This window comes from Equus asinus, chromosome 2 (genome assembly GCF_041296235.1).
Source record: "Equus asinus isolate D_3611 breed Donkey chromosome 2, EquAss-T2T_v2, whole genome shotgun sequence".
In the NCBI taxonomy this organism is placed as follows: Eukaryota; Metazoa; Chordata; class Mammalia; order Perissodactyla; family Equidae; genus Equus; species Equus asinus.
Window position 1 is genome coordinate 31,708,071 of NC_091791.1, and position 69,908 is coordinate 31,777,978.

General features: G+C 50.6%; 3 protein-coding genes across 15 annotated transcripts in view; 1 reads left to right on the forward strand and 2 right to left on the reverse strand.

The window, feature by feature from the left end:
* The first annotated feature begins 22,704 nt into the window (after nt 1-22,704).
* SFRP5 (secreted frizzled related protein 5) lies at nt 22,705-28,320 on the forward strand. The gene is made up of 3 exons (XM_014862701.3): nt 22,705-23,377; nt 25,446-25,523; nt 27,232-28,320. The coding sequence occupies exons 1-3, from the start codon at nt 22,855-22,857 to the stop codon at nt 27,576-27,578; spliced, it is 948 nt and encodes a 315-aa protein (XP_014718187.2). The 5' UTR covers nt 22,705-22,854; the 3' UTR covers nt 27,579-28,320.
* A 6,278-nt stretch (nt 28,321-34,598) lies between these two features.
* On the reverse strand, nt 34,599-56,014 carry ZFYVE27 (zinc finger FYVE-type containing 27). 13 transcript variants are annotated; one of them, XM_070485737.1, is made up of 13 exons: nt 55,879-56,014; nt 54,328-54,525; nt 50,794-50,864; nt 49,042-49,228; nt 46,193-46,288; nt 44,972-45,084; nt 44,097-44,236; nt 43,425-43,496; nt 41,739-41,759; nt 41,430-41,574; nt 37,672-37,718; nt 37,254-37,335; nt 34,599-36,249 (listed from the first exon to the last, which is right to left on the reverse strand). In XM_070485737.1, exons 2-13 carry the CDS (start codon nt 54,522-54,524, stop codon nt 36,185-36,187), a joined length of 1,236 nt encoding a protein of 411 aa, XP_070341838.1. In that variant the 5' UTR covers nt 54,525; nt 55,879-56,014; the 3' UTR covers nt 34,599-36,184. The 13 variants fall into 13 exon arrangements, 11 of the variants coding, with proteins under 11 accessions (XP_070341838.1, XP_014718221.2, XP_070341833.1 ...); XM_014862735.3 differs by having other exon boundaries at nt 55,772-55,960; XM_070485732.1 differs by having other exon boundaries at nt 55,768-55,960.
* An 11,680-nt stretch (nt 56,015-67,694) lies between these two features.
* The window catches only part of MARVELD1 (MARVEL domain containing 1), a 3,915-nt gene continuing 1,701 nt past the window's right edge, over nt 67,695-69,908 (reverse strand). The window contains exons 1-2 of the mRNA XM_014862700.3: nt 69,392-69,908; nt 67,695-68,627 (exon numbers count right to left, since the gene is read on the reverse strand). The exon at nt 69,392-69,908 is cut by the window's right edge and continues 1,701 nt beyond it. The gene's annotated coding sequence lies outside the window, so the exon portion shown is untranslated. The remainder of the gene's footprint in view (nt 68,628-69,391) is intronic.

Consider the following 69,908-nt stretch of genomic DNA (forward strand, 5'->3'; position numbering starts at 1 on the left):
CTACAAATAGCCAAGCACCACCCAGCTCAGAGATTCCATTTCCCCACTTCCCCAGCAGCTCCACGTGAGCCGCGTGCAAAGGCCCATCCATAAGATTAAGCAGGTGCGTTGCGCAGGACTGCCAAGAAGTCTCCTTGAATGTGAGGGGTGCCCTTTTCCCGCCTGTCCTCCTCCTGCTGCCTAAAATGCAGATGGAGCCTAAGCAGCATTTTGGGTCAGGAGGCAATGCACTGAGGATGGGGAAGCAGCAGGATGAAAGGTGTTTGAGGCCCTGAAAAATGTGGAGTCACCACCCCAGATCTGGACTACCTGTCTTCAGAAGTCTGTTACATGAAAGAGAAATAAACTCTTTTTTTAAAAAACTATTGTTATTTGGGAGATTTTTCTAGTATTTGCAACTAAATTGATAAAGTCGTGTAACTGGTTCAAATTAATATTCATCAAATATTTTTTGAGCATCTAAACGTGTCAAGCAGCATGTCGGGCATTTTCACAGGCATAATCTTAGGAGATATTTTTAGGAGATCTGATTCCTAATCCCATGTTGCAGATAAACTATTTTTAAAAAACCAAAGGTCCAAAAGAAGAAGTAGCTCCCTTATCCGTGGCAAGGAATGAGTCAGTGGCAAAGCTAGGACTGAAACCAAATCTCCTGACTCCTTGACAATTGCTAGTCCTGCTTGCGGCAGGAGAAAAATTGGGGCCAAGAGAAAAACTATATGAGGATGGTTCTACTCATCCTGCATGACTAAGAGAGATATGTTCTTAGCCGATATGGAGTTCTTTGTGATGAAAATAAGCCCAGGAAGGCAGCAAAGCCTCCTTTAGTGAATAAGGCCAGGGTTGCTATTTCTCAAGTAGTAAGGTCACAGTACTCATTCTTCATGTGAACTCCTGGTCACGGTGGACGAGGCAATTCAGGCCAGTTCTCCACTGAGGACAATGAAAGGAAGGTGAGCCAAAACATTAGAAAAACATCTTCTTGAAAACACCAAAGATTAAAAACTACTGGGGAATTACTGGGCTATGATCTGGGTGAAGATAAGAATCCAGGGAGATAAGCCCAGCCTACAAAGCTGCTTTTGTCCAGAGGACGTTTGCTGACCTGGGAGAAATAGGTACCGGAGCAGGAGCTGTGCTTTGAGTATCCTCCAGGCTGGAGGAAAAGATGTGAACACCAGAGTCTGTCACAGGCAGGAACTCTGAAAACCCGTACCCTGCACAGAACTGGAAGGATACACCATGGATGGGGTGCAGAAGAGGTGGGGAATGAACCTGACACAAACCAGCCTTCACACAGATTTGCACCCTGATTTCTTACCAGGAATTATGGAGCCTTGAAATCGAATTGTGGTGGTCCCACAATAGTAACACCCTCAAGCACTTAGCTGAAGCAAATAAAAATACTTTCTGGATTTTGAATCCAAGGTTCCAAGCTATTCCAGCATTCATGAGAAGAACCGAGAAAACAACAGAAACAAACCACAAAGCACACAAAGTATTAGTATTATCAGACACAAACTAAAAACAACTATACTTACTGTGTTCAAAGAAATAAAAGGCCAAACTTGAAAAATCTGGCAGGAAACTAGAAACTATAAAAAGTGACATGGCACATTTAAAAAGAACGAAACAGAAATTCTAGCACTGAAAAAAAAATGAAACTGGGATCTCAAGGGAAGAGTTTAACAGCAGATTAGACACAACTGAAGAGACAATTAGTGAACTAGAATTTACGTCTGAAGAAACTATCTAGAATGCAGCCCAGAGAGATTAAAGATGGAAAATACAGAAGCAAGAGTAAGAGACATAGAAGCCAGAGTAAGAAGGCCTATCACACTTTTTTTTTTTTTAGGAAGATTAGCCCTGAGCTAACATCTGCTGCCAATCCTCCTCTTTTTTGCTGAGGAAGACTGGCCCTGAGCTAACATTCGTGCTCATCTTCCTCTACTTTATATGTGGGACGCCTACCACAGCATGGCGTGCCAAGCGGTGCCATGTCCGCACCCGGGATCCAGACTAGTGAACCCCGGGCCGCCGAAGCAGAACATGTGCACTTAACTGCTGTGCCACTGGGCTGGCCCCATACTTTTAACAGAAGTCCCAGAAGGAGAGAATAAAAAGTATGTGGCAAGGCATTCCTCATGTGCATCTATCCTGTCGGAGTTTATGGTAATGATGTGTTTTTGTCCTTAAGTAAGTAGAACACTGGTCAGAGCCTGGGGGAAAAAAGTCTAAACTCTCCCTTCTCTGTCAAAGCCCTCACCTAATTTTCAACCAGCAAAATCCTGAGCAGAGGAAGACCCCATTGACCTCTGGCTAAAGCCTGAGATGGCAGAGTTTTGCAAGACAAAGGAAAAGGCATGGGGTTGGGACTCTGTTAACTTGAGAAGTAGGGAAGAGGATCCACAAGAACCAGGGTGGGGACTCCAGATGGGGAGGGTGTAGAGGGAGACCTGGGGGAGGAGCCTGAGAAAACAGAATGAAGACCTGAGGGAGGTCCCCAGGAACCCCTCTGAAGGTTTAAACTACACTTAACTACCTCTATTCCCCTAAGCGTCTGGTTTCCAGTGGTCCAGTCATACTAATCGTCAGTTGGGGTTCCATCACCAGGGGTGGTCCTCTCAAGCCAAATCTAAAGCAGCTCTAGGCTGCCTCTCCCTCATGCGTGGCCCTCAGCTCGTCACCAGGAATGTGCACACATCCTTTGTCTTACCATCCATAGAGGTGGAGTCGGCTCCCACAGCAGATTGTTTTTCCCTCACTCTTTGCTCTGCCTTCTCAAGTTGAAAGCCACAGACTCACCTTTAGACTCCTTGGATTTATGTCAGACCTGGCCTCCTGGGCCCTCCAAACTTCAGGAGGTACATATCAGTTTCCCCAAGGGGTCTCCTTGAAGCCCTTCCTACCAGGTGTGAGGTGAGGAGAACCCCCTCCCTTTGGGGTTGGGATCTCAAGTGCCCAAGAGGTTGGACTCATAGCACAGCTTTCAGCAAAGAAATTCTCTCAAAAGTCCCCCAAACCTCCAGTTCCTAACCCTCTTTTGCCTGCAAGATGGGTGAGCCATCTCACCAGTTCTCAGCCACAGGGTCTGCCCTTCAACTCCCTCCGCCGGGGGTATCTTTGTCTTCATGCCTCAGCCAAAATTGGAAGAGGAAGAGTCCCGACTTAAGGCCTCATTGTGTGTGTCACTACAACTAGAGAGAAAATTCTGGAAGGTAATGCTCACAATGCTAACGACAGTAACCACCAGAAGCTGGGATTGTGGGTGAGTTTTGTTTTATTTTACTTTTCTGCATATTTCAGACATTCTAAAATGAATAGTTTTACAGACAGAAAAAACATCTAATTCATTTTTTTAAAAAAAGATGTGGTCCCTGGAGCAAACATTGCTGGTTACCCACCCAACCGCCATTTCCTCACTCAATCCTCACTAAACAACCTTCAAGAGTTTTCCATGTGTTGGGCAGCCTGCGCTTCAGAGGCAGCTGGACTCTCCTCTGCTCCAGACTGACACTTCTCAGTGACTTAGTCACTTGAGATAATTCCTTCCCCCTTGCCAGTGACTGGCTTCGGAAGGGACATGTGACACAAGAGGATAAACTGTGACACATCCATGCAATGGAATATTTTTAGCAAGAGAAAGGAATGAGCTACCAAGCCATGAAAAGACATGGAGGAAGCTTAAATGCATATTACTAAGGGAAAGAAGCCAGTGTGAAAAGGAATCATAATTCCAACTCCAAGACATTCTGGAAAAGCAAAATTATAGACACAATAAAAAGGTCAGTGGTTGCCAGGGGTTATGGAGAAGGGAAGGATGACTAGGTGGAACACAGAGGACGCCAGGGCAGGGAAACTATTCTGCATGATACCATGATGGATATGTCATCACACATTTGTCCAAACCCATAGGACTACAACACCAAGAGCAAACCCTAATGTAAACCACGGACTTTTGAGTAACAATGACGGGTCAGTGTAGGCTCATCGATTGTAACAAATGTCCCACTGTGGTGCAAGATGTGCATAGTGAGGAAGATTGCACCTGTGTGGCACAGGGGTACATGGGAACTCTCTGTACTTTCCGCTCACTTTTGCTGTGAACCTAAAACTGCTCTAAAAAATAAAATCTATTGAAAGCAAAAAATTACAAAAATACACGAGAAAAGAAACAGTTTCCTTCCTGCCTGTTAAGAAGGCCTTGTGAGAGGCGATGCAGCATCCAATGATACGCTGCAGGATGATGGAGAACACCGGGCTTGTTGGCAGAGGTGACCAAGGGGGCACGGCAGGAGTGGGCCACCCCAGTGCAGACAATTGGGGGTGCAAGATAGAGAATCTTAAAACGTTAGTGAAACAATCCAAAAGTCAGTCTCTACTTTATTATCACCAAGTGGCAGTTTAAAACTATATCAGTGATAAAACGCCCCTTCCCTAAAAAATCTCTTGTTGGTTTAAGTTCTAAACAAGCGCTATGGTTATTGTTGGGATTTAAGACATGTGAACTTCCAATTAGCACATTTTCATTATTTATTCCTTAATAAGCATCGTATTCTACATGACAATTAACGCAGAAAGCTCTGGTATATGGGCAGCCTTTGATATACGCAGACTTAGCTACACGTGGTATTTTTTTTTGAACTAATAGACTTTATTTTTTTAGAGCAGTTTTAGGTTTACAGAAAAATTGAGTGCAGGTAGTTTCCCCTGTTCTTAATAGCTTGCTGCATGTGGTACATTTGTTACAATTCATGAACCAACAGTGATACACCATTATTAACTAAAATCCATAGTTTACATTAGGGTTCACTCTGCATTGTACATTCTAAGGATTTTGACAAATGTATAATGACATGTAGCCACCACACCAGTATCACATATAATAGTTTTACTGCCCTAAAAATCCCCTGTGCTCCGCCTACTCATTCTGCCCCGAGCCCCTGGCCACCACTGATCTTTTACTGTCTCCATCATTCTGCCTTTTCCAGAATATCCCAGAGTTGGAATCATAAAGCACATAGCCTTTTCAGACTGGCTTCTTTCCCTCAGCAATATGCATTTAAGTTTCCTCCATGTCTTTTCACGGCTTGGCAGCTCGTTTCTTTTTCTCATTGAATAACATTCCATTGTCTGGATGTACCATTGTTTATCCATTCACTGCCGAAGGACATCTTACTTGCCACCTGTGTGTTTCTAAGTAAGTTCCTAACTGTTTAGAATCATTCAAGCTCGCTTCAGGTGCAGTTTGTGTCCCCAAACCCTATGATATGACACATTCCTGCACCTAAATAGTAAATTCCTGGGGCCGGCCCCGTGGCCAAGTTCACGCGCTCCACTTCGCTGGCCCAGGATTTTGCCGGTTCGAATCCTGGGCGCAGACATGGCACCGCTCATCAGGCCATGCTGAGGCGGCATCCCACATGCCACAACTGGAAGGACCCACAGCTAAAAATATACAACTATGTACCAGGGGGCTTTGGGGAGGAAAAGGAAAGATAAAATCTTTAAGAAAAAAATAGTTAATTCAAAGTAAAAAATGATAGCTCACTGAGTGTGAAAACGAGAAAACCAGAACTTGAGTTCTTTCAATTCTGTTATTCTGTGGGACCACTTGGAGGTTTGTTTTGTGTTTAAAATTGAAAACTGTGATTCGAGTGTGAACTGAGGAGTGGAATGCTTTTGTTTGGTAAGCATGAATTTTGTTTATACGTGAAATATTTTACTGAATTTGAACAATATCTTTAAAATTGAAATTTCTTTTGTTTGCTAATTTCAAAACTAAAGAACAAATTAAGAAAATAATTATTACTGATTATTACATGATCATTAGTCAAATAGTTTTGTCCTCTTCATAATTCTAAGATGGCCTCCAGGATTCCTGCCACCTGGTGTGCATGGCCTAAATAATCCCCTTGCCTTGAGTGTGGGTGAGACTAGTGAATACAAGGGAATATTCTAACCTGTTGACTTTGAGTTGATCAAAAGGGAGATTATCCTGGGTGGGCCTGATCTAATCAGATGAGGAGTTTTAAAGAAAGTGACACAGCAGAAAGGCCTCTCCTGCTGGCCTTGAAGATGCAGCCTCCATAAATCCCATAGCTACTAGGAAATTAATTCTGCTGAAAGTCATATGTGTTTGGAAGAGGACCCCAAGGTGACCCTATTGTTGGCTGACACCTTGGTTGCAGCTTTGTGAGACCCTGAGCAGAGGACCAGCCAACCCATCCTCGACTCCTGACCCACAGAAACTGAGATCATAGTATGTGTTGTTTCAAGCTGCTAAGTTTGTGGAACTTTGTTTCAGCAGCAATAGAAAGCTTACACAGTACCGCAGGCCTCCCGGCCAGCCAGAGACAGAACTGGCATGAACGCATCCCCCTCCTCACACTACGTAGGAATCCTCATCACTGGTGCAGGTGCCAAACAGAGAAGTCAGGTGTCTTAGCCAAGGTCACACAGTTGGTAAGTGACTGAGCCAGGTTGGAAGCCAGACCTGTCTGACTCTAGGGCCTCCAGGGGATTTGCTCCATGGATGACCCTGCCGGTGGCTGGTGGGCTAAATGCCCTCCCTGCTGTCATTGGCAGGTCCTCACGGTGACTTGTGGTGGTTTCTGGTGACGATAGGAGCCCATGGCTACAAAGGGCACTGTGGAGAAGGCAGTTTGCACCCACAGACTCACAGTCGGGCCCCACCTGGATCCCAGCTGATCCTCGGGGTGAGTGAGTGGAGACACAGCCCCCACTCATCGTCTGTCTTGGCCCTCTGTTTATTTCTTTCACGTCACATATCCAACGACTCCCTTTGTACATCTTGCTTTGTCCCGGCCTCCCCACTCGAACATCAATCCTGTGGAGTCCACATCTGACACGGGCTCCCACTGCCTACCAGGGAGCCAGACACACAGTAGGTACTCAAGAATATTTGCTGAACAGATTACGGAGTGAAAAATGACCACTTCTGCTCCTCCTCGGGATCCCACGGGAGGCAGGAGCTGAGATCTGAAATCTCAGGCCCAGGAAAATCCATCCTCTCTCTCCTTTCCCAGGGCCCTGTCTCCTGGGCTCTAGGGCTCCAGCAACTGCTCTCTTCAGGGAAGATGAAGCCTCCACCCTTGCCAGCTCTGCTCCAAATCACCCCACTCCACCACACCCAGGGGCTTCCAGGACAGGAGCACCCAGGCCAGGCAGCCTGGAGCCTCCCACGTTTTCAGACACCGCACCTGTTCCCTCTGCTGGCAGAAGTGGGCAAGTGCATGGAGATCCCTCCCCGCTGGAGGCCCTGGAAATGCAGGGACGGAAGGGGGAGGGTGCCCCGGAATCCTGGCCTGAGTCCTGCATCAGGGAATAGGCTCCCTGCCCTGAGGCTTGCCCACCATGGCCTCAGTCCTGTGCATAGGGCTGGCAAAGCAGCAACATGCCTGGGATGCTGTCTTTGCTGAGCAAGGCCTGGATGGGGGACCCCAGACCAGGAAGGGGGACATTGCTTCCACCAAGAGAGCACATTACTCAGAGGGAAGGCAGCCCTGTAGCAGCCCAGCCCTGAGAGCTACCTGGTCCTACCCCAGGATGATGACAGCTAGACCGCACACTCACCACATACACCCCTCATCTAGCCTCGCAGGAGTTGTCCAGGTGGATACTGTTACTTCTACGGTACAGATGAGGAAGCTGAGGCACGAAGGAAGTGGTGGAGTCAGAACTCAAACCCAGGTCAGAGTGACTCTAAAGGTCCCTGTTCTTCGGATGCCCGTACATGTGTGCCTCCTATATTATTTCCAATCCTAACTCCCAGGAGGCCTCGTTACCCTAGATGGTCACATGTGGCTTCAAAGCCAAGGCTGGCTTGGGTGTGGCTGGAGTTGGGCAGTGCCTGGGATGGGCAATGCCTGGCCCCAGGATCAGACAACACTACCAGTACCTCCTGGCTGGTGCCCTGGAGGAAATCACTTCACCCTCTAAACCACTGTATTCTCATCCATAAAAGAAACATAGTTCTTGATTTAGAAAGTGGTTGTGGGGATTGGAGATCACGTGTGCCAAGCTCCCAGTCCGGAGCTCCCAGGCATACAACAGCTGTGACTGTTGGTGCTCACAGTCGTGTTACTGTATGTGTCTGTCTCGGATATTCCTCCCTTCCCTTGAGTGTGGGCTGGCCTTAGTGACTTGCTTTGATGATTGGAACAAAGTGGAAGTGACGGTGTGCAACTTCACAGAGCCGGCAATGAAAGGTACCACATTTCCTCCATGCTCGCTTCTAGCTCACTCACTCTGGGGAAGCCAGCCACCATGTTGTGAGGACACTTAAGCTGCCCGCGAGGCCTCCAGCCAGCAGCCACACGAGTGAACTTGGGAACAAATCCTCCGCCCCAGTCAAGCCTTCAGATGACAGCAGCCCTGGCCGACACCTTGACTGCAACCTCATGAGAGGTCTTGAGTCAGAACTACCCATCTAAGCGGCTCCTGAATTCCTGACCCACAGAAACTGTGAAGACAATAAATGTTTGCCGTTTTAAGTTTGTTGTTTATTAGTTACCAAAATACATTTTATAATCAGCATCCTTAGACCAGCAATTGCTTTGGGGTCGAGCTACCCCGGTCTCCTCCATAGCTGCCATCACAGAGAATCTGCACTGAAGAGGTCCAGGCCGCAGAGAAAGAAGAATAACTAATACTGACTGGGCCCTTGCTGTCTGCCAGGCATTAAGCTAAGCACTTTACATGTATCTTCCTAACAAAAATCCCATGGGGGAAAGGCTATCTTCCTCATTGTACAGGTGGGGAAACTGAGATGCCAGAAGATTGAGTAACCCACCCAAGACTCCACAGGGCGGTAGCAGACCTGGGATTTCAATCAAACTCCATGATTACGGCTTAACCAGCGTGTGGTGTGGTCCCTAAAGGGCACAGTGGCTCAAGGGCCCATCCCCTCCTCCTGTCCCACCCCAGCGCCCCCCCCCAACCCTCCACTGGCTCTCCTGTGAGGGTGACTAACACAGATTCTGGGACAAATCTCACCCAGCCTGTTGCCCCTTAGCCAAGGCAGTGTGTCTGCCCTGTCCCTGCTGTCAGGCGAGCCCACCCCTCACCTGCCCCAGAGCCTGGTCTCTCACTGGGCATGTTTACAGTGAAAGGGCACTCCGGGTCATCTAGTCCAGTCCCCCCACTCATCCAGATGTAGAGATAGCCCCAGAGAGGGGCAGTGGCTTATCTAAGGACACAGAGGCAGCCAAGGGAGCACTGAGGCCGGAACCCCAGTCTCCAGGCTCCTCTCAATGCAGCCTGCACACTTGGGCTGCCTCTCCCAGCGGTGCCTGCCCCCCTGCCCACCGCAGGCTCCACCCACCCACCAAATACTTGGGACTGGAAGCTGAGGCCAAACTTCCCAGCACCCTCCACCACTCCTGGCTCCCTCAGGAGCCAGGAGGACGGGGCTTATCTCCACCTGTGAGGTGCTGTTGTCTCAGGCCACCCCCACCTCCCTGCCAAGCAGCCCTGATTAATGGGCTGGTGCTATCTTATCTCCCAGCTGCAGCGGTTAGGGAGTAATGGGTGGTGGCAGGGCCCGGGAGGACACCTTCTGCCCCCCAGGTCAACCTGAGAGCTCCGCAGGAGGGCGGGGAGCAGGAGGAGAGGGGACCAAAGGGGTCTGTTCTCTAGCAGCCATCTTGGTGTCCCACCTGAACTGGCTGAGTCACTGCAAAATGTGGAAAGCACCCAGGACAGCGCCTGGCACATAATCGGGGCTCAATAAATGGTGGCCATTGTTACATTCGATGGCTGTTAGCTCTCGGAGTCCTTGGGCCTTGCCTGCTGTGGGGTGGAGCTGCCCGACTGTGCTGGCCAAAGTCTCGACCGCTGGACAGCCCATGGGCTGACTAGGAAGTCATCTCCGTGCTCGAGTCTCAGATGCCCCATCTGTAAAATGGGCACAGGGTTGGGTTTGGAAAGGGGGTTGCAGATCTGACACTGTTTTGTTGAGTGAGCTGAGAGTGGGGTTAGGAATTTATTAACCCAGCTGTGAGGCATTACAAACCCTTGCAGCCTCAGCTTCAATTCCCTCATCTGTCAAAGGGGTGCGATTATCTCTGCCTTCCCCTCCACACAGCGTTGTCAGGATGAGACAGCTTCCGGACAGCCCCATCAGGACCGTACCATGTCAGGTGGGGTGTGGGCTTTGGGATCCCAGAGGGGGTCAGACGCCAAACTCTAAGCAGGGGCTCATGCTGATGTGTGTTGCTGCTCAGAGAACCAACCCCCAATCTCTGGAAGAGAAAGGCTGCCTGAGTCACGGCTCATAGGCCCTTTTGGGGCAGGGCTGGGGGAGGGGGCCCGGATGCCCTGCTGTGCCCAGGACAGTCCCTGTCACTCCACTGCCCAGCTGTGATTGCTCACAGCACCCCATTTCATTCTCCGTGTCCCCCTCTGCACAGCCAGTTATGTGGTCCCTAGGCTGAAGCAACAAGGTTCTATCCTCCCCCAGGGACAGAGAGACTCCATCTAACCCTGAGCGAGTGGCCAGCAAGTCTGAGGTCAGGCAGTGAAATGCCCCAGGGCCACCCAGGGGCCCAGACTCAGAACCCCATGGCCCAGAGGACTCCCACCAACCTCCTCCCTCACTTTCTCAAGAAACACATGGTCACTACATAGAGGGAAGGAAAGGTAGGAAGATGAGTGAGGGATGGGAAGGGAGAGAGCGAGGGAAGAAGGAGGGAAGGAGGGAGGGAGAGAGGGAGACGTACCCTTTGAGATGGATAGACAGAATAAGGGAAGAACGGACGAGTGAAATGAGAGAAGGAAAGGAAAACAGATGGTAGATAAAGGGGAAGACTGGATGAACGGGAGAAAGGAAGGATGGAAGGATGTTGAAAGCAATGGATGGACGGACGGACGAGGGGAGGAAAGAAAACAGATAGATGTCAGAGTCTCGCTGGCCCCCACCCCCGATCCCTTTGTCAGGGCACAGCGAACAGGGAGCCCAGCAGAGGACTTCATGTCCAGAAGGACATACAGATTGACTCTTCAGGGCCCCAGGAAGCCGGTCTTCCCTCCCCCACTCCAAAGACATTCCTAGGACCACTCCTTCCCCTTCACTCTCTGCCTCTTCCCACTGCCCCTTCCCAAAGGGCAAAGGGCAGCCCAGCCAAGGAAAGCTATCTGCTATCAGCCCTGTTCACCCCAGCCCTGTTTACTCTGGGTCTGCAATTAACAGAGTCTCCTTCCCAGATCAATTAATAGTGGGGGCCCAAAGAGGGCACCAGGAGCCCCGACAGGCCAGGTTACTCATTGATAAACGGTGGGGAATTGATGGCGGCTACGCCCTAATCCTGTTCCGAAGTGCCCCATCAGCCACTTCTTCCTGACTCTCGAAGAGGCACCCAGGTCCAGGCAGTTCTTAGCTCAGAGAGGCTGACACGGGATGGCGCTAGAAAGCACTGCCTGGAGATGTGTGGGTCTGTGTGGGTACAGCTGGGGTCCTGGACCTGCCTTCTGGGTAGTAGCTCCTGGGATCAGGGTAAATAGACTGTAGCCTAGTGGTAATCATGGGCCCTAGGAAGGGACCAGACCTGGGTTCATAGAGCCCTCTCTTCCCACTTACCAGCTGTGTGCCCTCGGGCAATGACTTAATCTCTCTGAGCCTCAGTGTTCCCCTCTGTAAAACAGGGATGGTGGTAGGACACATCTACATCGAAGGGTGCTGCGTGATGGAATGAGTCAACACACATAACACATAGCACATCTGTCATTGGCCACAGCTTTAGACTCCTTCGGGGAACCTGGGGCATCAAGGCCCCTTCCACTCTCCCATGGGGTCCCCTCAAGCACCACAGACACTTGGAGGTCCCATCTCCTCACTGCCCAGAAGGACTCCAGAGGTTCCTGGTGGTCCAGTACAGTAGCCACCAGCCACACGTGCCACATTTCAGGTACTCAGTGGCCACATGTGGCTAGGAGCCACCGAACTGGAGAACACAGATATAGAACATTTCCATCACTGCAGAGTTTTTTAAACAACCTTGACCTTCACGTAATCAAATAATAATAGTGATAAAACCTCTTCACATACATTATGTCATCTGACCCTCTCACCAGGGTGGCATTATTATTTTCCTTTAAGAAATGGGGAAATTGGGACCCAGAGAGGGGAAGTGCAGCCCCAGGGTTGCATAGGAAGTGGCAGGCAGGGACTTGCTCTGGGGTCTTTAGGCATCAGTCCGGGGCACAGGCCTAGGAAGTGACAAGCAAACCCTCTGTCTGGTTGTCCTGCTCATGTATCGGACTCTGGGTGTCCTCTCAGATCTCCTTTCTCCTCCAGGGGCCCTGGCTCCAGTTTACAGCAGGGAAGGGTGTGAAAGTGTGAGGTCTGGAAGTTGAAGGGTGCTCGGTTCCTGTTTGCAAAAACTGTGGGGAGGAGGACTTATTGCCAAGAGATTTGGAATTTTAACAAAAATTCCAGGAAGCCAGAGGCTGGGTAATGTGAGCGGAGGGGAAAGAATGCACCTTTTCCTGACTCCAAGTTGCCTGGTCACATAACTAGGTCAAGAGGGCACAGGCCTCTTTGTCTCTGGCGGACTCTGAGCTGTCTTCAGACCCTCCAGGGTGGGCTGGGGAGGGACACAGCTCAGGCTAAAAAGGCCTAAAAGTCCTCCTGACCTTGGCACAATCCGGACTTGTGGGGCAGTGGAAAGCACGGAATCTAGGGAGAGTCGGAGCTTTGTTCAACTCCAGCACTGTTGTTTACTGCCTGGGCGACCTTGAGTAAGTTGCTTTACCTCTCTGAGCTTCAGTTTCCTCATCTGTGAAACAGGGATTCACTGTGCATGCCTCGTTCGGATGCTGTAGGATGAAGCAAGATAACAGATGGGACTCCCAAACACCCTGTAAAGACGAATTATCCTTCCCAGGAGCCCAGCGGTTCTCAGCCACTGTCCTCATGAGGATCTTTCCCTAAGCACGAATGTCTAGGAAGTCTTCAGACTCAAGCCCTCATTAATAACAATAATGATAATAGCACCATGCCAGACTCACTGAAGGGTGATTATGAAATCCCAGACGGAGGGTAGGCTGGCTGTCCTGCCTGTACTCAGGATGTTTGTGGTGGGGTCAGATCCATCCTGAGATTCCCAGCTGTGTGACCTTGCACAAGTTCCTCAATCACCTCTGATTTCTCATCTGTAAACAGGGATGATAACAACATCAACCTCTCGGGTCACTGAGAGGTTTAAATGAGATAATAAAGCACATAGCACAGGGCCTGGACACCAACACCATTATTCATCAGAGCCCTGAGCTGGGCGCTGGGCAAGTTAAGAGGGACAGGAGCCCAACTCACTATATCTCCAGGCAGAGGGGGCATGTGGTGTGGAGCTTCCAGAAGCGAGAGAGTTCTCATTTCAGCCTCAAGGAGGCCCATGAGCCTTGGAGAGCAGCTGTGACCAGCAGCGGGGGCGGGGTGGGGAGAAGAGGAGCAGGCACAGCCCCCTCTGAGGCCAGCATTTCTCATGCTGGTCCCCAGACCACTGCATGGAACCACCTGGGAGAGATATGTGTAGACCCGCAGGGGGCCCAGCAATCGGAATGTGTATTTTAACCAGCTTCCAAGATGATTGCTTCACACACTGCAAATTTGGGAACCCCTCTCTCCTCCCAGCTATGGAGTGTGCCGTGATGGTCCAAGTCAGCGAGCCTAGTCCAGGTAGGTCCAGGGTGCCAACGACAATTCACAGCCACAGGAAATTAACCCCAAACCTTATCCGCCTATCATACTTCTAAGAAACAAAAACAAAAAACCATGGGGCGTATGCAGGGGCGAGGAGTAACAACTCGCACAGCACAGACACTGACCCATTTCAGCAGATGTCCAATGGGTCAGAATAGACACTGACCAATCAGAACAGCCAAAGAGGGCCCAGCCAGCCGCACGGAGGCCCTGGATGTCAGCCAGATGAGGCCCTGCGCCCTGGAGAGAGGTCACGCTGGAGAGGGGCCACTGCGGGGTATGGAAAGCTCGCCGGTAGGGCTCTGGGCCCCCTCCCAGTCCTAACCACACTTGCTCCCCTCTGATCTGTTTTATCTGCTGAGTTCCCACAAGCCCCGGCATTTGAAAACAGGATCGCCTTACTTTAAAAACACTAGTAGTGAAAAGCATTGATCTACGAGCGCTTCTCAACACGGGCTTTACCAGCCTTGAGGGCAGGATGACTCTTGGTCACGCAGGGCTGGGCTGGACAGTGCAGGAACTTAGCATCCCTGGCCCCTGCCCACTAAATGCCAGTAGCAGCCCAGTCGTCCTGATGACCAAACCGAGCGGAGAAGCATTCTAGCTCAACTCTCCTCACTTTATGTGTGAAGCAGTTCAGACCTGAGAAGCCAAGCAACTAACCCAGGGCCACAGCAGCTGAGTGAAGTGGAGAATAGGAGAGCCAAAAGGTGTGGGCAGGACGGAAGTGGGCACAGAGAGCCTCATGTGGGCACCCATACCCTGAACCGCCAGCTGGAAGGACTAGGACCAGGTAGGCCCTTCTGTGGCCTGATGGTCAGCAGGAGCACAGAAAAGCCACTCTGGGGCCAGGCAAAGAGGCGGTGACCACCAGCGAGCGCCCAGCAGTTCCCAGGCCGATGCCCCAGCTCCCTCCCAGCAGAGGACAATTGCTCCATTGGCCACAGTTGGGGAGAGGACATTCAGTGGCTGCCCTGCCGGCTCCTCCCCACCCGCACCCTCTCCTTAATGAGGGCTTTGTTTGCCCAGGGTTCACCCAACAGCTGGGCCCCCCCCCCAACCACTCCTGCCCTGGGCTTCCCCTCCACAGTCCTGCCCTCAGGACCTCCTGGGGGATTCCCGACTTCCTCCCGTGCCCTCGGAGCACAAAGGCCCCTGAGGCCTCTCTGACCTACCATTCCCCTTGCTGGGTCACTTCCCCCACCCAGCCTCTGGTTTTTAGATTAATCAAAGATGCATGGACTGCCAATTGACTTCTGTTCAGCATGAGAGATGGAGTTCCATCCTGAGAGGTCCTGAGAGCATGTAATTCCAGCCAAAAGCAAAGAAATCTGCTGTTTTATTTACGAGCAAATGAACCATTCCGTGTTGATTTGGGGAAACATGGAGAACAGTTTATGAATCTTTAGTAGGGCCTTCCCAGACCCTGGGTGGTCAGGAACCGCCAGAAGAGAGAATAGCTTCCAGCTGAAACATTTTATAAATCTGGGGTCCCCGGGGCCCACAGAGTCACAGCTGGTGAAGACAGGGGGGCTGTGCACTGGCTGCCTCCTGCGCTTGCACAGATGCTCTGAACACTTAAACCAGAGCAGTTTTAAGCATCTTCAGGTACTTCTCATTTAATCTTACCAACAAATCTGCCAAAGAAAATTTCTGGTTTGCAGGTGGGGAAACTGAGGTACAGGAAGTTATGTCTTAGCCGAGTTCCCACAGCCCATAAGAGGTAGAGGCAAAATCCTAATAACAGGTGCCTGTGACTCTGTGTCCAGTGCTCATCCTCCTTTCCACAAAGAGGCACCTGTCCACTCCCCCCTACCAGGAAGTCACTCCAGTTGTGATTAAGCTATTCGTGTGTCTGTTCGTGAGCTGGCTGTCCCTCTAGGCCTTAAGCTCCCTGAGGGCAGCAGCCCCGCCAACCAGGGTCAAACTTGCTGCCACCTGTTACTTGAGTGTCTGCTCTGGCCCTAGGGCCCTCCTCCCCTGCAAGGAATTTTGGGTCAGTGCTCAACAGGATGGAACTTCCCGAGGCCACTTCTCGCATGCAGGCAGGAATCCACAGCCACAGAGGGAAGTCCTGGGGTCAAGTCCTGGCTCTGCTTCTTGGCTGTGTGACTCCGGGCAAGTTACTGAACCTCTCTGGGTCTCAGAGTTCTCATATTAAATGGCGATAATAATGTGTCCCTCACAGGACTATTGGGATAATTAAATGAGATAACATATGGGAAAGCATAGAGCATAATGCCAGGCACCTAGGATGACAAGTGTTCAAGACAGGAGGGGGAAGGAGGGGAAGGAGGGAGGAAGGGAAGTCAACATGAGCTTAGGGGACTTGTCCATCAAACCCAGACCCTCAGCAACATGACATACCACTCAACTTACTCCATGCCAGCTCTCCCCACAGTCACCCTATAATCCTCCTGATCTTCCCTGGGCCTCCCAAGAATTCCAACAGAGCCCAGAAAAGGTTAACGGAAGCTGGCTCCAGCCTGAGCCATGTGGCTCCAAAGACTCCTTTCTTCTGCCACTTCCTTCCACCAAGCGTTCATCTGTCCATTCAGCCGTTCATTCATGCAACATCTATTGAACACCAACTATGTGACTGATGGTGTGCTAGGAGCAAGAGAAACCGAGAGGAACAAGATAAGGTCTTGCCTTTGCCGAACTCTCAGTCGACTGGGAAGCCAGACACTGAGAAAACCAACCTAGTGATACGCTGACCAGCGCGATGAGACCTGCAAAGGGCGGTTCGGGGTTCCACAAGAGTGCCCAGTGAGGAGGACTGGCCCTCCCAGAGCCTTGGCAGAACTCTATGCTAAGAGCAATCAGAGCAACTGAGGGTCTGGAGCTGAAGGGGGAGGTTGTCAGGGTAGCAATTTGAAAGGATCGCTTTGCTCCTGCAGAGTGGAAAACAAGGAGACTGGAGGGCAGCCCAGAGTGGTGAGGAAGGACAGGGGTGAGGAGGGAGAGCACAGGTGGATTTAGGAGAAATTTAGGCAGGAGGAGCCACAGAATTTGATGACAGTCTCTAAAGACCATTGTCATGCCAGTGTTCAAAAGTATTAACTAACAATTATAGAGATAGCTCTTCCTGTGTATACCATTCTAAACAATTTTTAAATGAACTCTAAACCTCTCCATAATCCTCTAAGGAATTATTGTTATTACCTTCATTTTACAGAAGAAGAAACTGAAGCACAGAGAGGTTAGATAACTTGTCCAAGGTCAAACAGCATTACTGACATTAGAATCCAGTCTAGCTCCAGAGTTCATGCTCTGAACCAAAACCTTTGGCTGCCTCTCTGATGTGCTTCTGGCCAGGGCTGCCCACTAGCCATAGCCTTGGGGGGCCAGATGTGCTGGGGCCCCAGAGAGAAGAGAAGAGCGTAACTCAGCCTTCTCTCCATCCCCAGCCCTATCCCGAGAGTACTCCCCATCCCCCCGTCTTTCACATTTCACATGGCATGCTGAGAGCTAGCCCAAGCCCCAGGCCCAAGATGAGCCTGACCTCTGCTTGTATTCCTGAACCACGTGAGATCCAGGAACCCCGGAAAGCCTGCCGGTGTCCAGGCTTACAAAAGGGAGGCCATTTAATTCAGTGACAGTGAGCCCAGCTCCAGCTCCTCTATAACCAGGACCCCACTGCCAGCAGAGCGCCCAGAGATCCTGAGCAGGCCTTCCTGAACTGCTGCCCGAGCACCGGCTGCGTAGTGGGGGCCTCTGGGGCAGTGTTGACTTTGCAATGGACAAAGCTAAAATGCTGGAAAGTAAAACAGTGCTGTAGGTGTGGTAGGAAGAGCACTGGACTGAGAGTCAGGAAGGCCAAGCTCTAGCTTCCTCTTATAGACAATGGTGGGGGATGGGGAGATGCTGCGGGACAATAGGAACGGGCCCCTGCTCACACTAAGGGTTCTCTTAATTACTCAGACCACTCATTGTGGGCTTTTGGCTGAGTGCTCTGCAGCAGCTGCTGTGAAGACGGCAGGAAAGCGAGGCAGGGGGCAGGGACACTGAGATCGTAAATGGCAGATAAATTCCAGGAGACTCTGAAATAAGGACAAGATTCTATCTCACCACTACAGGCATCCCAGCCCTCCTGGGAGGCAGGCAAGCCTGTGTTGGCAGGACCTCCTCACAGCTGGGGACAGAAGAGGTCCCACCTCAGGTCAAGGACAAAGTCAGTTTCACCTCCATTGTCATCCCAACTCCCTTCATTTTCATGATCTCATTTGATCCTGGAGATAGCCCCAAGGAGAAGGCAAGGCAGAGAGAGTCCTTCCCATTTCACAGATGAGGAAACTGAGACTCAGGGTAGGGGAGGGACTTGCCATTAAGTTGAAAACTCACAACTCAGATCCTCTGAATCCAAGCGTGGTGCACTCCCCACTGCTGCACACTGCCTCTCTCGGGGGCCTCATAAAGAGGCAGGAACAGGGCAGGTCTCCTGGCTCACGGCTCTGATACAGTGCTGATCATAGAGCTATGTCAGGCACTCTGCCAGGTGCTTCTCTCATCTCTTATCTCTAAGTCTTCACTATCACCAAGTAAATAGATGTTATTAACCCCATTTTACAGATGCAGAAACTAAGGTTCAAAGACCAGTAGACATATGTCCAAGGACACATAGCTGGGAAATGGTCAGAATTCACCACCAGTCAGTCTGGCTCAAAGCCCAGACTCTTGGGGCTGGCCCCAGGGCCAAGTGGTTAAAGTTCCACATGCTCTGCTTCGGTGGCCTGGGTTCACAGGTTTAGATCCCGGGCACCAACCTATCACACTCATCAGCTATGCTGTGGAGGCATCCCACATACAAAATAGAGGAAGACTGGAACAGATGTTAGCTCAGGGACAATCTTCCTCAAGCAAAAAAAGAGGAAGATTGGCAAAGGATGTTAGCTCAGGGACAATCTTCCTCAAGAAAAAAACAGGAAGATTGGCAAAGGATGTTAGCTCAGGGTGAATCTTCCTCTCACACACAGAAAAAAACATATTCTTCCCACTACACTACATTGCCTTTGTGTGTTCATGTTCTCCATGTGGCCCAGGACTGACACTCTTTCACGTGTATGCCTGGCCCATTGCAGGTCCTATTAAATGTTAGTTCATGGAATTATTATTCCCAAGACTAAAGCATTAAAAGGAACAAAGAAAGCTATTTCATACAGATAGAAATCATAGTCAAATTGGAACAAACAAGAATCATGAAACTTAATGCTCCTAACAACATAGCTTCAAACTATATAAAACAAAACTGATTCAAAAGGAAAAATTAGCAAATACAATCAAAGTAGATTTTATACACCTCTATCAGAAAGGAACAGAAAAAGTAAATCAGTAATTCTTAAACTTTTTGGTCTCAGGACCCCTTTACACTCTTAAAAATGATTGAAGTTTTAGATTAAATTAAAGAGCTTTTGTCTATGAGTTTATACCTATCAATATTTACCACGTTTAAAATTAAAACTGAGGAAAATTTCAATTTATTTATTAACTTATTTAAGATGACAATAATAAACCCATTATATGTTAACATAAACTTTTGTGAAAAATAATTATATTTTACAAAACCAAAAAGAAATTAGTGAGAAGAGTGGCACTGTTTTACATGTTTGCAAATCTCTCTCATGTCTGGCTTAACAGAACACAGTCAAACTCTCACATCTCCTTCTGCATTCAATCTGTTGTTACATGTTGTTTTGGCTGAAGTATATGAAGAAAATTTGGCCCCACACAGAAGTGTAGTTGGAAAAGAGACTATTGTAATAGCTTTTTCAGATACTGTGGATATTCTTCTTTGATACTACCAAAAATTGACATGTGACAGCTCCTTAAATGTTGGTTGTAATATAGAATCTGGATCCATATCAATAAACTTTTCTTACCTGTTACCTTAAAATCTATTGGTCTATCTTGTACATACTTTGAGGGGATCTCCATATTATGTGCAATTTTGACCTTGTAGACCTGGGGACTCTCAGGGGAACCCTGACTACACTTAGAGAACCATTAAAGTAGACAATAAAAAAATAGAAAAATATAGGATATGATACCATCATTAACAAGTTTGATCTAAGAGGTATCTACGTAGAACTTTGCTCACCACAAACCACGAATACACATTCTTTTGAACAAATGGTACCTTCCATCAGCTGGGGAAAATGTGCGCCTGGACAGATTGTAGAAGCTCCAAAATGGACAGATGCCCAGCATGCCAGGTGTTCCAGTCAGCTGCCTGGACCCTAGAAGAGCCTCATCAGGAAAGGGTACCACATCAGAGTGCAGCCTCCTCCCTTCTCGGCCGCAGAGCCAGCCTAACCAACTGGCCTGGCCTCCGAGGGCAAGTTTCCCTGAATGACCGCCCCAGAGGGCAGCTCCCATCTGGCCTCCATTCCCGTGAAGGGCTTCCATTCATCAGGGGTCCCGTGTCAAGGAGCCTCAGGGGTCCCCAAGACAGAGTTATCAGGTAAAGACTGCCCATCCTCTTCTTCCAGGAGGCTTCCAGCCTGGCCCCTCTGCCCTTCAGAGCCCCTGGAGCTGCCAGGTACAGACTCCCAGGCTCTCAGACTGTGTGCATTTCTTACACAACCAGCAGAAAGAACAATGCCTCGCTCTGTCCAGGCCAGGCACTGGGCTGCCAAGAACAGCACAGGCAACCAGCTGCCCAGGGAGCCAGCACCTTGCACAACCACCTGGGGAGCTCCATCTCCCCACCAGTGCCCAAGGCCACACCTCCCCTGGAGCCCAGAAGCCCTGCCAAGCTCGGAGGGGAGGGGAGAGGTAAGCCGGAGTGCAGGGAGCAGGACTGCTGCTCAGAGTCCCAAAGCAGAGCCAGGGCCAAGGTGTCTGAGGGAGCTTTCAGAACATACACCACATTTTTACCCTAAAGTCACTCATCCCTTGGAAATCTAAAATTCCTAGGTGCCTATTACCTGCTAGCACTATGCATGGGGCTTTGTTCCCATGCATCGTTTGGTTTGCCCCTCACAACACCTGCTGAGCAGGTTCCATTTTACAAAGAAGGAAATGGAGGGTCAGAATGGCTAAGGACTTGCCCAAGCTCACTCAGAGAGCATGCACTTGGATTTGAACCTGACTCTGTCCACAGAGTCCAGCCTCTTGGACCTGGACTACACTATGCTGCCTGGCCCTGCAGGGACCCGGTCTTCACCTTCTGAGAGGTCATCCTCAGAACCTCTTCATACTGGGGGTTGGGATAGGGAGAACGGGGGCTTGTTTTACCCAGATCCAACCAGGTCATCCTGAACCTCAAAAGACATCCCACCCCACCCACAGGCTCTGTCTGCTGAACTTTCTCCTGCTCCTCTGACTTGCCTTGTGTCTTTCTCTCACCAGATCAGATAAAGCAGGGCCTGTGTCTTTTGCATTTCTGTATCCCATCTGCGGTGTGTGCACCACACTTCAAGCCTTGCACATAGTAGGTGCTTCATATGTGTCTGTTGCATATAAGAGGAATGGTTCCTCACCTCTCTCCACTACCACTGCAAGGACAGGTCCGTGAGAAGACAGAACCCTTGGAAACATTCAGGAGGATGGGGATGGGGGTTATAAGGGCAAGAGTGGAGGAGGCAAGTGCCCCAGCACTCCTGCCCTCCAGCAGAGCCAGCCCCCAGAACACCACAAGCCCTCCTACCAGACACCTCCCAGGATACCCTCCCCACCAAAGGCTGGAAGGTCAGGCCAGGCTCTCAAGAAGGAGCCCCCACCCCAAGCCTCTGGTCCAAAGCTCCTCCAACAGGAAAGCCAAGGAAGGCAGGGCCCAGCCAGGAGAAAAAGACCCCAGACATGAGCTTCCTGCAAGTTGCCTCCTCTTTGATGCCTCCCTGGATAGCCTCCTCAATTCCTTCCTCCTCCTGGCTCCTAGAAGAGGTACCCTCTTCTCCATAGCATTTCTAACCCTGGGTTGGAATTTATCTTAGGGCAGAGCGATCAAGCCCTGGCCTTTGGAGCCCAATACCTGGATTTGAATCCTGGCTCCTTCACCTATTAGCTATGTGACCAAGGGACAATCACTTCACCTCTCTGAGCCTGCATAACCATGAAGCCTGCAGACTCAGAATCCAGACCTCCTGGTTGTATCTGGGCTCTGACTCTGGAACTAGACTACCTGGGTGCAAGTCCTGGCACCAACTCTTACTTAACCTCTCTCTGCCTGAGTACCTTTATCTGTGAAGTGGGGACAATAACGGTACCTACCCAACTTAGAGCATTCCTGTGAGAATTAAATGAGGTAATTCATGCAGTGGGCTTAGAACAGACTTGGCACACAGTAGGGATTAGCTATCGTTAGAAATAGTAGTTGATAAGGTCGTAAAGTTCTGTGCAGTAACTTTGGCACACAGTAAAAGCTCATTACATGGTAGTTATGATCATCTTCCCCTCCACTAAGCTGTGATGTTGCTGGAGGTGGGGTCTGGGTCATACCCATCTCTGGTTCCCCAGCAGCCAGCATGGTGCCTGGCACCAAGCAGGAGCTCAGTAAACGCCTGAGAACCGAGGGGTGAAGAACTGCCCGCCTGGACCAGGAGAGTGTGGGCAGCCAGGAGCCTCCTGCCGGGAGAAGGGAGAAGCGAGGTGTCAGGGAAGAGAAAACAGCGCGGAGGGGGAAAGGCGAGACGGAAAGATAAGCAAGTGAAGTGAGTGAGAAAAGGAACAGGAGAGGCTGTGGCGGAGAGAGATAAGGAGGAGGGATGGAGAAGGAGAGGGGCAAGAAAAATGCCTAGGGAGGTGAGGGAGCCCCGGGGAGAGGCGCGAGGCGAGACCCGGGCGGTGGCCGGGAAGCCAGGGAGTGGGAGAGGGGCTCGAGAGCCGGTGCTGGGCGGGACGCGCGGGAGCCGGGCGGGAGGGGCTGAGGGGGCTCCACCCTACCTCCCTGCCGTGGGGCGGGGGCCAGGAGGCCAGAGATTGGTTGGGGCGCGCGGCGAAACCAGGGCTGGAGCCCCGAGGTGGGAGGCGCCAGGATCACTCGGTGCGCCGCGGAGCGGAGGGAGCGAAAGCCGCCATCCAGTTGAGCGACTTCAGCCTCGGCGACTGTTGCAGGGGAGCGTCGGGGCGGCGGGCGGGCGCGGGCCGGGGCACCTGGGGGCGCCGCGCACCAAGCGTCGGGCGCCCGCTCAGCCATGCGGGCGGCGGCGGGGGTCGCGCGGGCGGCTGCGCTGGCGCTGCTGCTGGGAGCGCTGCACCCGGCGCCGGCGCGCGGCGAGGAGTACGACTACTACGGCTGGCAGGCCGAGCCGCTGCACGGGCGCTCCTACTCCAAGCCGCCACAGTGCCTCGACATCCCCGCCGACCTGCCGCTCTGCCACACCGTGGGCTACAAGCGCATGCGGCTGCCCAACCTGCTGGAGCACGAGAGCCTGGCCGAGGTGAAGCAGCAGGCGAGCAGCTGGCTGCCGCTGCTGGCCAAGCGCTGCCACTCGGACACGCAGGTCTTCCTCTGCTCGCTCTTCGCGCCCGTCTGCCTCGACCGGCCCATCTACCCGTGCCGCTCGCTGTGCGAGGCCGTGCGCGCTGGCTGCGCGCCGCTCATGGAGGCCTACGGCTTCCCCTGGCCGGAGATGCTGCACTGCCACAAGTTCCCCCTGGACAACGACCTCTGCATCGCTGTGCAGTTCGGGCACCTGCCCGCCACCGCGCCTCCAGGTAGCGCCGCCGCCGCCGCCGCCATCCCTGCGCGCTCCGAAGGCCCTGGGTGCCCGCGAGCTGGGCCCCGGACGGATGCCGCTCCCCCAACCCCTTAGCACAGCTCTGCGAGCCCCGCTGCGTGTCCCGGGAACTGTCCCCCTAAGTCTTCCCACCTCCCCACAGACTGCCGGATTAGTGCCTCCCTTCGGTCTGGACATCCCCACTGGTTCTCCCCAATTCCCACTCCGTTCCTGAAAACCCCCTGGCATCCCTTGCTGCGGCCCACCTTCCCAAGCCGCTGGAATCCCTGGGGTGACCCCAATGCTGTCCCCCCATCCTGGGGCGTCCCGATAAATGCCTCATCGCCTCGCTCTGCCAAAGAATGCCCAGGGTGGATAAACAATGCCTTTCACCTCCGCCGCAGCCCTGGACCCCAAGATACCAAGACAGGCAGCACTCCCACTCCGTGCTGGGACCTTGGGAGCCGGGAGTGCCCAGGGAAAAGATATGGAGAAAGACCAGGGCCAAGCGCATTCCTGGGCTATGGTCCCCTCTGCCCATTTTCTGCGCCTGGGAACCCTCAATTCTCCCACCCCCTTTCTGAATTCCTCAGGCTGGGAAACCTTTGGGTAAAGTTCAGTGCAGAAGGAGGAGCAGATGCCCGGGCACAAGGAGCCCCTAGGCGAGCGGCTTAACTTTGAGCCTCAGTTTCCCCATCTGTAATATAGGAAGCAATCCCAGGTTCCCCACACCTATGAGATCCTAAGTGCCACTCCCACCCTCCACCCAGTTCTGTTGCCCCTAATTCCTCCCTGGTCTCAGCCTCCCCTTCACTGAGTGCTCCCCTCACCCTTCCCCCACTGTCTGCCTAACTCCTGAGCAGAGTAGGCCCTGGCCGGGCCCCAGACAGGAGGATAAACGGTGGTCCGGAGCAGGAAAGCTTTGCTAAGGAGCCCCTGACGCAAGGCCTCCCCCAAGGGGCAGCACTGCTCCCCTTTTTCCCTATCTGACCCAGCCCCCAAAAGGCAACTGGACCCCACCATACCCCACCCACCCACTCCGGGCTAACCTCACCGGAGCTGTCCACAGTCCCAGGGCCTACACAACCATGTCCTCCTGAGAGTCACGGTTGGATGGGGGTCCTGTGACAGGGGAGTGTTGAGAGGAGGGAAACCCCTCTGTTCTCAGGCTGGAAATGGGACTGAGAAGCAGCAGGGGGAGAGCCAGCACAGTCCCCGCAGGGATCTCCGCCTGGCTCCTTTGCTGGTTTTCTCGGAGCCCAGACGTTACCAGCCTGGAAGGCAGGGAAATCCCAGGCTCGGACCCCGGCCCTGCCCTTGCACTCTCGCCCTTTGAGCCCCCCTTTGCCCATGATGGGGCGCCCACCTAGGAGAGCAGAGGCCAGGTGCTATGTGGTGGCCTAACAACCAGAGGCAGCCTGAAGTGTTTGTGGGGCCAACAGATAGAACATTTCATATAAAAATTGAGAGTTTCGGCTTCCCTTGAAAAATCGGAAATTCTGGCAATGCGAAGTTGCCCACTTTACAGAGGGTGCTCCTCGGTTTACCACAGTCCCTGCCCTGCCAGTGTCACTCGCTTACCCACCTGTTTGGACCCTGTGCTCCTAGAAAGACCCCGCAAACACACCCACCCCAGCACTAGGCTGGGAGTCACAAATCCTGAGCTCTAAGCTCAGTTCTCACCAGCTTTGCAGACTGGGGAACCACTCAGGGCCTCAGTTTCCTTTTCTTTAAAATAGGAATAATAATACCTGCTTCGTAGGCTGAGGATTGAGACAGAATTTAGAAGAAGACAGTGCACGTCACGGTTGCAGCTGCCAGGGCTGTGGGGCACTCATGCCCACCTGGGCAGTTCTCTCCCCACGCAAGCTTGGCTCTTCTGAACCTCGCAGCCACTCAGTGAGCAGGTGGTCTTACCATTACCATCATCCCGTTTCCTCATGAGGAAGTGGAGGCTCGGCACCGGGAGGGGGCTCTTCAGTGGGGGAGCCTACACCCTAAGTGGTTCTTGGGACTCGGATCCCCTCACCAGCCTCCCTGCACCCCACCCCTGCTTCCTTCCTCAGTGACCAAGATCTGCGCCCAGTGTGAGATGGAGCACAGCGCTGATGGCCTCATGGAGCAGATGTGCTCCAGCGACTTCGGTGAGTGTGAAGCCCACACAGCCACTGCCCCAATGTCACCCCCAGGCCCTCCTCCTCCACACACACACACACACGTGCCCACACCCATCACAGTGAGTCCTAACAGTTTTTGCATCGTGGACCCCTTTTAGAATCTGATAACCATGAACCCCTTCCCCAGAGAAATGCACCTCTTTTAGCAGATCGTCTCAGGGGCTTCAGCAGCCCTCAAGGCCATGATCCATGGGCCTCAGAAACCAGCCCTGGCCAGGGCTCCCATGGCCCTCCCTTGGTGCTGTGCACAGGGGGGCCTCCAGGGCTGGATTCTCTTTGGGGGAGGCAGACTTAGCCTGGAGATGGACAGGGGCAGCCGAGGGGAGAGGTGGGCTTCAGGATGAAGTACAACCCCCTCGTCCCTGGGCACCTCTGGCCAGGCGAGCTGTGGTCCCCTGTCCCACAGCCTCCTCCAGGAGCCTTCCCATTCCTGGGCAGCTGAGCCGAGTCTAGTCAGGACCTGGCTCCTTGTGGACCACACAGCCCAGCGTGCGATCTTTGCCATGTTGGCTCCTGTTTTGTGCCTTAGCCTCTTGGCCTAGAAAAAAGAGATAGCAATGAAATCCTTATGTCAGCAGGTCTTTGATGTCATTAGTCTGTTTGGAAAGAGAATACGACTACTGCAAGGTGTGTGTGTCCGAGAGAGAAAGAGAGAGGAGGTGGGGGGTGGGCAGGGAGAGAGAGAAAGAAAGAGATTGTACAACATTTTCCTTCCCTGGGTGGACAGCTGCTCTCTGACTTCTCCCTGGCTGCTCAGAGATGGGGGCCCAGAGGCCTGAAGAAGGAAGCAACTCACCTAAGTGACCGCCCCCAAGCTCAGGACTTCCAGTCCCCAACTGCATAAGGCTCTCTGTGGCCACCTCGGAGTGCCCTGGATGGTCACTCTCTGACTACTCTCCGGCCTTCAACCACCTTCCCCACTGCTCCCCCCACACTCACACTCCTACACACACCACAAACATACTCTAATACACAAAAACAGACAGCAGCACACATACACACTCCCACCCACACTACAGTCTCACACAGATTATGTGGCGTGTTTGCAAGAGCTGGCTGTGTGCAGCACTTCCCAACCCTGCGCCCAGTGATGTGGTGGGTCATGGGGGGTATTTACTCTATGAAAACCAGCACATGCTACAGAGCAGGACCCCTCCCCAGAGCCGGCTGTCACACATTTACCAGCTCCAACCATACACACACAAACAACCAGAAATCCATTTGGAAGCATCCCCAGAGACCATGAAGTCCAGCTGCCCTCCATCACAAGGACCCCCCTCCACCTGGTCGGCTCCACCACCAGTATTTCCCTCCCCAGGAAGCCCAACACCCCACTCCACTCCCCATCGAGCTGTCCACCCTGCACTTGGTGTCAGGGAAAGGCACGGGTTCTGGAGTCAGCCAGACCTCGGTTCAATCCAGGCTCTAGAATTCGGGCAGGTCACAACCTCTCAAACCTCATTTTCCTGGTACCTCGAGGATGAAAGGTGATAATGTCTGTGAAAGTCCAGCACATGATAGGAGCTTCCTATATATTAAATGTATGCGTATAAGCTCCACCGTCCCAAGCCCCAGGCTTGGAGCTTCAGGCATGAGCACCAACTGTGGGGCCACCAGCATCCTGGGCAAACCTGACCATTCTCACACTGTCCCTCTGTCCACTCCCCCTGAACAGTGGTAAAAATGCGCATCAAGGAGATCAAGATAGAGAATGGGGAACGGAAGCTGATTGGAGCCCAGAAGAAGAAGAAGCTGCTCAAGCCGGGCCCCCTGAAGCGCAAGGACACCAAGAGGCTGGTGCTGCACATGAAGAACGGCGCCAGCTGCCCCTGCCCGCAGCTGGACAGCCTGGCCGGCAGCTTCCTGGTCATGGGCCGCAAAGTGGACGGACAGCTGCTGCTCATGGCTGTCTACCGCTGGGACAAGAAGAATAAGGAGATGAAGTTCGCAGTCAAATTCATGTTCTCCTACCCCTGCTCCCTCTACTACCCCTTCTTCTACGGGGCAGCTGAACCCCACTGAAGGGCACTCCTCCCTGCCCCAACCAGCCAACAATGCCTTGTCCTCTGTCCTGCCTCTGGGGCACACTCTCTCCTCCTGCCCACCTGGCCTCGCCCCTACCCCGAGGCTGACCCAGCTCCTGCCCAGTGGTGGTTTCATGCAGAGTTGGTACCAGCACAGGCCCTAAGGGATAGGCGTGGAGCCCGGGCTGTCCTTGACCAAGGGGTCCCTGGGAGCTTCCTCTCTTAGGAGCAGGGCTTTCTCATTCGGAGGGAAACCCCAGGGTCTCAGAAAGTAGGCAGAGGGCGGAGAGAGCAAGGGAAGGGTGGAGGCACTCTGAGCAGCCTGAGGTGGCTTCCAAATTGGTGTCAACTCCCCCCTCTTGGTGGTGGGGCCTCGCCTTGGAGAGAGAGGTCTTGATATTAGGCTGAGCTACCTGGGAAACAGTTCTCTGTCCCATTGCCCCTTCACATGTCATCATCATAGCCCCCCAGAGGAAAAGCCCTAGGGTCACAGTGCCCTCCAGCCACCTCTCCCCACCTTCTCCATCTCTGCTGGTTTCGTCTCATCCCGAGAGAAGCCCAGCCCAGACCCCTCCCATAGGCTCGCTTCTCGGGGTTCATTCCTCAGCCTCCGCATGTCCCTTTTACCCTGACAAGTAAATTATTGCTACTGCTGCAAGGCCATAGATACCAGACTGATGCAGGCAGGGTTTGCGTTTGTTTTTGTTTTTTTAAGTTTGTAATTAAATCAAAGAAAACAACAGTTGGTTTTAACCAGGTGATTTCTTTTTCAGCTGGTTCCCCAGAGGTGGGGAGAGGGAGGTACAGAAGGGACTTTTAGAAAGAGCCCTTTGTCATAACCCACGACCCGTCCACAGACATACTTGGAATGCCTAAGGAGAGCCATGCCTGTGTGTTTTTGTAGGATCCCCCAAGAGCACATAGCAAGGGTCACCCTCCTCATCTCAACCACTAAGTGAGGGATGGAGATGGACCGTCCTTTTGTCCCTGAGGAGAGACAGAGATGCCAAGTTCCCCAGCCTTCTCCCTGGGTCAGAAGGCTCCCACGGTCCTGCAGCAGCTCCCTGACATGGCAACGCCTGCTCCAAGGAGCCCAAGAAGGCTGGGCCACAGCGAACTACTCTGGAGAGCCAGAATCCTAAACGTGTCACTCCTACCCCTTCAGCACTCAGACACCTCTGGGACTGGTCCTGACCTATAGCACACGATGGTGTAGGCTGGTGCTACTCCAAGCGTGGTCCCTGGACCAGAGGATCAGCATCACCTGGGAGCTGGTTAGAAATGCAGAAGCTCAGGCCTCACCCCAGACCCTCAGTATCAAAATCTGCATTTTAAGAACTAAACCTTCCAGCCTTGCAGTCATCTAGGGAGCTCTTACAAGATACCAGGCCTCACTCGAAAGCAATTAAATCTGAATCTTCTGGAGGGTGCTCAGAAATCAGCATTTCTAGATGCTCCCTGGGGTGGTGTGCAGCCAGGGTTGAGAACCTCCATCTAGATAAGCCAACAGCTGAGGCAAGAGGGTGAAGGGCTGAGGTATCTCAGGCTGGAACAGCTATAATGCCCGAGGGGGCTTCCTCAGTGAGCTCAGAGCAGATGGAGGCTGCTGTCTTGAGCTGGATGGGGCAGGGAAAGGAGAAGGCTTGAAATGGAGGCAACAGCTGCTGCCACTCAAACGTCCAGCATTTGGAAGAGGTGGTTCCAGGAAAGAGTCCCTGGGTGGGGAGCATCCATCAGCAATGCTAAGGGACAGGGCAGCTGTACCCAGAGCAGGGGGCTGGTGACACCCCCAGAGGGACTTTCCTCACCAGTCGGGGTACAGCTGGAATGCCAAGTCCAGTCAAGGCCTGTTGCTCCTCCAAGACAATGGAGCCACATTGTCTTGGGGTGAGGAAAACCTCAGCTTCTGCAGTTCTCAGAGCATGCTGCCTCAGAGAAAGGAGGAAGGCTAGAGGGCCCAAATTCTGCCGAGGTGCCAGGGTAGCTAACAGGTGGTCTGACAGCCAGCCCATAAATCACCTCTCTGGGCAGTCAGGTGGCCTCAGCAGAGGGCAGGGTGGCAGAGATCTGCTTGTTTCTCCTCAGCTCTGAGGAAGCCACTGCCACCCACCCTCGCCCAAAGCCTGCCCAGCCCACCTGACTCCCTGAATCTACCCCTTGTCTCCCAGCCTCCTACCCCGACCAAATATTTATGGACACTTCTATGGTCAACCAGGACCAAGGATTATTTTTCCACTGAACACACAGGACTCAGGCTGCTTCTGGCTAGAGCACAATACTGACCTCTGTCAGGTGCTGGCAGCCAGTGAGAGGGAGCGGGCAGGGAGAGGCTCCCTCAGCCCATCCCAGAAGTCCCAGGGAGGCACTCCTCGCCCATCCCCCAAAAAGGGTCAGGCCCTGCTCTGCACATCATCTCTGTCCCAAACATCTGCTGCCAGACCCCCCAGTGGTCTCTTCCCTGGGACCAAGAATCCCCCCAAAGACCCAGGAGGACTTGCAAGGCCTGAGCCCACCCTTCATTTCCTTCGGTCACAAATGCTTCCAGGCTGGTCTGGAGACAGGCAGCTAGTGCTGCCCACTGAGCATCTGGGCTGCGTATCAGTGGCCAGACTGCATCTGACTCCACGGAACAGAAACTCCAAGAAACAGTGGGCTTCTCCACACAAGAGGTATGGAGGTGGGCAGGTGGGAGGTCCAGGTTCCAGACTCATTCTGTCTTCCCGCTCTGCGGCGGGGATGGGGGACTTTAGTTGTCATGGTGACCAGATGATGCCCCCTCCTCCGCCCAACTTCTCCACATTCCAGCAGCACCGTGAGGAAGGGCTAAGAGCAAAGGCAGCGTGTCAGCCACCTCTGGCTCTTTTATCATGAAAACAGTAATTTCCCAACAAGTCCCACCTGGTAGATTTCCACTTCTAGCTCAGCAGCCAGAAGTAAGCCACATGGCCACCCTAGTTGCAAAGGAGCAGAGGACATCAAGTGTTCCAGCTGGTACAAAGTAAGAGTTCTGATAAAGAACAGGAAGGGTTTGGGGTAGGCCGCTACAGGCTCAGGATGGGCGAGAAGAGGCAGTAGAGCCCAGTTTTGGGTTCCAATCCTGTGACTTAGTGACGTGTGACATTGGGAGTACTGCCCAGCTATAAATGGAGTAATGTCCACTTCACAGAGTGGCTGAGTGTTAAGCAGGGAAATGTATGAAAAGTACCTGGAAACAATGCCCAGCACTGAGATGCTCATTAAATGGTAATTAGTATTCCTATTAACCAAAGGCCCTGACCCAGCCAAGAGCCTACATGTAATAGATGCTCAGTAAGTTCCTCACTGATTTGTTAACCAACTAAGAAATGCTACTGGCAGGAAGGCAGGGAAAAGACAGGAACATCGTATCTAGAAGTCAGAATTGTTACCTTCAGATGGGGGCCAGGACCTACATTTGGGGTTTTCCTTAGGAAAATACATCCCCAGGTGGTGTGTCAGCCAACTCAGGGGAGAAGACATATAATACTAGTAAACAATACATATCAAGCCTGTGCTGGGTGACAGGCACTACTCAAAGCAACTTAAGCATCTGAATTTAAGCCTCCCAACAGCCCTTTGAGGGAGGTACTATTAGTATCCCCATTTTAATGATGAGGAGCCTAAGGTTCAGAGAGGTTAATAAGCTCGTTGAAGGACACACAGCTTGTACATAGTGGTGGTGCTAGGATTTGACCCCATGCTCTGAACCACTGTACAACTGCCTGCAGGAGATGAAGCCGAGGACAAGAGTTGGGGTACAGGCAGCCATGCTTCTGTCACCCTGCCTCACAGGATGATTTGTGGGAGCCCTGCTCACACCCCACTCCAAGGGCCCTGACAGCGGCAGAGCCAGCCTTGGACCATGGCTTTTCTCTAGATTCCCAAATCAGCACTCCCCCCATCCCCGACCCCTCCTCCCCTCTCAGCCCCATCAGCATCCAGCCTCTTGAGTCCCACAAAGAAAGCTCACATCCCACAACTGTTTAGTTGGCTGTAATCCTGGCTAAAGTTCACTCCCTGGGAAATCCAACGTGGGGGGTGGCTGCTGCTGGAATGTGTGTGGCTGGGACCCAGTGTCCCTGTCCAGACAGAGGCTCTGCTAGGGCCCTGAAGGAAGCAGGCGGCCAGGGGAATCCGGAATCCCCAGCCCCCAGCTGTGCCAAAGAATGGAATGTGCCGCTCTGGGGTGTAGAAACAGATCCAGCCAAGGAAGGAGGCGGGTGGTGCTGGAGCTGGGGGAGCTCCTGCCACAAGGCTGCCTCTGTTCCCCTGGAGGCTGAGCCCACTTCACTAGGGCTGGGGGTGGGCAGGCCCCTCCTGTTAGCTCAGTGGCTCAGAAGCTCCTGGAGCTGGTGGGGCCAAGGCAGAGAGGGGAGGGTGACAGCCAGGGTTGCTATCTTCACCCAAAGTTCCTCTTATGAGGCATCTACAAGCATCTGTGGCAAGATTCACCTCCTGGCTGCATGGCTTGCTAGCTCCGTGACCTTGGGCTGGTTATTTAACCTCCCCAGGCCTCCATTTACTCATTGCTTAAATAGAGTTAATAACAGAACCTAGATTTGGGATTGTCATGAATATTAAATGAGATGACATGCTCAACAGGTTTCCCGGCACAGGTGCTCAGTAACCGTAGTATGATCTTAGAGCCACCAGCTGTAGGAGAGATGCCGGAGCCAGGGCCCCTCAGAACAGGTGCCTCAAAGGTTCCAAGGAGAGTCGGGGAGGAAAATGGAGCCTCATTTGGCTTCAGCTCTGAGGGCCAGGTGACCAATGATCACAAATCCTGAAGATCCCAGAAACCACAACCAGCTTGAGGCCTGCCAGGGTCCCACCACGGCCAAACCACGGAAGCCCAACAGAACGCTCAAACCCAGCCACGCTGCGGGAGCAGGTAGTCCATCCCAGACCTGCCCCAGCAGAAACTGGCCACCGTCCCCTCCCACTGGGTGCCTGAGAACAAAGTGGGAGGCATCTTCTAAACCGGGCATCCAACCCTACAGCGGACAATGTGTCTTCCAGGCCATCCCATGTTTGGTCCCCTCCACGCTACTGACCCAGCCAGCCATAAGGCACAATCCACTCTTGGTAAATCTCACCATGGGTCCATTTTCCCAGTGGTACCTGCACTTTCAAGTCGTCCATCCCTGGGCTGCTGTCAGTGAGGCCCTCACATACCTCAAAGGGACAGGGAGGTGGCCCCCTGGCTTCCCTTCTGTGAGGCTACTGACCCCAGAAGATGAAAACCATGTTTCTCACGCCCCTAAATCCCATGTCCCAAAAGCTACTCGTGCTATAGCCTTTATGTCACCAACATTAGGCATTGTGCTCGTTTTCCAAAAATAAAATGATACTCACTCTGCTTTTTCAAACTACACTCTGGTCTCTCTCTGAGATTCTTTCCTGAATAACAACCTAAGAATATTCTCAGGTTAAAAAAAAATCACAGTCCTAAGCCATGCAGGGCAGAGTTGTCCTAAAGACTGCCAGGACGAAGGCAGTGAGCTAGCATTACTGAGCATTTACTGGTTGCCAGGCACTGCACTCCCCGCCTCAAGTGGACTGTCTCATTTAATCCTCCACTAGCTCTAAGAGGTAGCGTATCACTCTGATGCCCACTTCACAGATGACGCAAGCAGCACAGAAAGCCTTGGGCACAATGCCCCTGCGGGAACTCACTCACCTACTCCGGGGTGACTGCAGCCAATGGCAGAGGAGGGCCAAGCCCGGAGCCCACCCATGGCAGTGCCTGCCTCTGCTGCCACCATGACTCTCCCCAGCTGATGCAGGCTGCTCCTGCTCTCAGGAAACTCCCTTCTGCCTCCATCCTCTAACGCCCCGGGGAACATGCATCCTGAAATGGACGCGGTGACTCTCGCAGTGAGGGGCTGGACTGGACGATCTCTGAGCACCCTTCCAATTGACCCGCCCGTGATGCACACCCTCCACGAGAAGCATGGCTGCAGCCCCAGCCACCTCTTCCCAGGGAGGCACTAGCACTTCTGCCTCCTGTTGTTCCAAGGCCCTATTTTCCATTCCTCCAAAATCTTTATTGTTCCTCTGGACCACGAGGCTGTGGAGGCCACTTCGGTGCTTTTTAAAGTGAATATGCTGTTCTGTAAAAACCTTGTCCTGGCAGCATCCCTGCCTCTCGGGGCCCCTCGGGAGCTGCTGGGGCTCCCTCATCCTAGAGGTTCCTGGGCTAGGCAGAGGCCCATCTAGACCGGACCAAGGACTCGGCATGCTGCAAGGACACCATGGCACCTCAAAGTCCGAGGTGCACATGCACGGGGCCATGAAGATGTGGCTGCCACCTAACCTCAACTCCCCAAGGCAGGGTCTCTCCCTCCTTCTTCACTGCCCAAGGCCAACCATCTGGAAGATATAACTTATGCCCAAATCTAGTCTGCAAAGTGCCACACCAAGCCCTCACAGCCACTACTTAGCTTCCCTGGGCCTCAATTTCTTTACCTGTAAAATGGGAAGAACACTGCCTACCTCACAGGACAGTCATGAGGATTAAGTGAAATAACATGTGTAAAGCACTTCCCACAGTGCCTGGCACCCAGTAAACACCACACATGCCCCAGCTCTCAGAGGACAGCTTATACTTCCTATCTCACAGCCAATCCTCTTTCCGCTGGCTCTCAGCCTCTCCCAGGGCTGATCCTTTTTTGCCTTCTCAGAGGGATTAGCTAAAATCTTTCCATTCTAAAGCTTGCATTGCTTAGCATTTCCCAAGTTCTGGTCCCAACCCCAACCTCTGGCTCTCACAATTTGGTCATAAGACGGAGCCTCAGGTCAATCCGACAAACATGTGCTGAGCCCCTCCTGTGCAAGGCACCGCTTTCCTCCCAGCTGCCCCTGCTCCCCGACTCCAGCCTCCAGGCCCCCTCCATCACTGTCCAGCAGGCACAGCCAGGCCTGCAAACCCGGCCAGTGCTGCAGGCTCTGGCTCTCCAGCCCCGGAGAGGCGAGCACAAGGACCAGGAAGAAAACATAAGAAGCTTGAGGCCTTTTATTGACAATTGCCCATATACACAGAGATCCCTTTAGTTCCTCTCCAGTGTCAATAAAGCACAGGGTACTTAAAGATCATCTCTTAACAGGACAAAGGAGCCCAAGGAAGGGGGTATACCAAGGTCCGCCTGGTTCCCCAGGGCCTTGCACCTCCCTGGCCTGGAGCAGACCCCTGGCTGCCCAGCCCTAGCTAGACTGGTTAGCCTGGCAAGAAACCTGGCCTAGGATGGTACCTTGTCTCCTCAACCTGCCTCCTTGGGTCCCTGCTTAGGGTATAGAAATGTCTCCACCTCCTAGGGGATCTGAATCCCAGGCAGCACATGACTCCAGGGAAGCATCCTGGGGGAGAAGCCCTCCATCCTCCTCATCCCATTCCTTGTGCCACATGTTCCCAGGAACCATGCAATAAATAAATAAATATTTCAAAAAAGCAGGACAGCTCCAGGGGAAGGGAGGGGTGCCTGAGCCCGCTCATGGCTTAGGGAGAGGCGCTGAGCCCCTAAGAGTCCAGAAGTGAACATGAAATTGTTGGAGAGGGGATGGGGAACCCAAGTGACCTTATCACACAACTGAGACTGTGTTGTTGGGGAACAGCCCTGGAATCCAGGAGCCAACCCGGCGAGACCCTACATTTCCCAGGCCCCCAAGGGTCAAGGGTTTCAGGACCTCTGCTGTGCTTGCATGGTCTCGCACTCCATGGGACGAGGGGCAGGGAGGGGAAATGTAACTCTGGGCCAGAGAAGGTGTGCCCAAGGCTCTGAGCAGGGGAGCAGGAGTGATCGGAGTGCTTGGCATCTACCCCGGGAAGCTGAGGACACCAGGGCAACATGTGGGCTGAGATTCTGCAAGTCTCCACAAGGTGGGGCTGAGGTCCTCTAGGATGCTGGGGCTCCCCAGGCTTTGTTCTGCTTAATGCCAAGGATCCTGCCAGGCCCTCCTAGACACGTCCTCCTCTGGGGGAACTTGGGAACTTCAACCCTGTTTATAGAAGCACTTTGGTCTTGTTAGCCCTGGCCCCACTCTCCGATGGGGAAATGATGAGATCCTAATGCCTGGAAGGACATTCAAACAGCAGAGCCAGGGCGTGGTGCTCCCAGGTCCTTCTGCAGGCTCTTGGAGGCCGAGGGCTGGGCCCAATACCCAGTGCAGGGAGACTCTCTTCTCCCAATCTCTGATCTCCGGCCTCCTAGAACTCCCAGGCATGGAAAGACACCCTGATGCTCAGAGATCCCAAGTGAGACCAGGCCTAGCTCACTGCTGCCCTCTAGCTTATATTCCCCCCCCAGCCCTGAGTCCACTAGCTCAGCCCAGGGCAGAGCAGGACAATCACACCAAGCCCTCCAAGAGCTCCTCTCCCCTCTGGGGTTTGAGGGCAGCCATCACCAGCCATCTGCAGGAGTGGGGAACAGCTCCAGAGCCCGGCCTGAGACAGTGAGGGCAGGAAGGGGAGGCCTACCTAGTGTTCGGGCCACATTTGCCCAGCACACACCACATGGGGCTAGGGGTGGGGAGACTGGGTCTACTGCTGGCTCCAGGGACTGGCGCCTGCTAGGACCCCGGCCCCTCTTCTCACTTGCTCAAGGTCTGGTTACACGAGGCACACACAAACACAGTCTCTCTCTGGGCTTCGGGGGCTGAAAAGGAGGAAGAACTTGATGAGACGCTTCTTCGTACCCTTTGGCTCATGGCCCCAATACTAGAACCACCTCCCCGCCCCCTGAAGGCCCACAGAACACCCACTGCCCAGCCCACATCCTCACTGACCCAGCTCACTAGCCTGCCCCCGGAGACTTCTCTTCCCATGGGAACCGGGGACTTCGGGGTGACCATACCAACAGCAGGCCTCTCCCAGGTGTTCTATGCATTAGAAATTATTTTGGCACCAACAGAGCACCTTTAAAATTTTTTTTTTACATAAAATACCAAAAGAAAATTTTCCAAAATGTTTTAACAGTGGTTATCTCTGGGTGGTAAGATTACAGGATTTTTCTCTTCCTTCTTCTTCTGTTATTTCCAAATCTTCTAGAATAAGCATATGTTACTTGTATGACCGGAAGGAAAAAAAAATCTTGATGTATCGTTACAACACATTACAAGGCAGTACGTAAGGCATGCTCCCGTTGCTTTAGAATGTGCACGTGCATTTATCCTATGTGCACAGGTGTTCCTTCTCTTACCTGTATTTTTTGTATTCTTTTGTTTACAATGTGTATGTACACTTTTTATAGAAGGAAATGAAACGATTTTTTTATTTTGTTCAAAGTGTTCCCAAGGTCATGAGAAAAAGAACAAAATTCAGGGCAGCAGCGCCCTCAGGGGAATGCAGGTGTGCGCCCGGAGCGGGGGTGTTGCTAATGTTCCATTTTTTACCTTTAGTGAAGCAGTTACAAGTATTCGTTATGATGCTTCATAATTCACATATGCTACATACATTCTTTTGCATGCATCAAATATTTCAGCTTTTTCTTTGTTAAAGTGCGATGGAGAAGACATTACTACAGGCCAGACTAGGCTCCCAAGTTCCCTTGACCTCTCACTGATGCTCGCTCCTCTCCCATCATGCAGCACCGCCTTAGAAGAGGTGGGAACCAGCCAAGCCCTCCCACTGCCCTGAGCCCTGGCCGCCTGCTCCACTCACCTGTAGCCCCCATGGAGGACTTGGGCACCTTGAAAGAGCAGCACCGAGAGCAGAAGCTGTTTCCACAGTTACTGCAGCTCCGCTGCAGACAAAAGCCAAAGTCGATCTCAGATGAATCCCCCACCCCCAGGCACCTGGAGCTCCCAGCACCCACCTTCTTTCCTCCAGCTGATCCTACCCAAGGAACCTGGGATTACTGCAGGACTGCGGAGGTGCCTAAGTGGGGCAGGACTGAGAGCAAAGAGGATATCCCACAGGAAGGAGTGGGCACAGGGACCAGGAGATACCTGCACATTTGAGCAAACCTTGGACCCTAGGCCCAACGTGGCCCAAAGAATCAGACTTCATCAACGACTCCCCAGGACTCCCCTACATCTTGTCCCAAGTCCCCAGCAAACACACCCTCAAAGAGACTTACCCTCTTCTTCAGCACGGAGAAAGTGGCAGAGCAGCCCGTACAGTTCCCTGAGAAACAGAGGCAGCAGCTCAGCCTTGGCCCAGCTTGGGCCTCTCAACTCTCACCTGTTCCTGGCTCTTCTAAATGGGGACATTCAGGACGCCAGCCCAGCCCAGACTCCTTGGCTGGGAGCAGAGAGCAAAGGAGCAAAGTCCAGATCCAGAGCCAGAGGAAAGGATTCCAACTAAGAAGGAAAAACTGATGGCTACTGGGAATCTACGTCCGCAGACTATACACAGCTGCCACTCCCTGCACCCTCTCGGGCTCAGAGGCCCAACAGGAGGGTCCAGCCAAAATCAAAGAGCATCTAGCAGAATCTGCTCCCTGGAAATCAGGCCAAGCTGGAGGGGACCTGACAACAGGCAGCCCTCAGAGGAGGTGGTGCCAACAACCTCAAATGAAGCCTGCCTAACGTGGTCCCTTCCAAAGTGTCTCCTGAAAAATTCTCGCCGCACAGGTAGAGAGAAATGCCTCCCAAAACCCCAGACTCCGCCTCCTGTCGTTGGACGATTCCAGGAGAGAAGCTCAGACCCAGGCATCTTCCAAGAAGACATGCAGAGCAAGAGGTGTGGGCACTGTGAACGACACACAGGATGGGGTGAGACACAGCCTGGAGAGAGATCCTGCGGAAAGAGCCAGAGACCACAAGATGACAAAGCTTCAGACGACAACGACGAGGGAGTCAGGGAGCTTAGAAAACAGCTGGGAGGTAGTGGGGGTGTAAGAAGAGAGGAAAGATGAGGAAGGAAGGGACCTATCATTCTCTTAAAGTCTACATCAAGGCAACTAGGCCTAATAGAAGCTGGGCTCACCTCCCACCCATGCATCCAGGAAAATTAAAGACGGAAAAGGTAGACAGGACAAAGTCTGAGGGAGGGAGCGCGCGCAGGTGAATGGAGAGAAGCAGAAGGATGAGGCAAACTGCGATCTGAGGAGAGCAAAGGCCACAGTGCACCCTTGTGACTTCAACAAGCTCCAGAAGCAAAAGTAAACCCTAACGAGAACCAAGAAGCTTCCAAGGGCTGTCCCCAGGAACACTGACTATGGCTCAATGCAGAAATCTCCAGGCAGGCAGGGGTCACTGAGCCAAGAGATAAATGGCAGGGGCCCACACCAGGCATGAGGGCTCCCAAAAGGAGACCAGAGAGCCCTGCCAAGAGCTGTGGGCACAGAAGGAAGCTGAGTTGGGTCCTGGAAAAACTTGAAAGGGGATAAGGCTACTGGAGGAGATTTCTAGAACTTGGGGCCCGAAGGCCTCCTGTGATCTGGCTGGAGCAATTATCAGCTTCAGGGAGCACTGCTGTCTGGCACACCAAGTACAGAGAACCAGGCCTCACCTTCAAACAAAGGCCCTAAAGTTCTAATGGCAGCTACATGTGGTCCCTCTGTCCATCCAGCCAGATTCCCCCACAGCTCTGACTAAGGGAGAGCCCCTGCATTCAAAGAAAGGAGGGCTCTAGCTGGAGTGAGCAACCTGAGGCCAAGGTGCTTACGGTAAATGCCATCACGGTCAGCCAGTTTGTGGCCTCAGCAGAGGAAAGGAGAGAGAACACAGCGCGTGTTGTTGGCATGCAGTGCCAAGCCAGGAAACAGGCTGCTCTAAGACTCTGTCCCCCACACTAAGAATTTGGGCAAGGCCGCCCACCTCTGCCTGTCCTTAGCAAGCATGGCAGGGACATGGGACAGGGGAAGGGAAATGCCCAAAGACTGACACTCTGACCTGTGTTCAGGGATTCCTCTTAAGTAGACAAAGTGTCAGGGCCAAGCACTCCAAAGCAGCCGTATGGTCTAGTGAAACAACCAAGTACCCACACACAGGCTTGGGGCCAGGGAGGACTCTGGGGGCTGAGACCAGCTCGGAGAGGCCTATGAAGGAGAAGGGCACCCCATTCCCTTCCAACATCTACCAAGTCTTCCTGCCCCTACTCTCAGCAGAGGTCCTGACTCCCCATGTGATGATGCCAGTGGGGCAGTGAAGGCTGGAGGAGCCTAAGACTGCATGGGGCCTTCCAGGGCAATGGTCATGAGTCTCCAGGACAGAGTGGGGGCCCTTCCCATCAGGACTCTCCCACTTAAGAGGCCACAGAGAAGCTCCTGAGCAGCCTGCCCTCATTCCTCCAGGCACCCCCTTCATCCACTGGGAACCGGAATGGAATGGTTGCCAGAGCAGCTCTCCTCACCCTGGCCTGTGGGAGCCAGACCAAGGAGCAGAGCACCGGCCCTCACAGCAAAGAGCTTGAGAACATCTCAGGGAAGGGACAGCCAGTGGTCTTGAAGGACGAACTGAGAGGGGCTTAGGAAAAGAAGCATTTTCTGCCCTTACCATCCTCATGGGAACCTAAAAGGCCTTCGCCCATTCTGGCAGGGATTATCTGAACCAAAAACCAAATACAGAAACAGGACAGACACAAAACCAGGGCATTTCAGACACCAGGGTAGAGGAAGGAGGATGACTTGGAAAGAACGCAGAAGCCGAATCAGATGACCTGGATCTGAGTCACGGCCCTATTACGCACTGGCTGAAGACTTGGAGAAAACCACTCTTCTCATTTCAGGTTACTCATCTGTTAAATGGGAACAACTAAATGAGACAGTGTATGTCCAAGTGCACTGACCAGAGTGCTGTGCAGAGGTCAGCGATGCTCATAAATAAAAAAAAGAGCTCTTGAATGACGGGGGGCATTCACACGGCAGAGGGAAGCAGCTTGTCCAGGACCTCTACTCCTGGGAGAACAACTGCCCTGGCTGCTGCAGGAGCAGGAAGGCAGGCCCCTGAATGCCCTGCGTCAAATTCCTCTAGAAAGACCCAGGGTTTCTCCCAGGGCACAGACCCTGGAACTCACTCCCACCAGAACACACAGTACAGCCAGCGCAACCTCCTCCCCATCAACTGACACCAGGCTCTTCTGCAGGAGCAGGGTGACTCCTGAGTCACCCACTCCCTAGGCTTCAGCCATAACTTCATCTGGCTCAGCTCCTGCTCTCTTGACCAGAGCCAGGTTTCCAAGCTGTGCTAATAGTCAAGTCCACCCTCCTGCAAAGCTCCCTTCCTTGACCCACTGCCATCCCCCAATAACATAAGGACTGGTCAATCTACGAACTTAGCGGGGAGAAGGGACCTCAGGGCTCTGTCATGCGCAGGGGAAGGTACTATTTGCCTCAACTTACTGCCACCAGATGGAAAAGATCCAGATGGGCTCCAGGAAGCTGCAGGATAGACCAGGGCCTCCCATATTAACAGTGACCCTTATTAAATACTTATTATAAACCAACCAGCACTGTGCTAGCACTTAATAAGCACTGTCTCCTTTGAGGCCTGTAACAACCCTGTGAAGAACTGTGAAGAACCCTTTTACAGAGGGGGAAGTGAGGCACAGGGAAGTTAAATAATTTGCTCAAGGACACCCAGCGGAGCCGGGGCTTGCACCACGCAGTCAGACTCCATGCTCCGTTCTCAGCCATTATTCTACCCTGACTTGTATCAGGATTACATCTCCCTGCAGTCTTGGAGTGGTGTTTCCAGAACTGAGTTGCTCATCTTCCCACAGGCTGATGTTCAATAAAGACAGAGGGTCCTGTTGTGTGTCTGCTACCTTCTTAGGGCCCCATGAACAGAGCTGTACCCCTTGCTCTTGTCACAAACTAGTACCCACAATTCCAAGACTTCAGCCCCATGGCCAGGCGTCCCTTCCCACCCCATTCCTCCTTCCTGGCCATACCAAAGTTGTTGGTAGGGTACCGCTTGCGGAGCCGCTCTGTGAGCCGTGACACCTTGCTGCGCAGCACCTCATTCTTGCTCAGGAACCCATTGTCTTGCAGGGCCAGCTCATCCTCTGCCGGGCACGGGGCACCCTCGTCATCCTCCTGCGGGAACAGCTCCTTCCAGTCCTGCCCACCTCGTGGCAGGGCTCCAGGACCTGCATGCAGAGGCCCCTCAGCACAGCAGACCCCAAGAGGCGTTGTTGCGACTGGCTTGGCCACATTCCCCCAACCCAGCCCCTGCCCATGTTACCAATGCTCCTACTTACCAGCACCACCAAGTGGGTCTCCTGCCTCCCAAGTTGCGGAGGAGAAGGAGAGAAAACAGAGAGAAAGAGAGAGATAGCAGGAAGAAGGAAGCTGCTGGGAGGGAGAGCCCCAAGCACATACCCCAGGTTCTGTCTAAACACAGCCCAAAGGGTGACGTAAACAGAGGCCCCCATAAAAGGATCCCAACATCAAATAAGCCTGGGAGAAGCTGTGTACCACTGTTTTTCAAACTTGATGAAATTAAGTTGGCCATTATTTTAAATAGAACAGAACCGGAAAGAAAACATCCCTTACAATGTGTTTTTCAGGAAACTTTCATCTCTATTAAGTTTTATATATTTTACAAACGTAAGTGTGAACTGGGTCAAGATGTAAAATGTGTTCCTTCCTGAGGGTTATAAACAAAAACACCTGAAAGCCCCTGCTATATATATTCCTCACCACCACCACCATCAAGATTCATAGCCTATGGGGCTAGCCCAGTGGCGTAGCAGTTAAGAGCGCACGTTCCACTTTGGCAGCCCGGGGTTCACTGGTTCGGATCCCGGGTGCGGACATGGCACCACTTGGCACACCATGCTGTAGTAGGCGTCCCACATATAAATTAGAGGAAGATGGGCACGGATGTTAGCTCAGGGCCAGCCTTCCTCAGCAAAAAGAGGAGGATTGGCAGCAGATGTTAGCTCAGGGCTAATCTTCCTCAAAAAAAAAAAATTCATAGCCTACAATCACATACCACAGTCTCGGAGCAATCTTTTAGCAGTAGAAAACGTAAATGCCCACATGGATGAGGCTGATCTGAGACTGAAGGGAGCTGGTTGTAAGTCGGAGGCTCAGGGAAAACTCACAAGACCCTCATTTCTTATACCTCAATTTCCTACTTTACAAAGAGACATAAAGAGAAGTGATTTCCTACTATAATAAAAACAATAACACAAATGTGACAATAAACAGCAACCAACCAGTAGGACTCAAGGACTGGTGGGGACTGTGTGACTTTCCTAAAGGGACACACATTCCTCAGTGACACTGACTAGTGCAGACTCAGGGCTACCAGACCTGATTTTTCACAGAAACTGAAAATCCAGAGTTTTCACTGAAATCCCCCCATTTCTAAACAGTGGCTCAAAAAAACTTTTTAAGGTTCGCATGCCAAATAAAACACTTTTGCAAACTACCAGTTTAAACTATTGTCTTAAAATCAAGAAGACTGTTTAACTTTCTCTAACCTAGCACTTGGCCACCACCATGTAACCACTTTCTCCAACCTCTTCTCCCTGCCCCCGAAAAGGGACACTTTCGGAAGTCATTCTGTGCAAGAGCAGTGAGAGACCCGGGCAGTGCCCTCCCCCAAATCTGCCTTCCCCACATCAAAGGGACCAAGCCCACAGTCTCCAGCCAAGGTGGTAAATGATCCACGTCCCCCAGCGGGGCATCTCCCAGAGGCTTCCAGAACCCTCCTTGTCGTGGCACCCAGGACAGACGACTAGATCAGCAACAGGACAGGCGGAAGTTCATGGGCACCCTTTCATCCAGTGAGTTCTAGCTCAGAGCAAGTTTCGTCTTCTCATATAGATACAAGAGAATTTTAAAAACCCAGACTTGGGATGTGAGAAGCCACACAGCTCCAGGACCATCCAACTTCTGGCCTGGTCAGTAGAGGGCGCTGGGGAAGGGCCACCCACCTCAATCGCATCTTTAAACTCCTCATCAGGCTCGGCCTCCTCGGCCTCCTCCACACTGCCCGGCGTGAGGTCCTGGGAAGAGAGGCTCAATTTCACAAGAGAGATGGCAGCCCTGCCTCATAAGGTAGAGGCCACCTCCCCTGGCCAACATCCAGGTTTCCCAAAACATCCATTCCTGCACCAGAGGAAATGGCTCAACTGCAAGAAAGAAGGAAGGGACTGGAAAGAGTGCACTCTCCAACCTAGTAGGGACAGGGAGATGGGGCCAAGACCACAAACGGACCTCCTGTGGCTGGAGAGCACAGAGGTGGAGAACACTGCCTCTAGAACCACAGGGCCGGGGCTGAGTCCTGGCCCCACAACCCTCAGGCAACCGCTGTGTGCCTCAGCCTTCTCCTTCGCAAAGGAGAATAACCTCCTTCTCAGATATAACCTACCCCTTCATGTGGTTAATATCTATAAAGTACTTGGAACAGCAGACTAAGCACTCATTAAAGCACAGAGTAGCTATTAGGATTACAATTATTATTATTAAGCACTTTAGAGGAGGTGGGGTCTGGAAAGAAGCAGGAACTACAGAGGCCAGCCCAGGAGAGATGTGTTATAAACAAGCTGGTAACAGGAAGGCCCTACAACCTGCCCACAGCAGGCTCTGCCTGAGGGAGCACTCACCTCTGTGGGTGTGGGCGCAGGGGTGCAGTCTGGAAGAGCACCCTTCCCCCCTGCATCTGGCGGCGGGGGGCTCTCGAAGGCACACTCTTCCTGCTTGGGGTTCATCCGCCGCTGCAGAGACGCCCTGTACTCTGCCACCACTACCCGGGGCAGGAGAATGGGGTGGGAGGCAGAAACAGGACGGAATGAGTGGTGCTTTGGGGGTACTCACTTCTGCAGCTGGCTACCTTCTGCAACCCTGTCTGCTGCAGGAAAAGTCGCTCTCCTTACTCTGGACAACTCACCTAACCCAAGACTCACAAACAAAACAGAGACACCATCACCCACCCTATGAGACTGTTATATAGAGATTAAATGTTGTAAGTGCCCAATAAATTACAGCTTCTATAATTAATTACTCGACCACAGGGAGGAACACAAATATAACAATCACCCAAACACATGTCCAGGCCCAGGCTTCTGTGACTCAGGGCCTCCCCAGACTTTCTCACCGCTTTGGAAGCCAAATGGCAGACGGGTACTCTAGGATCACACAGAGTTGCAGGAGCAACTCCAGGTGGCTGCATCCCAGGAGGCGGTGGCAGCACTGGGAAAACATCCCTCCCTCGTCTTCCAGAAGCCACCGTATCATATAAGCAGTGATTCACCAGCCTTGGGAAGGGAGAGGGACCCCCAGGGTAGCAGTCTCCTAACATCTGAAAGGCAGAACCCATAAAAGCCCTCCAAGGGACGACTCTAGTGTGGTGCTGTCCCCTTGTCAAAGGCACAGCAAACGGAGGATCAGCTGTCAAGACAGACAGACCAGGGAGCCTAACCCAGCCCTGAGAGGTGGCCTGGGCCCCATCTGCACCTCTGACAGGCTCTCCAGGGCTTACCTCGGAAGAATTCCACATTCCCTAGAAAGAGTGTGCTGTTTAAAAGGGCAAGGACCCAGCACAGTGGCAGCAGATACAGCACGCAAACCGTGCCCAGAAGAGCCCCGTAGAACCTGGATCGAGAGAGGAATCACAGGATCAGAAATTCGTAAGATCAGAAGGAAACTGACTTGGAGCACACCAACAGAGGGTCCAGGCAAGAAACAGCTGTGGGCACAGCTGGTAAATCAACAAGATCTGCTAACCAAACAAACAGAAAATAAAGTGAGGAGGAAGGACGGACGACTACCAACAGGTCACTGGTTGCTAACAACCGACACTGGTGAGGGCGCAGTGGTGGCTGAGGCTGGGGCCACAGCAACCAGTTCAACAATCATCACTCCTCAAGCTCTAGAGTCTGGAGTCTAGAATAAGACAGACTCGGATTTGAACCCCGCTCTGCCACTTCTCGCTGTGTGACCTTAGCCAAGTCCCTTGGTTCTCCGAGCTTACTTCCTTCACGTGTAAAATGGGGATTAACAGAGTGCCCACCACATAGGGTTACTGTGAAGAGTGAGAAATACATGGAAAGTGTTGGGCATAGTGCCTGTCACAGGGGGAAGACTAAACAAATATTAGTGTCATTATTATTCATAGATAAAGAGCTTCAAAAACATTCATCCCATTTGACCCATTTGATTCCATTTGAACTTTTAAGAAAAAAGTTTCAAAAGCTTAAAGCTAAATCCATAAAAATTGTTCATGACAGGGTTAGTAATAAACAGTAGAAGTTAACTAAATGTATAATAGAATGGTTCCACAAATTATAGTATATTTACCATCTATATTAATGTCATATTACAAGTAATTCCAAAAGCTATGTAGCAACAAAGAAAACTACTGATAATATAAAGATAAGTGAGAAAGAAAAAAAAAAGGAATCACACTATGAAGCCCTATATCTGTAGAGTATGTGCACGTGGCAAACTCTCTGTGCACCCCACACAGGAGATCAGCTGCTCTATCAGGGTGGGCAACCACACGGTGAGTCACTTTTCTATTATTAAAATATTTTTACCACGCCTAAAAGGCGCCATCTAAACATAAGCAGAGCATCAAGCCCCCAAGGCTACGTGTGCACCTGCACAAAGAGCCCCAGAGATTCTCCTCCCCAAGCTGGGGGCTCCAGTCCCAGTCCTCCCAGGGCAGTAGCGGCGGTGGCGGGAGTGGAGGACCACTCACTGCGAGGATGCGGCGGGGTTCTCCCAGTGCAGCACCCGGTAGGCGGCTTCGCAGGCACTGCACAGGCGGCTCAGCAGGGCCTCCAGCTGGATCAAGCTGCAGACACAGGGGGCTCCTGTGACCCACAAGCCCTGCCCTGCCCGTCCACACAGCCTGACAGAGCTCGGGGGCAGCAGAGCCCAGGACTTCACAGGCACACGTGGCTGGGGAGGGCAGGTCTCTTTGAACCCATGGGAGCGGTCAGAGAGCTCGGGAGAAAATTCATGTATTTCAATCCCCTTTTTGGAATCCCTGCTGAAGTGGAAGAGGACAAAGCTTCCTGCTCTGGTGGGGCCAGCTGCTGAACTTTTCCAGGGCTGCAACTTCCTCCTCTGTAAAACGAGCAGCAGGGTACCCAGCTCACAGACACACTGGAGATGCGAGGGCAAACAGCAGGATGTAGATCAATGTGTCTCCACCTGGGGTGCAGGCAGACTCACTGGGAGAGTTTTTTTCTAGTGGATGCACCCCCAGAAGCAATGAGTACATGCTGCACCCAGATCCTGGTTTCTGAAGGGCTCAAAGAAATGGCTGATTCTAGAGCTAGCGCAGGGAAAATATAAGGTGAATGTGAACAGCCCATGGTACCATAAAGTAAGGAAGCAACTCAAAAATGATGGGGACATATCAAAAAAACACAGGAGCCAGTGCAAAAGAGCTCCTACTGGTCAAGTCTAGGACAATTTGAGATCCAAATAAATAATAACAGGGGCCAGCCCCATGGCGGCGTGGTTAAGTTCATGAGCTCCGCTTCAGTGGCCCAGGGTTTTGCCCGTTCAGATCCTGGGCATGGACATGGCACCACTCATCTGGCCACGCTGAAGTGGCATCCCCTATAACACAACCAGAAGGACCTCAACTACAATACACAACTATGTACTGGGGGGATTTGGGGAGAAGAAAAAGAAAAAAAAAGGATTGGCAACAGATGTTAGCTCAGGTGCCAGTCTTTTAAAAATAAATAAATAAATAACACTAATGGATTATAACACATCAAATAAAATAAAAAATCTTGAGTTCCTACTGATAATAAGAAAGAAGGAAAAGCTCTTTCTTACAGTAGAACACCAGCTAATGATGACAACTGGAAAATCACCTTTGCAACCATCATAGTAATAAACTGACGAAGGCAGGACCCAGCAGTGGTCATTTTACAGTAGAGAAACCTGACCAAGTGGTCAAAATTATTACCTCCCCTAACGACACAGACTGACCTCAGGTACCTCCTGATGTGACACCCTGAGAACACAATGTCACTTGTCAGGTTCCTGCCAAAAATGCATAACCTGATAATCACGAGGAACCAAACAACCCCAAATTGAGGGAAATTCTGCAAAATACTAAGCTTGATCTACTTAAAAATGTCAAGGTCATGAGAAACAAAGACTGAGGAACTACTCCAAGTTACAAGAGACTAAAGAGACACAAAAACTAAATGCAATGTATGATTCTGGATTGAATCCTGGGCCAGGGGTAATTTATATAAAAGACTTTATTAATACAACTGGTAAAATTTGATTACGAGCTACATATTAGATAACAGTGCTAATGTTAGTGTTATCAGTGTAAAATTTCCTAATTTCAATTACAGGACTGTAGCTATTTAAAAGAATGTCCTTGTTCTTAGGAAATACAGGCTGAAGTATTTGATATAAATAGGTATGATGTTTGCAACTTTCAAATGGTTCAGGAAGAAAAAAATAATGTGTATGTGTAGACAGAGATGAAGCCAGTGTGGCAAAATGTTACTAACTGTTCTATCTGGGACTGGCCCATGGGCCAGTGGTTAAGTTCAGCGCACTCCACTCAAGCGGCCTGCATTTAGTTCCCAGGCATGGACCTACACCACTCGTTGGCAGCCATGCTGTGGCAGTGACCCACATACAAAATACAGGAAGACTCGCAAAGATGTTAGCTCAGGGACAATCTTCCTCAGCAAAAAGATGACGACTGACAACAGATGTTAACTCAGGGTGAATCTTCATCAGCAAAAAAAAAAAAAATAATAATAATAATAATAATAATAACTGTTCTATCTAGGTAAAGGGCCTATAAGAGTTCCTTGTGTTATTCTTGCAACTCTTCTGTAAGTTTAAAGTCATTTCAAAGTAAAAAAGTTTTTTTTTAAATCACAGATACCTATTCCAGAAAAGTGACTCAGAACTTCTGGGGCAGGGCCCAGGCTTCCATTTCTTTGTAACTTTTTTTGAAGCTTCACAGATGCCTCTGCTGCCCAGGGAGGGATGAGAACCCTGCTGCATGCCCAGAGAGCCCAGTCTGAGGACAGCTCAGTAAATGCCAGCTGCCACTGAAGTTGTTACAGCTACTATTTCTCAACAGTTGTGAGTTACATCCTCAGAAGCACCAGCTCTGTCACATTTAGGAAGTTTCTCCATAATGTAGTGACAATGACTAATATTTACTGAACACTTGGTGGGTACCAGACCCTTGCCCAATGTTACACAACAAGTAAATGAAAGAACTGGGCTTTGCACCCAGACAGTGGCTCATGCATGCACGCACTTAATCCAGACCCTAAAGTCTCTCTCTAGCAGAAAGAACACAAGCTGTGAAATCAGCTAGATCTGGATTCTCATCCCAGCTTGGTCACCTTCTAGCTGTGTAAGCCTTTTCCCTCATCTGTAAATGGAGGATAATAATGGTAGCTACCTCTCACAACTGTTAAAAAGATGAAAGGATGTAACATATGTGGTTCGCCTAATACAACGCCTGGCATGCAGCAAGCACTCAGAGTGGTGGCTGCTGCGACTGTGACTGTCCCTCACCTCCCCAGCCCCTTCCATACTCACAAGGTCTTCACCTCAGCCACGGCCTCGGGGCGAGACAGGCGAACTCTCTGAAGGTCCTCCTGCCTCACGCTGTGATACTTCCTCCGCATCAGCTCAGACTCGGGCAGCCGTGCCCGGCAAACCTCCTGAAGGTAGCCCAGAAGGGCAGGCACTGAAATCATCAGGGCCCCCGCCGAGTACCATGCACCTACGGGAGCAATCACACTGCAGGTAAACAGGCAGCAAGGCTGGGAGCCTCTGCCCACCCCGACATCCACATGCTCGCTTGCCCACCTCCGCTGGGGCTCTGCCCAAGAGGCCTTCCCTGATGGCTCGTGTGACACAGTACGTCCCCCCTTACCCTCCACCCCTTAACCCAGCTTTCTTTCTCCTCACAGGATTTATCATCACACGACAGATTATAGGTACGGTTGTTGTCTCCTCCACAAATGCAGGTTCTTGAGGGCTGGGACTTTGTCCCTTTGGTCACTGATATAGCCCCAGACCCATTTATTTTAATATTAAAACACCTCTGCCAGCACAGTCGGTGGCTTGTGCCTGAAGTCTGGCCGCTGGGAGCTCTGATGACTGACATTCTGGCCGCTGAGCCACTGGGGCAGGTCGGAAGCCTTTCCTTTGGCTTTTAGGACCACAGACCACTGTACTGAGAAATGGTCAGGCTGAGAGAAAATCAAAAGGAACTTCTCCCATGTAACAGGGTACCCCCGAAGCAAGCTAACAGAGTGCTGGGCACAGAGTAAATGTTGATTCAACTTGTGTCATATGAACTGATGTACTTTGCAAATACATTCTGAAAAATCTAACAGCCTAGGAAGGACATCTGAGTTTCAATCAGGCAAACAGCCCTACTAAGAAACAGAAGATGAGGTCTTATGTGAGCTGGGTTCATTTTCAACCCACTGAACCCATATCTCCACAGGAAACAAAGAAGACATTAGAGGAATGTGAGTTCACTAGAAGAATGAACACATGAACAAAGGACCAAGCTCCTCCGAACATTCTGTCCCAGGTCCTTCACTCACTCCCCCTGAGGGGTTTAGCTTTTTCTGCAGCCATCTGCCAGTTCAACCTGGGAACAGGGCTGGGTGAGGGCACACTTTGTCATAAAAGGTCCCCAGGAGACATCTCTACCCAGGGCCCCTAAAGCCACCCACCCACCTGTCCACATGTCTACCCTAGAGCCTTCACACCACAGACCGTTCACGGCTGGTGACTGTCCAGCAGGCTGCTCCAGGCTCACTTGCTAAGCCAGAGAAAGTCAACAGATGTGACAAAAATCCCTTATCAGCTCACCTTCCTGGTACCCTCACCCATGTCGTGCCCCCAAATGACCCGGGAATCATCTTGGAAACCAAAATGGAAAAAGGTCAATGTATCAGCAATCAGTCAAGAAGGAAACAATAATAATAACAGCTACAATGTACTGGCTGCTCACTCTGGTCAGGCACTGTGCTGAAAGTTACACACAGATCCTCCCAGTGCTCACAACCACCCTCTGTGAAAGCACTGTTATTATCCTCCCTCTAGAGACAGGAAACTTAGGCCTCAGTGGACAGGTCAAAGAGCCTGCCCGAGGTCACACCAGTGGCCCAGCCAGGAATCCAGCCCACAGTGCGTCCCTCTGGAGCCTGTGTTCTGATGCCAAGCAGACACAGAGGGAGGCCAACCCCAGGGCAAAACAAGCAGCTGCTTCTCGGAATTCCTCCCCACGTTCACTCACAAAAACCCCTGGCCCCTGGAAGCAGTTCTTACCCTCATTCAAAGTGAGGAACAAGATGTTGAGGCCCAGGCAGGTCAGCAAGGAACACAATGGCGTCTGCCACCTACAACACAGAGAGTCCTGGTCACCGAAGACAGCTGCTCCTGCAGCTAGGAAGTGGGGACGGGACAGCACAGGTGGCTCATCAAAACCAGGAGCAAGAGGAGGGGGCCTGGAGCTCAGAGTGTCAAGGAGAAAGGGAAAGTGGGCCCATCATTTGGACAGGAGACCAGGAGAGGAGTTAAGGTCACACATCAGGCCCTGAAGTGAGAAAACGTATCCTCTCAGAACTAGAAGGCCTGTAGAACTTTCTCCCAGACGGAGGAAGACTTCGTTATCTATTAAAAAAACCCATTAATAGGGGCTGGCCCCGTGGCCGAGTGGTTAAGTTCACGCGCTCCGCTGCAGGCGGCCCAGTGTTTCGTTGGTTCGAATCCTGGGCACGGACATGTCACTGCTCATCAAACCACACTGAGGCAGCGTCCCACATGCCACAACTAGAAGGACCCACAACGAAGAATATACAACTATGTACTGGGGGGCTTTGGGGAGAAAAAGGAAAAAATAAAATCTTTAAAAAAAAAAAACCATTAATACTGCTTAACCTGTGTTTTGTAAGGTTTTAGTCTCTTTTAAGAGGTGACAATGACAAACATTATTCTTTAAAATTTTCCTTCATTGTTCTTTACAATTTCATAATAGCATTCACTGCACAAGATTCATCTAACACAGAAATTGAGAGAAGGATTTCTTTGACCCCATCTGTGACTTTCTCTTCTGTAATTTTCAGAGTTCATTTTAAACATACGTTAATTCAAAAGGAGAAAAAAATAATAAAGGTTTTATTTTTAGGTATTAAAAAATGAAGACAAACGCAGGGTGCAGCATTCTCAGCAGACACGCCCAAAGTGAACTGGAACAGATGGAGCAAATACAGACCCAGCACCGCAGCCCCCACCACCACACGGCAATGCAGAAGCCCCTCAAGAGAGAAAAAGGGGAGCAGAGGTGTGGGTTGCTGAGGACAAGCAAATCTGCCGGCTTAGTCCCCGGTGAAAGACGTTTAATAGGGAAAATGGAGCACAGATGTAATAATAAAGCCACCGACAGCTACAGTCTAAAAAGTAGTGTCAGTGCACAAGGTCAGCCATCAGAGGAGAGAGATAAATAGAAAAATAAACAGGTAAGTTGCTGGCAAGCAATGTATTCAGAACTTACATATATTTTCTTTTGCTCTGATTAGGGTATTTCATCTTACGAAATGAGGTTAACTAATTTATGTGCTGCCATTATTTCTTAATAAACTTATGGGTAAGGGAATGAAATGAACTCTCTCTGCTTTTCTCTTAAAATTCAACACACTCCAACTGTACCGCCCTAATTAGGCCTCCAAACCATCCGGTGGCAGCTTCCAGGGTAAAAGAAAATTACAAGTCAGGTCTAAGGCCAATCCCATTTCAGAATAAAAACATCACACCGCCACTGAAGCCACTTTCATCTTAAAGCCTGTCTCATTCTATCTGACGTCTTCACTGACACTTCGGTCGTCGAGACCCACCTACTGGAGTAGCCGATCCAGAACAGAGGAGTCTTTTAAAAACTACTGCAGCTCCAGGCTTCAGACCCAAGAGCCAGCACTCAAGATTAGGTCTCTCTTCAAAGTCAAATCCTCTTTACCAAGAAAAGGACAATCAAACGCACAAACTAATCTGACAGCCACTTTCACAGCCCAGTGCTCCGTCTCCCAGGGCACAGAGACCACAAGCTCCTGCGGGCTTTTTAGGTCCCATGCTCCTCCCCCTCCAGCTTTAATCAATCCCATCACATCCTCAGATTTCTAATTTCATAAAACAGAAAAACTCGAACACATTAGCACCAAGAAGCATAACAGCCCAGTGGGGGAAAAGAAGGGCAGGATATATTTAACTTTTGTATTTTGCCACGAAAGGGCAAAACACATGCACACAGTAGAAAACACCAGAGGGCACAGCCCCATGCTCTGCAAAGCCCATCCCCTCCCCCAAAGAAGACCAAAGTTCCTTTCAGCGAGCTGGTGATGGTGGGACTGAAAAGTAAGCCCCTCCTCATACCATCTCCCTGCCCCTTGCACCAAGAGGACATGACCCAACAGTGGAGAACACTGTCCTGGAATACCGACTAGCTCATCCTTAGGGATCACACCATAAATTAAAGGGGTTCTGGGATGAACAAGAAAAATTTAGGACCTTGGTCAGAGTGTTAAAAATAAACCTCCCACTATTTGCAGACTGAGGTAGGAATGAATACTCAATAGCACCCTTAGAGGTTAACCCAAGTCCACTCACCGCCTCTTACCTGTCCCTTGAGCACCTTAGAGGGCTGAAGGTCTTTATGAGAATCTGATGGAAACTAGAAGCTTCTCCCTAGAAACACACTTGCGTGCATGCACACAATTTTACACACAGTTCCAGGAGATTCATTGACCCTAAGCCCCACTCATGGGCTCCAGGTTGAGAATGTCCGCTCTGTAGGACAACCAGGTTTTATGTGACTCCCACTGAGATGCAGTATTAGGAACACATGATCTTTTGAAAAAAAAGAAAGTCTTAACTTGAATCTAATCCAATCTTTAAATCTAACTTCCAGTTTGCACCACGAGGAAGCCGCCAGACAAATCTACGCAGGAAATTTTCCAGGAGAGTCAGCTGAGTCTCTTCAACAAGTCAGTGTCACGAAAGAAGACATCATTTTAGATGAACATTTAAGGGGCATAATAACCACACAGAATGCTCAGTTCTGGATTGGAACCTGATTTGGCCAAAACAATTGTAAATGACATTCTTGGGACAACTGAGGAAATCTGAATATGAACTGGGTGCAGGATTATATCAAGGAAATACTGTTAATTTTGTTAGGTATGACGTTACTTTGATTATGGAAAACAACGTCATTATTTTGAGACAAACTGAAGCATTTATGGAGTGAAACGGTATCTATCTGTAATTTAAAGTGCTTTAACATAAGAAACAAAGTAAGCTGAAAGGAGAAAAAAGAAAATTATGAAGGAGGAAAATCAAAGCAGGATAGGAAGAAGAAATTTTTAGATCCATAATTCTAAAGGATCAGGGAAAATGGCACCTGCTTATTCATAGGTATTTGTATTTCTTTAACTTATGTTCAAAATTATATCCTAATTTTAATATTAATCATGCTAATATTGGGAGAGAAGGGGAAAAAAAGCCTGCTCTAGATACAGAAGGCCCCATGTTCAAGGCTGGGCAGCAGCCCTGAGGTATGAGCTTCAACCACAAAAAAGAAACCTGGCGAAAGGCCAGATGGTTCCCACTGCCTGCCTCTCCTGGGCTGCGCCTGAGACACAGGGTGAGCCTGGAATAAGCCCAGAGGCCCAGTGGACCTCCCAGAACCGCTCCTCACTAGGACAGAAAGGACAGCCAAGACAGCCCAGCCACTGCCTAAATGGCCAGTGCAACTACAGAGCAGGAAGGCAGAAGGCCCAGCAGGTCAGAAGAACTCCACAAAGTGTGTACCTGAGCAAGTACCGGACACCGTCACCCGCATCCTTCAGGGGTTCCAGGTAGATCTCCAGTCTCTTGTAGGACAGAACCAAGTTGAAAAGATCAAACGCCGGGGACTTGGTAGGGGCAGGTGGCGACTCCAGGGGAGCCTCGGGCATCACGCTGGGGCTCACCTCTGGCCCATACCCCTCACGCTCTGATGTCTGCATCCTGGAATCATAATAATTCCTGACATTTGCATTGCACTTCCAATGCCCAATACAGTTCTACTTGCACTATTTCATGTGATGCCCGTAATAAACCTGTGAGGCAGGCAGGGCTAGTGGTGGAATGCCCACTTCACAGAGGAAATTGATATTTGGCAAGGTGAAGTGAATTACCCAGATAGAAAGTCCTGTTCTTCTGACTCTCCATCTAACGTTCTTTTCCCCACAGACATATCAAGAGTGTAAAGCAAAAAGACCAAGCACACAGGGCTGCTGAGGCAAGGTAGCCTGAGGTCTCAAGAGAAACAACGTCCTGAATTATTTTTCTCCCACTCTTTACCCGGTTAATTCCTACTCATCCTTCAGGTACGGGCTTAAACATCACTCCCTTGCTCTGAGGAGCCTTTGCCAACACCCCCAGTCTGGAGTGGGAGACCCTCCCTAATGCTCCCAAAGGATCATGTACTCACCCTAACAGCATTTACCACACCAAAAGAAACTCCCTGCTTTCTTGCTAGTCTGCCCCTCTTAACCTTGAGCTCCACCAGGTCAAGGACTCTGTCTTCCCTTCACCACTGTTCCTGCACATAATGAGCGCATAATAAATGCTGCTGAATGAGTGAAAGAACTGCTGATCCTCCAGGACCCCAGTGCTTTCTCCTGCCCTGCCCCATCCTCTAACTCATCCCTCTCCCTTCTGTTCCCAACAACTTCTTGGACTATCCCTGCCCATTACCCTCCCCTTTTTCCTCCCTGGGACCCCAGGGGCCAGTCATCATCTTCCATAACGCCCCATTCCCATCTCCCTTCTCTGATGAGGAGAGCCACTGGAACTCTCACCCTCTTTCCTAATTTCAAAGTCCTACCCAAACGCTAAGCAGAAAACGAGGGGGCGGAACCTCGACGCAAAGCAACAGAAACCAGTCCCAGCTAATGGGATGCTATCAAAATGTGGGGGGGAGGGGGGTGGCGCAAGCAAAAGGGCCACCGAAATCCCCGCAGGCAAAGCTAGGACGAAAACACCCAGGGCGAGCGCAAGGTAGGAGCTCAGGAGAGGATGAAGGAGGTCAGCGCCGGCACGGGCCTGGACCACGACGTCTGCAGCCCCAGGAGCCTGAAGAGGCCCTGCGGCCCAGACCAGGGAAGGCCCCGCCGGAGCCCGAGGGGCCAGCAGGTGCCGGCGCCCAGGCGCCCAACTCCGCACAGTCAGCGGAGACACGGGGGTGGGGAGGGGGCGGCACCTCACCTACCCTGTCGCTGGGCTGGCGGGGGGAGAGGCGAGGACAGCCAGGGGGCACTGCTAAGGCCACTGGGCCCCGGAGCGTTTCCTCAGGTCCGCCCGGCCCCGACGACGCACCTCTTCCCAGGGCCGCTCTGCCGTAGCAGGTCCGAGAACCTCCTCCGCGTCCCGCGCCACTACCGCTTCCGGGACGCAAATCGCTCTGCGGCTGCGTGCCCGTGACGTCATCGCGCCCGCCCCGCCTCCGGCCCCCGCTCCCGGGCTTAGCTCCGCCCACTCGAGCACAGGTGAACGCTTTCGTCAGTGCTGCGCCTGCGCGCCTTTCCCTCCTCGGCCCCGGGTGGCTCTATGTTGTGCCTGCGTGACTGCGTTTCGCAAAATCCTGTGGAGCCCTGGGAGCATGAGCTAGGAGACCGCGCACCTGCTGTCCGGCCTCGCTCTGAAGGCGTCTGGCAGGGAACAGTTGGGGAGAAGCTAAGCTGAAGAATTTAGGTCTGCATCCTCTCCCCACCCCCCAACTTTGGCACTTCCCTCCCCCACTCGGGTCCGTGAGCCCACGAAAGACAGAGACCATATCCTGTATGCCCATGCCTGGCAGAGAGTGCAATTCAGTGTTTCCTGAGTAGCTACTGTGTACAAAGTCCTGTGCAAGCCTTTCCCGACTCAGTCTACTTCTCACGATGTTGCCCAGTTAATTGCCCTTAAAGCCTGCATCCTATGGTTTTGCATTAATAACACCAGCGCTTACTAGGGCTTGGGAGGCGCTGGCACTGGACTAAGCTCTCTATAGGCATTACCTTATCTAGTCCTCCAACAATACTGTTAGGGTTATCGCCCTTTTACAGATGAGGAATCTGAGACATGTTAAGGAACCTCGTCAGTGTCGTTCGACCAATATGCAACTGGGAGCTGGGATTTGATTCTCATGTGTCATCTGACCCCAGCGCCTTCAACCATACCACCACCCACCTTAGTCTGCGTTTACCGGTCTTATCCCCTGCTAATCTCCTTCAGGAGCCTCTTAACTTCAGAAACCCTCTGTTGTTGCCTTCAAATGCACCTTGCTCTCAGGTCTCCTTGCATTGCTTGTACCGTGAGCTTGGAGAGGAATGCCCTTCCCCACTCTTGTTTCATACAAATCCAACCCATTCGTCTAAGCAGGAGTCAAATATTTGTACACCTTCCCTGATTGCCCCAGCTGGAAGTAATCACTTTCCCCTCCAGACAGCCAGAATGTAGACAGACACCACTAGGCTATATTCAAAAATCCCCTACTTCTTAAAGGAATAGGCCTGGCTTTGTGGCTGGGCAAGGCCTCTTTGCTGGCTCTGCCTCTCCTCCTTTAGGATGAGTCTAGGGGAAATAAAGAATAATTTTTTTTTCTTCAATATTTTGACTACTTGAAATTCCTCTATCGGTAATTTACTGCAAAGATAAATTTTGGTTTCTTTGCAATTCCTCCCCCTTGAGTCTGCCTGGACCACTGGCCCCAGGCTGGCTGTGGTTAGTAGTGTTATTGATTCTCTCTCTGGCAGCTATAGAATTGAGGGATATTATTCAAGAATTGCTAGGCATTATTTGGGTAGACACTGGGACAAGAAGACTCTAAAGACCAGAGTGGGATAACAGCCGTGGCCGACATCAGTGAACGAAGGCTCCCCCTGGTAATTAGAGACTGGTCAGCTGGACTCTGCTCTCTGGGGTCTGACTCTGATTTTTTGTAATCAAGTCCTCCTAGTTCTTTCTTCCCCTTCTCCATCACTCAGTCTCCACTCTTTGCCTTAAATCCCTGTACCACGGCTGTTTTCCCCTGGATAGCAGATAGGTAGAAAAGACTAACTGAGAAAATACAATAGTAAAAGAGGATAATTAATACCTTAACTTGACATTTTTCAGAGGTTCGCCTTTGCATCTATAAGCAAGAGTGTGTATAACCCACATAATTGACTCATAAACCTCACTGTGGCCCTTGGAAAAATACTAGGGGGAAATGCTGGGTAGAAATGCTTGCCCAGCTGGAAAAATGGGAGTGGGAAGAGAGAAGGGATTGTCTAAGCAGCCTTCCTCCACCAGGTGGCTCCCTTGCCCACTCTTACACTGGCCATGGGGTTTCAGAGGGGACTCAAATCCGGGTTTCTGGCTGTGGTCTCTCAGGCCACCATTTCCACAGTATATCAGATCTTCTCATGCTTCTAGCTGTATTAGTTATCTCTTGCTCTGTAACACATGATTTCAAAGCTTAGTGGCTTAAAATAATAATAAATATATATGATCTATCATTGGTTTTTGGCTTTGGGGTGGTTTTGGTCGGGAAATCGTGAGCGGCTTTGTGGGCGGTTTTGGTTCAGGGGCTTTCATGAGGCTGCAGTAGGATGTTGGCCAGGGCTGCTGTCATGTGGAGGCTTGATGGGCTGGAGGGCTGGCTTCCACAGTGGCTTCCTCAGGGAGCAGACAAGCTGATGCCTGTGTTCTTATGCTGACAGGCTGGCAGGAGGTTTCAGTTCATCTTCACTTGGGACTTTCCAGAAGGGATCTTTTTGTTTGTTTGTTTTAATAGGGAAGAGAGGGTTGGGGTTTTTTTTTTTCTTTTTAAAGGTATGCTTTTTTTGCGTGAGGAAGATTGGCCCTGAGCTAACATCTGTTGCGAATCTCCCCCTTTACTTTTTTTTTCCTCCCCAAAGCCCCAGTACATAGTTGTGTATCCTAGTTGTAGGTCCTTCTTGTTCTTCTGTGTGGGACGCCACCACAGCATGGCTTGATGAGTGGTGTGTAGGTCCACGTCTGGGATCTAAACTGCCAAACCCCAGGCCATCCAAGCGGAGCACGCAAACTTAACCACTCGGCCTCAAGCCAGCCCCCACCAGAAGGCATCTTGAGTGCCCTGGTGACATGGTGGCTGACTTCCCCCAAAGTGAGAGATCCAAGAAAAATTGAGGCAGGAAGCTGAAGGTCTTCTGTGGTGTATCATTAGAAGTCACACACTGTCATTTTCACAAATCCTATTAGTTTTATGGGTCAGAATTATTCAGTGTCCCAATGCATAATGGGGGGATTATACAAGAGCTTGCTTACCAGGAAGGGCAAAGAATTGAGGCCAACTTGGAGGCCATCTTGGACGCTAGCTACTATGTGCTGCTCTGTTGGCTTAAAATACCCTTCTGACTCCCCTTGACCTCATCCCGCTCACCTTTTAACATCCAGCTTGAATGTCAGGTCCTTTGTGAAGTCTTCCCCAAGTAACTTCTCATGTCCTCTTCTGTGTTTACACAGAACTCTAATCCATTTCTGTTAAGCACCTATCACCTCGCATTTCGGCCTCTCTACTGAACATGACTGTTTCCCCCATCGTGCCCTGAGTTCCTGAGAGCACAGAGACTGAAACTGAACATCTTGGCAGCCCGAGTTCCTGTCCAGTATAGAGCCTTGGCATGTAAGTACTCAACGAATGCTTGCTTTAAAATAAATGAATAAAACAGAAAATAACAAGTGTTGGTGAGGATATGGAGAAACAACCCTTGCGCATTGTTGGTAGGAATGTAAATGGTGCAGTCTCTAAGGAAAAACAACATGGCTGTTCCTCAAAAAGTTAAGTATAGCATTACCATATGATCCAGCAATGCTACTTCTGGATATATACCCAAAAGAAGTGAAAGCAGGGTCTCAAAGAAATATTTGTACACACCTATGTTCATAGCAGCATTATTCACAATAGCCAAAAGATGGAAGCAACCCAAGTGTCTATTAATGGATGAATGGGTAAACGAAATATGATGTATACTTACAATGGACTATCATTCAGCCTGAAAAAGTAAGAAAATTCTGACACACGTTACAACATGAATGAACCTTGACGATGTTATGCTAAGTGAAATAAGCCAGTCACAAAAAGACAAATATTGTATGATTCCACTTATATGAGCTACCTAGAGTAGTAAAATTCATAGAGACAGAAAGTAAAATAGTGGTTAGCAGGGGCTGGAGGGAGGGAGGAATGGGGTGTTGTTTTTAATGGGTATAGTTTCACCTTTGCCGGGTGAGAAGAGTTCAGGAGATGGTTGCACAGCAATGTGAACATACTTAATGCTACTGAACTGTACACTTAAAAAATGGTTGAGGGGCTGGCCCTGTGGCCTAGTAGTTAAGTTCGATGCATGTGCTTCAGCACCCCGGGTTCAGTTCCTGCGTGTGGACCTATTCCACTTGTCGGTGGCCATGCTCTGGTAGTGACCCCCATTCAAAATAGAGGAAGATTGGCACAGATAGTAGCTCAGGGTGAATCTTCCTCTAGCAAAAAGAGGAAGATTGGCAACGGATGTTAGCTCAGGGCAAATCTTCCTCAGCAAAAAAAAAAAAAGGTTGATATTGTACATTTTATGTTATGTGTATTTTGCCACAATTAAAAAAATCTTAATGAAAGCATGATGGATAAACAAAGTGTGATATAGCCATTCAATGGAATATTATTCACCATAAAAAGTAATGAAGTATTGATACATGCTACAACATGGGTGAACTTTGAAAACATTATGCTATGTGAAAACACAAAAGGCCACATATTGTATGAGTCCCTTTAAATGAAATGTCCAGAATAGACAAACCTATAGAGACAGAGGTTTCCAGGGACTGGGGAACAGAAGGAATTGGAAGTGACTGCTAACAAGCACAGTGTTTCTTTTTGGAGTGATGGAAGTGTTCTGGAATTGGATGGTGGTGATGGTTGTGCAACTTTGTGATTATACTAAGATCACTGAATTGTATACTTTAAAACTGGGAATTTTGGGGGCTGGCCCTGTGGCCAAGCGGTTAAGTTCACGCACTCTGCTGCAGGCAGCCCAGTGTTTCGTTGGTTCGAATCCTGGGCGCGGACATGGCACTGCTCATCAAACCATGCTGAGGCAGCATCCCACATGCCACAACTAGAAGGACCCACAATGAAGAATATACAACTATGTTCCGGGGGGGCTTTGGGGAGAAAAAGGAAAAAAATAAAATATAAAAAAAAAAACTGGGAATTTTGGGGGCTGGCCCCATGGCCTAGTGGTTAAGTTCAGTGTGCTCCACTTCAGCGGCCCAGATTCATGGGTTCAGATTCCAGACAGGGACCTACACCACTCATTAGCCATGCTGTGGTGGCAGTCCACATACAAAGCAGAAGAAGATTGGCACAGACGTTAGCTCAGAGCAAATCTTCCTCAGGGGAAAAAAAAAAACTGGGAATTTTTATGTTATGTTGTGTGAAATTTTGTTAGTTGTGATATGCATGTTGACTAGAAGTGATTCCATTTAATATGAATTACGTTTCATTTTAAAAATGAATGAATAAATGAAAGAAATACTTGACGGGTATGCATTTTTAGATTCTCTTTAATATTTGGATTTTATCTAGTATTTAAACTTAATATTTGAGTGTATTTTTGGATTAATAGCTCACTGCCATTGCTCTGAAAAGTGTTCAATAAATACATCTTTATGTTCTTGTACCTGGGAAAGAAGTACTCATGAGTAATGAGTTTTCCAGCTGTGAGACAGTGAGTTGTCGGACAAACACAGCAAGGAAATGAATGTCTGCAGTTACATTCTTACTCAACAGCTCTTGGCAGCCATGAAAACAACCATTCATCAAACAGGGGCACAAAAATAGTCTCACAGAGCAAGGCAGTGAAAATCTCAGCAATCAAACCTTGTGGCCTCCCTTGAAAGAGACAGTTAACTGCCCACCACAAAGTCCCGTTGCCCCTTCCATGGTATAGAGTTGTCGCTGGGCAGCAGATGCCCAGCCAGGGACTACATTTCCCAGCCCTGTTACGTATAGATCAGGTCATGTGGTTCCCCAAAGGAAGGGAGTGGAAGTGATGAGTGTCATTTCCAGACCAAGGCATTTAAAAGTCAGAAATCTCCTCCTCTGCCTCTTCTCCCAAATGCCAGCTCAATGCAGAGGGGATGGCACAGCCACAGGTGGAAGGAGCCTGAGTCCCAATGATCACGTAGTGGAAAGCCTCCCACTGACCTGGAATATCCACAATGGATGGTTATGTGAGGAAGACATAGATTTGTAAGTGAACAACAAATAGGTTCTTGTTATATTAAGCTCCTGAAATATCGAGGGGTATTTGTTACAGCAGCTGAACATCAATGTTCATTCGTTTCACCAAACAACTATTTACTATGTGCCTTTCGTGGGAATATAGAGATGAGTAGCCTGGAGGTTTTTTTCCCTTGAAAAGTTCTAATTCTAAATTGGAGAATTAGATGGGGAAATGACTGAGAGACACAATTTGAATAAATATGCCACCAGCGTAAGGGCAGTAAGTGACCACCAAACAAACCTGAATAGACCAATTTCCATTAAAGAAGTAGAAAGCATTAACCAAAAAACTTCCTAAAAAGCATCAGGCCCAGATTATTTTATAGACAAATTGTATCGAACTCATCAATGAAATGATGTCTTTAAACTATTCCAGAGAACAGCACAGGATGGAAAACTTTCCAGTTTATTCTAAGTCCAGAATTACCATCCCTGATACAAATGCCCATTGAGAGCACACACACACACGCAAAAGAAATTTCATCTGGAATATAGCCAATTTAAAAACAATAAAAAGAATGCACCTACCACACAACTGAGCCACTCCACTGCTAGGTATTTACCCAAGAGAGATGACAGCATACGCCCACGCAAAGACTTGTACAGAATGTTCACAGCAGCTTTATCTGCAATAACCAAAAACTTGAAACAACACAAGTGTCCATCAACAGGTGAATGGATAAACAAATTATAGTATATCCATACAATGGAATAATACTCAGCAATAACAATGAATGAACTATTGTTACCACAATATCATGAATGAATCTCAAAATAATTGAGTAAAAGAAGCCAGGCATTGCCCCCTCCCCCAGAAAAAAAAAGCACATACTGTACATTCCACTTATATAAACTAATCTACTAGAGGGGAGTCTGTGATCAGTGGTTGCTTGGGGTGGGGAGATGAAAAGGAAAAAAGAGAGATTACAAAGGGGCACAGGGAAGCTTTGGGGCATTATGGATACGTTCACAGTCTTAATTGTGGTGATGGTTTCACAAGTGTGTACATATGTCAGAACTCTTCAAAGTGTGTATTTAAACTATGCCCAGCTTAATGCACATCATGTACCCTAATAAATCCGGTTTTTTTAAAAAATAAATACCTAGGGGCCGGGCCGGTGGCGCAGCAGTTAAGTTCACATGTTCTGCTTCAGCAGCCCGGGGTTCGCCAGTTCGGATCCCGGGTGCGGACATGGCACCGCTTGGTGAACCATGCTGTGGTCGGCATCCCACATATAAAGTAGAGGAAGATGGGGATGGATGTTAGCTCAGGGCCAGTCTTCCTCAGCAAAAAGAGGAGGATTGGTGGCAGATGTTAGCTCAGGGCTAATCTTCCTCAAAAAAAAAAAAAAAAGAGAAGAAAAAAAAGAAATACCTAGGCTACCACTTCACCTCTCTGAGCCTTATCTACAAAATGCAGTTTTTATCGCCACTTTTTATCTGTTCATATGAGGATGAAATGAAATAATGAATGTAAAAATATTTTGTGAACGGTGAATATGATGGGGACATCATGTAATCTTTATTACTATTAATGCCATTAGCAACTATAATGTCATCATTATTATTATTACTATCACAGTCACTACAAAAAGACCCCATGACCTTGGACTTTTGGCATCCTACATTAAGATCACTGAGGTAGTTCATCAGATTAGCTTAAAAGAGAAAACAAACCCAGCAAGTTCACTAGTTCCTAGGGACGGCTGGGAGGAGAAGGCAACAAGCGGATAAATACAACAGAGTTTACCAAGGAAGTGAGGAAAGACGTATTGTGAAATGCCCAGATATGCAGCTGCTAGGGAAGCCAAGCACGTAGCTGTTCCTGGAAACGCCCCCTGTGCTTGGACACATTTTGATTTGAATGCAGTCACAGAAGATCCTCCAAACAAACAATGAGGGGAGTCTGTGAACGTCCCAGCATTGACACCTGAGAACTCGTGGTCATCCATCTCTCCGGATTGACTGGAACCCCAGGAAACAAGATGAGATCAGTGAGTCTTCCTTCCAGGCTGAAAGGAGGCAGAACAGCTGGAGGGCAGAGGCACAGTCTGGGGACTGCAAATGGGAACACAAAGGAGGGCAAAGAAAGACCTCGGATTCTGTACAGAAGAAGGTCCCGACCTTCAGGGAGGTAACAATTTTTTAACACTTCTGTGCCATCTTTTCAAGAAAATTCAAATCTGGACACAAGAAAGAACAGTAGAGGGATCAATCCATGGCTGATGAGATTGTCATTCCTGGAGAGACAGGAGGGAGAGAGCTGGAGTGGCGCAAGGGAGAAGGGAATTAACATTACTGAGCCCTTACTGTGGCCCAGGCTCATCATTTTACCAACATTATCTTATGAGGTCCTCCCAACAGCGTTGCCCTGCTGAGAGCTGAACTGCGCTGATGAGCGGCCAGGCCCTCTGCTCCATGAGCATCATCTCCTCAGCCCTTTCAACAGCCCAGTGAGGCAGGTACTAGTCTTATCCCCACTTAGTAAGTGATGAACCTGAGATGCAAAGAGCTTTAGTAAATTGCCTAAGATCAAACAACTGAGAAGAGATTGGGCTCACCTCTGACATCACAGGCTGAGCTCACCTGAAAATTGGAGCCAGTCATGCCAGCTGCCTAGGGGACACAGAAGGAGACAGCACTGAGTACAGGACAAGATTGCCAAAGGTGGAGGGTTCCGTATCCAAAAGTTCAAGGGTCAGGTCAGGTGGCCATACCTATGGCAGGAGGCCCTGGGAGGGAGGAGGGTTGGGTGGAGGGGTAGTCTTAACACATCCTTCTTACATCTGGCAGACAGAGGGACTGTCTCCAAGGACCAGGAGAGTGACCTCAGCACAATGAGCTGATTAAACTTGAAGGTTAACTGTCCAATTTCATTGTAAACTGGGAAGAGAAGCTGACGTAATTCAGATTTGTAATAATATAACTTTCTTTACAGTATTTCCTTCCTGCCTTAGCTCAAGATATAACTATTACAAAATCCAGTGTAGCTCTGGGTGAAGTCTTTGGACGGTTGGGAGAACCAGTTGGTCTGCTGGGAAATCCTCTGAAACAGCATGGCGTAGCGCCGAGCTGAGTTTGAATCTTGTTTTTGTTGTTTAGTCAAGTGCCCTGGGCAAATCGATTTACCCTGCTGAGCCTGTCTCCATGTCTGTTAAATGGGGGTATTTAAGACTTCATGGGCTTGTGAGGATAAGAGATGTTCTATAAGGTATCCGTCATGTTCTTGGCTCATTGCAGACACTTGATAAAGTTAGTTCTCTTTCTCCCTTATTCCTAACCTTGACCCAGAGGTGCTTACAACCGGGGCATCAGAGCACCCCCTTCAGGACTCCTGAGATGCAGCAAGGAGAACCTGCACCCTACCCCAGGGAGACGCAGGTACAAAGCCTCAGAGGAACCGCCTCAGGGAGGAGCTTGCCCTCACCTCAGTGTTAAGGAAGGAACATTACCACCTTGGTGCCTACCTAGACCCCAGATAGTCACCCACTTCAAAAGGATTGGGGTCATGGAACAGGGAGGGCAAAAGGGCTTTCGGCTTAGGAGCCTACTGGAATTTCCGCAGGCTGATGAGTTTGGTGCGGGTAGTCCACACCCTCCTTCTGGCTATGCCCAGTGCTCTCCTTGGGTTCTGGCCACCTCCCCAGCATACCTCTCCTTTGCCGCATGGAGCCCAGAAAGTCTCAGGCCCTCCATCCACCTCTTTCCAGCTGCCCCTACTAACCCTTGTCCCCGGCATTCCTTTCCCCAGACTTGGGAGGCGAGATACAGCTGCCCCAGTGCTCCCCTCCTTGCTTCCCTCCCTGCTACTGGGCCGTGTAGGGGTAGAAAGAGTAGAGACCTGGGGGAGCACTTCATCGTCTAAGCCTCAATTTCCTCATTGGTAACAAAAGACCCACCTGCCTTTAAGGGTTTTGCTAAGATCTCTATAGGAAGCAGCCAAGACAGTAACAAAGTTAACGGATGTGGGAAAGTTACAAATGTTTCAGAAAGCTCATAAAATTCTTGCAGTCTCTGACTGTTCATATGGACATTTAGAAAGGGTTAGAACTATATTATTGTTAAGTTTAAAAAGCAAGTTGTAGAAGAGTCTGAATGTATTATATTGGTGTGTGTTTGTGTGCATCCATGTATGTTTGATTAGTTATGAAAATTAAGGAAGGAGAGTTAATAGTTAAGAATGGTTTATCTCTAGGGAGTGAGATTAGGATGATCGAATGACTTCTCCTTTTACTTTGTACACTTTTGTATAGTTTAATTTTTTTTTTAGTATATAGTGCTATTTTATTTTACATGTAACTACTATAAAAACATGCAATAAAGACATAAATAGTGCTAACCAGACCTCTCTCTCCCTTATCCCTGCTCCTTCCTTTTATACCTGAAAATGTTGGTTTATTAGCTCTCTTTGTCACCACTGACCACCCCACCCTTTTCCTTAGAAAAGCCAGAAAAGTAATAGACATAAATGAGCAAATCCCTAGGACTCCCCAGACCCAAATGGGCTCATAATATCCCCGAGGAGCGGTGTTTTATTTCAACATACCCGCAGCATTGAACAGGAAATGTCAGATTAGACAGTTCCTGAACACCTGGTCTCCAGGAGGGAAACCCAAACCCCACCTAAACTTCGGAGCCTGCCAGGGGATCACAGGGGCTTAGCAACCGGCTGCGAGGCTAGGCAGAGAGCATCTACCTTCCAGTCCCATCCGGCCCCTGCCTGTGTGACCGTGGATAGGGCCCTCTCCTCTCTGGGGCTCCGTTCGGTCTGCTGAATGGGAGTGACAATGACAACGTCTAAGACTGTTGAGAAGATCAAAGAAGGTATTGCCAGTAGAAGCACATTTTCAATTGCAAATTATCCACCAAGCTAAAGTAGAGCAAGGGACTTACCAGCCTTTGCATGGGGGGGTGGGGGGATACTTTTTATTTTGAGTGAAATTTGTGAATAGCCCCAGAGGGAAGAGGGGAGTAAGGGAGGGGCCTGGGCAGTGGTGACATTTCCTCCACCCTGGAAATCCCAAAACAAACCACGGAGAGGCGGTTCTGTGCCTGTGTGTGTGCTTGTGTGTGTGCGCGCTGTATGCTGGGGAGGGTGCTTTGGAAGAGAGTGAATGTGGGGCACACACAGCGTCAGATCCCTGTTCTAGTTGGGTTTTGAGATCTGCCAGGAGAATCCTATTTCCTGGCTGCATGCTTCAGGCTCAGGGCATAGGAGGGAGGAGCCGCAGAGGAAGCCTGTGAACTCTGCCCTCCGGCCCTTTCCAGGGCACTGTCAGTTCCTCAGGCTGCGGCTGGGATGGGAGGAAAACCAAGTGGGTGTGCCCACGAGGCAACACTAGAGCAGGCAGTGGTCTGCAGGAAAGGACCAGAGCCTGGGCTCCAGGAGACCCAATTCTGCCCCTAGTCAGCTAGGTGACATTAGGCAAGTTGCCACTCCACCCTGGGGCTCATTTCTCCTTCTGTAAATGATGGGGTTGAACTAGAACAGGACCCTTCTGGCTCCATGAGCACAGTCATTCTGTGCCTGCCCATCAGGCACTGGAGCTTCCCAAACAGAGTGCCCATTGAGAGCCAGGATAGGAACCTCTGGAATTCCCGCCAGCCTCGGCCAGAAACAGACACAGGCCGTTTTCTTCCCTCTGGTTCCTGTGTCCTGCCCTAACTGTACTGGAAATTTGTGAGCTCATTTTTGTCTTTCTCTCCCAAAAGGAAAGGGAAAGTCAGGGAGGCAGAGAGGAGGCAGACAACAGGGCAGTGTGGCATAGTGAGAAGACAGAGGGAGGCCGGGCGGACCTGGCACAGAGCGTTACTGCAGGGGGCCAGGAGAGAAGACACATACACCAAGATCAGACAAATCAAACTTTATTTAGAAAAGCATATTAGTATTCACCACTAAACTACTGAATGAGGCACATCGGTCCCCTCTCCCCCCCCACCCTCACCCCTCCCACTCCCACCCTTTCTTATGGCCTTTGTAGAATACTGGAGACATCATCTCCTGGGTCCGCAAGTGGTCCCAGAGGTCTGGGTTGAGAGCAGCCCACGGTGGTATCAGGCTGGACTGAGTCTTGGACTCCAAAGACGGAGGCCAATGAGATGCCTCCAGTACCCAAAAGTTCCGGGCCAGGTCAGGTGGCCACTCCTATGGCACAACGCCTCGAAGGGGAGGAGGGGATAGGTGTGGGGGCCATCTTACACATCCTCCTCACATCTGGAGAAGCAGCTGGAGGCCAAGTGGGAAGGCACATCTAGAAGAGCCAGTGAGCCCTGGAATGTTTCAGGCACATCTGGATGGATAGGGTACCATGAAGGGCAAGGAACTGTCTGCTCCTGAGTAAAGTCAACTGACCACAGACAGAGCACCATGGGTGGAGGGGCAAAGAAGAGGTCCTTGGGGGGCTGGATCTGTGCTGAGTATGCAGCATAGATAGTGATCTAAAAAAAGAGAAAAGGAACAAAAGCTGGAGCTAAAACCCATTGTTTAGGGTAGAGAGGCACACAGCTCAGTTTCAGGGGTCTGGAATCTTGTCCTCAAGTGATAGCATGAGGAGAATCAGGATTTCTCTTGTGTTAAGGCAAAACGAATCCCCACCCATCTTAGCTCTTCCATTGGATGGTGTTGAACAGAACCTGCTGGGCAGAGGCCGTTCCCTCTCCCCACTCTGAAACTCTCAGCTGGCCCAGGCCAGAATGGTGTTGCCCGCCCAGGGAAGCAGGCCCTGGGAGAGGTGGGCATGACCGGCTCCAGGAATCTGCCTGGCCTCAGCAACACGGACACCTGCAACAGAAGAACCAGAGTCACTGGGTTTCTGAGGCACCCCAAGGATCCCAGCAAAGCCCACTCCCAGGTGCTGGCTGACACTAGTGGCTGGAGCTGAGGCAACAGGTACTCTGCCTGGAGAGTGGCAGCAGGACGCTAGCCTACCCAAGACACTGAAGATAACCATGTGAACAACATCCAACACGTATTGACCCCCTACTGTATATAGTACAGCCTGGTCCAGGCTGCCAGGGTTCAAATCCTCGCTCCACCACTCACTAACTGGGAGACTCTGGACAAATTACTTAACCTCTCTGTGACTCATTTTCCTCATACGGAATATGAGAATAATAATAGAACCCCCCTCAATAGGGTTGTTGGGAGAATGAAATGAAATGCCTAGTAGGGCTAGACAAATGCTACGGTGGTGACTGTAACACTTACGTAAGCGGTCCACACCCCCACCCAGATCTGCACAACCGCAAGAGAAACCTAACACCTCTCCACCTAAGCTGTAAAAACGGGCTCACAAAAACACATTCTGGCCTCCCCTGTTCTCATTTCTGATCCAGAGAGGACTGAACTTTTTTCAAAGAGCAAACTTTTGAAGGATTTAGCAAAAAGGTTGAATAGTCACAACTCTTTGAACTTTGTGGTTTTTATTGTCACCCCTCCAACTTGCTTTCTGAATAAAAACCCTTTAACTTATAGGGAAGGAGGGGGCTCTAGGTTTTCATTCAAAGGCCTATGACCCCCCTCCAGAAAACCAAGAAGCCTCTCACCTGACAGACGCCGGGCCAGCTGCTCACCCCAGCGCCAGAGTTGTCTTCTCTTTGGTGAGCGTGACCCCTGCTCACGGTCAATGCCAGGATCTCTTACAGGTGCTGTTTCTTTTGACTGGGAAGCCATCCGGGTAACCTTGGCTTCCTTTCCCAAACAACGTGAAGGAATGTTCAAATCCGCCAGTTCCCAGGCCTCTCGCGGGCCTGGCAGGAGCAGCTGTCTTCTTCCTCTGCTAGAGAAATTCCCTGGGAAAGAGAGAGCTCCCAAATCTTCACACGGACTGTAGCCAAGGAGTTGGGCCCCTTAGGAATGAATGACAGCACAGGGCTGCTGGGAACCTCAAGGTGGGAAAAACTGGTCCGGGTCCAGAAGCAGTTAACGCTGGAAACTAAATTTCTTGGGCTTCTTTTACAGCGGGACTTCTCAGAGCCTTTGATATGCTAATGAGCATCGTGAATCTCCAAGAAGGGGAGACAGCACCTTTGACAAATGACAAACCCATTTGGTCTGGCAACC

What these genes read in the sequence shown, in the direction of transcription:
- SFRP5 (XM_014862701.3), top strand. Translation starts at nt 22,855, where the DNA reads ATGCGGGCGGCGGCGGGGGTCGCGCGGGCGGCTGCGCTGGCGCTGCTG. An exon ending in GCCCGCCACCGCGCCTCCAG is followed by an intron (nt 23,378 to 25,445) that starts GTAGCGCCGCCG and finishes TTCCTTCCTCAG; the next exon opens with TGACCAAGATCTGCGCCCAG. An exon ending in GATGTGCTCCAGCGACTTCG is followed by an intron (nt 25,524 to 27,231) that starts GTGAGTGTGAAG and finishes CCCCCTGAACAG; the next exon opens with TGGTAAAAATGCGCATCAAG.
- ZFYVE27 (XM_070485737.1), bottom strand. Translation starts at nt 54,524, where the DNA reads ATGCAGACATCAGAGCGTGAGGGGTATGGGCCAGAGGTGAGCCCCAGC. An exon ending in GTACCCTACCAACAACTTTG is followed by an intron (nt 37,719 to 41,429) that starts GTATGGCCAGGA and finishes TCTGTTTCTCAG; the next exon opens with GGAACTGTACGGGCTGCTCT. An exon ending in TCTCCGTGCTGAAGAAGAGG is followed by an intron (nt 37,336 to 37,671) that starts GTAAGTCTCTTT and finishes TTTTGTCTGCAG; the next exon opens with CGGAGCTGCAGTAACTGTGG.